The 72,089-nt window shown below is 42.1% G+C and overlaps 1 protein-coding gene and 1 pseudogene across 1 annotated transcript; both read right to left on the bottom strand.

Moving 5' to 3' along the window:
* Positions 1 to 12,394: 12,394 nt before the first annotated feature.
* SLC28A3 (solute carrier family 28 member 3) lies at positions 12,395 to 69,891 on the bottom strand. Its single transcript, XM_022558958.3, has 18 exons — positions 69,743 to 69,891; positions 42,229 to 42,327; positions 38,923 to 39,002; positions 35,842 to 35,933; positions 34,241 to 34,430; positions 33,053 to 33,197; positions 31,684 to 31,797; positions 30,996 to 31,073; positions 28,070 to 28,150; positions 26,594 to 26,674; positions 24,283 to 24,408; positions 22,549 to 22,679; positions 20,828 to 20,996; positions 20,221 to 20,418; positions 14,622 to 14,703; positions 13,870 to 13,968; positions 13,539 to 13,659; positions 12,395 to 12,690 (listed from the first exon to the last, which is right to left on the bottom strand). The coding sequence occupies exons 1-18, from the start codon at positions 69,818 to 69,820 to the stop codon at positions 12,570 to 12,572; spliced, it is 2,085 nt and encodes a 694-aa protein (XP_022414666.1). The 5' UTR covers positions 69,821 to 69,891; the 3' UTR covers positions 12,395 to 12,569.
* LOC149748919 (signal recognition particle 9 kDa protein pseudogene) lies at positions 50,902 to 53,160 on the bottom strand (annotated as a pseudogene).
* Positions 69,892 to 72,089: the final 2,198 nt, after the last annotated feature.

The raw sequence follows: 72,089 nt of genomic DNA, 5'->3' as shown, positions 1-72,089 counted from the left end.
GGATCTTGTTATTGCTTATGTTTAACATCTCAGAACCGGTCTTTGATGCTGTGGAGTTCTTCAATAGTTTCTGTAATCCCAACTTGGGATGCTCAGATCACTAAGGGTTGGCAAAGGTAGGACTGGGGAACTTGAGCTATTGTTTTTAATCTCTGAAAGCCTAATGAGCTATATACATTTCACCTGAGCTGAGGGGGACTATATACGTCTTTGATTAAAAGGGGGAAAATCATTATTCAATATAGCTATCCCTTGGTATCCTCAGAGATTGGTTCCAGGACCCCCAGCAGATACCCAAATCTGCGGATGCACAAGTCCCTTATAGAAAATGACTGGTACTGTCGGCAGTGTATTCGTGGGTTCTGCGTCCGCAGATTCAACAGCCTGCGACTGGCGTTGGTTGAATCCGTGGATGCGGAATCCCAGGATACGGAGGGCTGACTGTACATGCAATTTGTTTGGTAGACAAATATCTTTCAAAGAGTGCAGCTCTTAGGGAGCCATGGTGATGTAAGAACATGACAAAAAGGAACAAGAATGGTGAAATGTTTTGGTGCTACTGACCGGAATTGTTTTTGTATTGAGACTTTAAAGTTATATAGGTACACTAGGGCGGTAGTTTAAAAACTTCAGTGTGCCTAGGACCTTAGGGACATGGTTAAAACTGCTGGTACCTGGGCCCCACCCCCAGAGATTCTGATTTGTTACCTTGGGGACAGCATCTTGACAAATATTGGACTTAAGGATGTTAATTGCCCAAGGTTAAACATTTCTAAATGGAGTTAATTAAACTTTCCTTTGAAAAAGAACATGAACAAGTCACTAAAAAAACCACAGAATTTGCTTTGAATACTTTATTTTCCAGGTTTCTGAAGGGTCCAGCATTTCTCCTCCCTGTGACAATCTCTTTCGTGAAGCTTGACCCTCAGACCAATTGAGCACAATTGAATTCCTGCCTAAAAGTTAATGATTTGATGAGGGCTTTTAGCACTCTCTTGCAGCTCTGGACACCTGACATGCTGGGCACCAATGGGCATGGAGGAAGCATCCTTAGGTTTTTCCTCACCATGGCAACCAGTGCACACTGATCTATGTCTGTCAGTTTCCAGGCTGGTGACTCTACAGAGTCACCTGTGCCATAGCAACAGGAGAAAGCTGCAGCTGACTTTGGCGTTTCAAATGCTCTGGATACAGCATTTCAATCCCAGGTCCCAACTTCTTCCTCTTTGTAGTTTCCTAGTGAGAAACTGTTTGACTCCGGGACTTGGGGGCCTGAGAGCAACAGGGTGGGAGGGGGGATTCTGGGATGTGAGTGATACTGGTTGCTGATGTGGAGCTGTCAGAATTGGACAGCTCTCAAATTGGAGCTGTCAGCTGAACCAGCAGGAAATAAAAAGTATGAATTTTAGGGGAAGGGAGGGAATCACATACATAACAACAGCTTGTAATTTTGGCCAGGAAGTGAATTACAAGTTCTTCACTCCATGCAAAATATCAAGACACAAGGAAAATCAATCATCCTTGCCTTTGAGTGTTTGTGGGGGGTTACAGTAAAATTAGGATGGGAAGGAGAGAGGGATGGTAGCCTTGAATTTTTCCAAACATTTTACTATAAATTTTTTTTCAAACATACAGCAAACTTGAAATAATTTTGCACTACTTAGATTCTACTATTAATATTTTATTTTACCTAGTTTAATCACATTATTCACACATATCCCTCTGTTCTCCATCAATATATCCTACTTAAAATTTTTAAAAATATTCTGATTATTATGTCCTTTCTTTCCTTCCAATACTGTTGTTTATTACTGTAAGGTTGGATCTTAACAAACGGCACCGCGAAACAGAGGAAAGCTTCAAGTGAGCTTTATTAGGGAGCGCTCCCGGGTGAGGTTCACTGGTCCGAGAGAAAGGGGCCAGAGAAGTCGCACCCGGGTGAGGGTTGGGCAAGATTTTATAGGGGAAGAAGGGAAAGGGGTGTGGTGAATCCGGGAGGGCGCAGGTTATTCCTTATTTGGTGGTCTCTTCGGGTATCGTGGCAATATCTGGTGCCGGTTGCATCAGTCTTGGGACCGTTAGTCCCGCCCCTCGAAAGGCGGGAAGGCTGGGCCGGGTGGAAGGTCCCCAGGTCAGTTCCTGGAACTGGGTGGTCCGGAAAGTCTCCAGGTCAGTTTCTGGAGCTGGGTGGTCCGGAGAGTTTAGGTCTGATGCAACCTGTGAATCTGATTGCGTTCCCCTGCCTCGGGCCAGTTGGCCTTACAATTACCCTCCTTTTTTTTGTCCTCATTCACCCAAAGACATAATCTTTAATGATTATGACAAAGAACATGATGATGATAAAACAAAAATAGCCACCATGGGATTGAACATACGCTAAATGACAAACACAGTGCTAGCCAATTATCTTACTATCTCATTTGTCAGAATGAGAAGGAAGTATAGTTATCTCTCTTCTAATGATAAGGAAACAGATTCTCAGAGATGAGTGGCTAAACTAGAATTCAAACCTTGTCTTGCCTGCCAAATTTGCCTTGGCAGTCCAGTTTCAGGAGAATAACAGTCCTAGAGATTCCCTTTCAAACTGGGTTAGTGAGAAATTCACTAAAATTACTATCAGGATCATTGCTAATGTCACTTTTTGCATGTAGAGAAATCTTTAGTTCAGAGTATAATGAAAAGCCTAATCTGGGAACCAGGATTATCTGTGAACCCTCTGGGTATCTGCATTTCTTTGCACAGGAGTGAGGTAGGCAGTATTTTCCTTCTCTTCATCATCATTGCTGAAATTTATTGAATTCCTCTATGGGCCGAACACCCCACCTTCATTTGATTCTCTAATCTAATTCTTCGGGGTAGATATTACAACCTCCATTTTAGAGACGGTGGGGGAAGGAAAGGATCCTTTCTTCTACCCTCTTGGGTTCTGTGCCTGGGGGCCATGAATTAAACACGTAAAAGACAGGTTAACAGAAGAAGAAATTTACTTTGCATATATATGGGGGCTTCAAAAGAAAGAAGAAGAAACCCAAAGAAGTGGTTAGACCCGGGGGCATGTATACCATCTTAACAAAGAGTGATAAACTGAAGTTACTAGACAAAGGAAGTGGAGTAAATTGTAGGAAGTAAATTAGCAATAAATTGTGCTTCCCGGGGCAGTAAATTGTGGGAAGGTAACTATATAGGGGAAACTAGTGGAAGAGAAGAATTATAGATTTATTATGCAAACTCAAGTTGGTATTTTCTCCATTGATAAGAGTTGTCTCCAGTGATTAAGGGTTGTCATCATCTTCCTGGTGTAGGAGGAGACACTTTTACAAACGGAAATTTATGCCTTGCTTTTAGACAGAAAAGGGGAGGGCAGAGAGCTAACTGCTTTCAGCTCAAAACAATCCTTACACAAAAGTGGCATCTTTTAGGGTAGTATACCTTGATACCCTTCAAAATCAAACAATTGATCCTTACTGGAGATAGATCAAGGGAATAGAACGGAGTCTATATAAACCCCAATACATGGAATCTTATTATGTGTTAAAAGTGATATCTTAAATAAATGGCGAAAATAGAAACTACCAGTATTCAGTAAATGAAGTTGGGACAACCATCTAGCAAAAATGAAGTTAGAGCCATATATCACACCACTTACCAGGACAAAATTCAAATGGATCAAAAATTTAAATACGCAAAGTGAAACCATAAAAAATTTACAAGGAAATTACTTTTTTTTTTTTTTTTTGGCCACACAGTGTGGCTTGTGGGATCTTAGTTCTCCAACCAGGGATTGAAAGCGCCCGTGTCCCCTGCATCGGCAGGCGGACTCTCAACCACTGCGCCACCAGGGAAGCCCGGAAATTACTTTTTGACTTTGAAATGAAGATGGATTTTTTTATGACACAAAACCTAGAAGCCATAATTAAAGAAATCAATACATTTAAACATGGAGGGGAAAAATGTATGCATGGCAAAAAAGCACCATAAAAAAGTAAAAATACAGGGCTTCCCTGGTGGTGCAGTGGTTGAGAGTCCGCCTGCCGATGCAGGGGACATGGGTTCGTGCCCCGGTCCGGGAAGATCCCACATGCCGCGGAGCGGCGGGGCGCGTGAGCCATGGCCACTGAGCCTGTGCGTCCGGAGCCTGTGCTCCACAACGGGAGAGGCCACAACAGTGAGAGGCCCGCGTACCGCAAAAAAAAAAAAAGTAAAAGTACAAATGACAATATGGGGAAAATATTTACAGTTCTTATTGCAGATAAAGGCTTATTCTCCCTCATAGATAAATAGCACCTACAAATGTCTGAGGAAGAGACAACTTACCCAATAGAGAAACTAATAAAGGGTAGGAATAAAGTATTCACAGAAGAAATGCAAATGGCTCCTAAACATACAGAAAGATTCTCAGCTTCATTAAGCAAGAGAAATATACATTAAAAAACACTGAGGTACCATTTTCTTTGCATTTTGCAAAAATTCATAAGTTTACTAAAGCACTGCACTGTGTTTGGCTGGTGAGAGTATCAGTCAAATCTTTATGGAAGGTAATTTGTCAATGTCTTTGAAAATTACAAATGTACATGACCTAAGTTTCAGCAATTCCATTTCTAGAAATTTCTCCTACAGGTATACTCACACATAAGTGAAGCGACATACGTGGAGGCTATTTACTGCAGCATTTTGGAGGTGCAAAATGTGGGATATTACATAAATAGAAAACTACTAAATAAATCATAGTAGATCCATATGATATGTACAAACGAATGAAGTTTTTATATAGTGATTTAGAAGGAGTCCTAGGATATATCATTAAGTGACAAAGAGCTAGGTACAGAACAGGTGTATAGTATGCGGCTATTTGTGAACCATCGGTAGGTACAGGGAGTTGACTCTACTCCGTCTCCCTGCAAAGGAGAACCCATGGCCGCTCTCCTGGGCAACCTGAGGAGACAGGACACACAATTCTGGATCCTGCTTTTGCTGGAAATTGCTGCCCTCCCCTAACTGGGTGAACAGACCCAGGCCCAAGGACCTATGCAGTGCTCTCCCATCCCCTGCCGTCAGCTTGCCCTATATCCAGCGGAACTGGCAGGAACCCTACTTTTTTTTTTTTTTTTTTTTTGCGGTACGCGGGCCTCTCACTGTTGTGGCCTCTCCCGTTGCGGAGCACAGGCTCCGGACCCGCAGGCTCAGCGGCCATGGCTCACAGGCCCAGCCGCTCCGCGGCATGTGGGATCTTCCCGGACCGGGGCACGAACCCGCGTCCCCTGCATTGGCAGGCGGACTCTCAACCGCTGCGCCACCAGGGAAGCCCAGGAACCATACTTTTTGATTTTCCATGGACTAGGACTTTCTTCTTGCTGGACTGGGTCTAAGTGGGGTTGGGAATTGGCATTCAAACTTACTTTTGTTTTATTCATACCCAGTTAATCTGTGTTGGCAGTACAAAAGCCCACTCAAGACATAGAGAAATCACTTTCAGTTTCAAGTATGGAACTAGGAAATTCATCTTTAATCAGATGAAGATAACCTGGTGTGTCATTTGCCCAGGGTTTTTACAAAGCTGATGTCACTGTTTAGCGTATAAAATCCCACACAAGCCCAAGTTCTCTGTCATGTTTCATTTACCTTCTTGATTGCCAGCAGAATCTAGCAGGTGGACAAGCTTTATACTGTAAATATGTCATCCATTCAAAGTTTGATCATTTGGCTTTGCCCTGAGACTTAGCATTTATGTTGGGAGATAAAATCTCTATGTGTCTCTAGCATTTTTGTATGTCTTACAAGGAATTAATCATGAATTTGTGCAAAGATTTGACTACAAGAATATGTATTGTTGATGTGTTGGTAATCATGAAAAATGGGAAACGTCTGTAATAGCCAACCATAAGAGATTGGGTAAATTCTGGTACAGTGATACAGTCAGTGGGATGCACAACAGCCATTTACAAATGATGATGTAGGAGAATACTTAACAACATGCAAAAGTGTTCATGATATATTAAGAGGGAAAAGCTGGCCTCAAAGTAAATCACAATAGTGATCTCATTTTGAAAGTCTTAAGCAAACACACACATTGAATGACTATATACCACAGATTATTAGCACTTGTTATATTTTGTGATGGGATATGGATAAAGTTTTGATTTTCTTCTTCAGATTTTGAATATTTTTCTACAAAAATAAGGCTGATTACTTTTGCAATAAAGCATCTTATAAAAGGTATTATGAGAAGGGGTAGAGACAAAAACACCTCTGAGCACCTCTCCCTATACAGTTGTAGCAGGCCAACATAGGGAGCCACCTCTGGAGCCCCAAATCTCTGCCTTATCCCCTCAGGACCCCCCAGGCTCTGGCCAGCTGCTGGGAAAATTCTCTGGATCTCTGACCCGTTTCTCACTATTGATGTCTGGACAGTGTCTGTCCTATCTGACCAGAGGCACTTGTAAAAAACTGTAACCTGAATAAAATTCTCCCCAAACATTTTCCTGGTAATAATGGGAAGAGGGAGGAGAGAGTATTTAAGAAACTAATTTTATTTTCAGGTCATCTAGAAGACCACCCTCCTGCCAATTTTAGATGGAATTTTGATCGAATTTTTTTGGAATACTTCTGTAACTTTTGAGAAAAGAAACTTTCTTCAGTGTCCAGCTGCAGCCTCCTGTGAGCACCTGACCCTTGTTTGAGAACGCTGGAGTCTGTTGCTATGGAAACGTACTCAAGTCAGAAGGCAACAGGAGGACCTCTGGTGAGTCCCCAAGAACATATTGTTTCCTTCTGTTTGGTTCTTTTTGGTTTAAGTATACACAGAAACCCTCACTTTCTGGATAACCTGTTTTACATGGCCAGACATGGATGAATGGATGGTCAAAGAGAGCAAATAATTCTCAACCCTTTGAGATGTCCATCTCAGAAAGGGCACGTTGAATTTTGATGGGTGAATTCTAATGAGAATTTGAGTCTTTGTTTTGCGCAAGTGCTTTTAAGAACTGGCCAATCTTTCCCACAAATGGGATTAAGTTTATCATGGCTCCTAAGTAACAAAATTGTTAGTTGCTGGATGCTTCTGTACCTTGCAAGCTATTGGAGCCAAAATCTGTCATGGTATGATCAAAGCTCACCTCAAATATGTGTTGGGCTTTCCTACAATACTTGCAAACTACAAAATGTTTTTTACATTTCTTGTCTATTTTTAACTCATGTTCTTGTACTACAGTTAATGTTAAGGTAATTTACTTTTACTGGAGACTTAGAAAAGCCCCGTGATTTTTCTCAGAATGCAGTACAGTGAAAGTGCCATCATGCGGTATGTAGCAGCAGGCTAATCAACATTCTGTTCAACCAAGAGTGACCTCATGGTGCTCTAGTCTCTCAGTTATTCCCCACTGAGGCTCAGTCATCACTGGTCTTCCAGTTTGTGGCCTGAAGCCCGCCATCTTGAAAATCCCTGTGAAGAGCAACATATAGTAAAAAGATTCAGCAAGATTATGAGGGAGAGGAAGGGTGATAAGGAGCAAGCCCCCATGTGGCAAACGATGCCTTCTTCACATTCCAATTTATATTTCTGAAGCTTAAGATATTCCGATACTCCTAAAGAGTGTGTGGCAAATAGAAATCTCTCTCAAAAGCAAATATTCTACAAAAACTAAAGACAACCTAAATGTCAATCAAGAGTAGAAGTGATATATAAATCAAGAGTAGAAGTTATATAAGTGATATATAAATGGTGTAGTCATACAATGGAATAATACTCGGCAATAAAAGCAGAATGACCTACTGGATAAAACTTAAATTCATTATGCTGAATGAGAAAAGCAAGAGACAAAAAAGCATGTGCTGTCGGGATCCATTTACATGATGTTCTAGCTGAATCGTTTATTTGAACTAATCTCTAGGGGAAAGAAAATCAATCAGGCTTGCCTGGGAGTATGGAAGCGTGGGGGAGAGATTGACTGGGGAGGGGTACCGGGGGGCTTTCTGAAATGATGGAAGTGTGCTCCATCTTGATTGGGGCGATGGTCACATGGATGTATGTATTTGTCAAAACTCATCAAAATGTACACTTAAAATCTGTACATTTATTGTATATAAATGATACCTTAATGAAGAAAAAGTGTCTTTTATAGCCTTTCTCTGTGAGGCATTTTTCTAAGTGCTTTATATGATTTAACTTACTTAATTCTCACAAAAATATGAGGGAGGAGATGTGTTTGTTTGCACTTTATAGATGGGGAAACTGAGGCACAGAGCAGTTACATAAATATCTAAGGTAATGGAGCTAGTGGCTGTGGCCAGGATTTGGACACTGACAGTTCAGGTCCAGAGATGGACGCTTAGCTGCTGAATCATATTTCATACCTGCCAGCAGTTGCAACCAGCTTGTGGTTTCCTGTTTCCTATGAGAGCTTTTCCAAATATGATAGCAGAACAATTGCTCATACAAGCAGAAAGAATCTGGTTACTTAAGTACACCTATTTATGTTGGGTATTGAGATGCTTTTAATGATTCCATTTAGCTTCAAGGTAGATAACACTACTGAATTGCCAACTGGCCTTGCAGAGATTATCAGGAAGACTAGTTGCTTGAACTTCATTTGCTAATCATTGTTCAGGACAGTTAATGCTGTAAGACAAGCAAAATCATGTGCATGATGTTGCCAAGAAATAGAAGGTGAAAGTAATTCTGGCATTGGGCTTGAAAGAAGATTCATTCACTCCAGTTTGACAGTTATAACTTACTGTATAGTTTATTATATACTGAGAAAAATTAACAGTGATACCAGGGTTCACTGTGGCTAACTATGGGGAATGAGATTGAGGTGGGAGGAAGATTTCCAATTTCTCCATTATACACACTGGCATATCATTTGCAATTTTTATTCTGAGTATGCATTTTTGGATGATATTTTTACAAAGTTTTTAACAGTGATCCAGTTAACTATTCTTGCTTATGTGAAGGTTAGTCATTTTGCAATATTCATTCATTCATTCATCGAATAAACATTTACTGAATGTCTACTAGATGTCAGGCACTAGTACTGGAGATACATAGGAATTAGTAGTCTGTCTAGTGGGTCAGACAGACATATGGGTTAACAATTATGAAATGAGGTAGGTACTCTGCAGTTGAAGGAACTCAGATTAGACCAGGGAATATTGCCCTAATTCTCCTTTTAGCTATAGAAATCTATAGATTTGGTGGCTTTACATGACTTAAAGTGGGTTGGGGGGAGTGTGGAAGGAGATGAGGCATTTCTGAGTGACTTAGGATTCTACTGTCCTCTTATTTTATGAGTGTTACTGGAAGCATGCCCAGTGCATGGAAGATACAGGTCTGATTCTTCATGTAAACATGACTTGTAATACATCAGTTTTTTCCTAATCTTGGTTTCTCATACTAAAGTGATTGGGGAATTCCTTGGCGGTCCAGTGGTTAGGACTCCAGAAGCGGCCAAAAAAAAAGAAAAAAGAAAAGAAAAGAAAAAAGGAAGAAAGAAAGAAAAAATAAAGCGCTTGGTTTTCAGTTGCCAGAGGACTAAATCTCAAGATTGTCATTTGAGTGCTTTTTTCTATTCCATGGCCATAGGCTGTACCCCTTGTATCAGTCACTGTCTTCCTATTTTGCAAAAGGCATAGTGAGTAGAGGAACTGACTTGGTGCAGATCCATCATTTACTTTCTAGAGTCTCTTGAAATAGAAATGCCAAGTAGTCTACTAAAGACCAGAGTAGAAAGAACTCCCTCTACATCCAGCGGCAGTCACATTGCCTTTGTAATAAAAAGGAAAACACATTCATCATCGTAAGCTTGTGATCCAGAAAAAGAATGGACAAGTGTACACTTTTCTTCCTGCTTCTGCTTAAAACAAAGTTGCTTTTATTAAGTAACAGGCTGTAAAAAAGGTAGCTTTTCTTAGGACCATGTGGTTCATTAGCCCCATATGGTGCACATGTACCAAGGATTTCTTTAATCCTGTGCTCCTGCCTGTTTAAAATGTGAATGATCGCCTCTGCTGCCCCTGCTCCAGTACATTCAGAGTAGTTTAATCCTTCCTGGCACAGTGTGTCCTTCAATACCTTCTTTATAAGCATGCCTGATTTTGGAATTGTTCTGTAACTGGAAGTCAGCCTCACTGGGCAGGTGCACATCTTAAGCTCTTCACAATGGCCTACCAGCCTAACTAAACCACAGAAACATGAAAGCAATTAGGGTGGGAGCATTTTCAAAATGATGCATGTTAGTAATCTGTGTAGTTACAGAGACCTTCTCACTCAGACCTAATTGCTTGGATGTTCTATTTTACCAGTGGAAAGAAAAATCAAAGAAAAATGTCCATATTCTATGACTCCAACTATTTTTGGCTGAGACCCTAAGTCTTCTGTAAGGTCAGAGAATTTGTTTATAACTATAGCTTCTGGATTGGAGAGAGAAATGCCATTTCTGACCCCCTCCCCTTTTGCAAGCCAATGGAAAATAACAAGGAGAATAAAAAGCCGGAAAGCAAACTTCCATCTTCATTGAAATTAGGAAACATTCATAACTGGACTCATAACTGTATTTAAAAAAGGGCTTTCAAAAAATGGTTCTGAAGAACATAGGGGCAGGACAGGAATAAAGATGCAGATGTAGAGAATGGACTTGAGGACACAGGGAGGGGGAAGGGTAAGCTGGGATGAAGTGAGAGAGTGGCATGGACATATACACACTACCAAATGTAAAATAGATAGCTAGTGGGAAGCAGCCACATAGCACAGGGAGATCACCTCGGTGCTTTGTGACCACCTAGAGGGGTGGCATAGGGAGGGTGGGGAGGGAGACGCAAGAGGGAGGAGATATGGGGACATATGTATATGTATAGCTGATTCACTTTGTTATAAAGCAGAAGTTAACACACCATTGTACAGCACTTATACTGCAATAAAGATGTTTAAAAAATAAAATAAAATAAAAAAGGGCTTTCAGATTAGTGAAAACTGTGTCAGTGTGAAAGATAGACTCAGAAAGACGGCTAGGGACTTCGGATTTCATGGACAGACAAGACAGTGCAGAATTCTTCAAAGTAGATTTCATAGCCTTGGCTTGAAACAAGGTCAGGGTGCACAGACTGACAGCAACATGCTGTCAGCACTAAGTGACCTCAGGCGACAACCGAGGAAACACACAGACACTCCATCTTTGACATCTTAGAAGACTATGGCTGGGTGAAGGATAAACTGTGAGGAACAAAGAGCCCTCCAGCTTCTATGTCTGCCAAAGAAGAGTGAAGACATCACCGTCCACCAAAACTCTCCATCGACTGGCTTCACTGGGAAAAGGGAAACTTCCAGCCAGCCCAGAGCCACTCACAATGTTCACAGGGGATTGATAAGGTTTCTGGAGGCAACGAGCCTCAAGTGCTCACCAGCTGATTTGCCTGATCCTACCCTTACTATCCTTTCCCATAATATGGCTCAGGAATAATATCTCCCTCCCTCAAACATTAAAAAAGAAACAACAGGGCTTCCCTGGTGGCGCAGTGGTTGGGAGTCCGCCTGCCGATGCAGGGGACGCGGGTTCGTGCCCCGATCCGGAAGGATCCCACGTGCCGCGGAGCGGCTGGGCCCGTGAGCCATGGCCGCTGAGCCTGCGCGTCCGGGGCCTGTGCTCCGCAATGGGAGAGGCCACAGCGGTGAGAGGCCCGCATACCGCAAAAAAACAAAACAAAACAAAAGAAAGAAACAACATTAAAAAAGAAATCAGCATGCAACTTATGTGAACATATATACTTTTTAAATACTTAACATATATACCTTTTAAATACTTAAAAGGAAATATCACACATACTCACAGAAGTAGATGAATAAAACACATCAGAAAATTTATATTGCAAAGCAGATGAAAATTAAGACAACGTATTTCTCTAAGAAGCAGTCTGGCAACATATATTAATACCAAATATACACACACACTTCAATTCATGTAGGAAATCATTCTGTAAAATTTCATTGCCCATTATGTTAATCATGAATATTTGAAATATGGATCTATTTCATATATGGAACTGAGGAACTAAAATTTAAAAACTGATACTAATTTCAGTTATTGGAAAACTTTTAGGTATTATCTGGAACAACCTGGGTATGTAAATTTATTTTTCAGTTGTAAATTTTATGAGATCTAATTACAGATTGTCTTGCCAATGAAAATTTAGCTTCTCAAGATAAGCTCTAAGTATAAAACATACACTAGATTTTTTAAAGATTTAATGCAATTTTATTTCTAAAATAAAGTCTAAATACTGAAAGGGCACAGTAAGTTCCAAGAAAAATATGATACAAATGATCAATAATAAGAAATATCCTAGTATATTGTACTTCGGAGATAAAGAGTCCTTTGGGCATTTAGGTCCCTACTTCATCATCACCACCATCACCACACACACACACACAAACACAAGTCAACTATTTTCACATGGATTTTAAAAAATTACTCTTGTGCATGAACAAGAATGAAAACACAAATAAATTACTCAAGGTATTCCAAAACCTTTTTCACATTTTTTCTTTTTTCACATTTTTTCTGTTGGAGAAGTGGCTGAACTCAAAAAGGAATCCACCCGCAGTTTAGTGTTGGTGGATTCAACAAATTGCAGCAGTGTTTCAAAGAATATAGGCTATGGTTTCCTGCTGGGATGACCTCACCGGGACCGTTGACAACAGTGCTGGTGAAAAGTAGAATAAAACAGTTAGTTGAACCTTAGAAAACAGAAACAGTAGATGAACAGAAGATGACATATTAGAGATTGCATAGGGCGAGAAGCTGATATCCTGCCTCACATTCCAGTTAGGGTGGGTTAAGGACAGAGGCACCAGAGAAGTAGTTTTGACTCTTAAATCCTGTTTGGCCTGAAAGACTCACCTTATTTCCTCTAGAGTAAAAGAATAAAGGATAGAAGCAATCCTTATAAAAACACGTGCACATTAAGAAGGGCAGATGGAGTGGTGATACTGCTTCTGAAGATAGAGACTGTACAGAATGGGGGTGGCTGGCATGGGTCACTGATGGCCCCTCATCCATTGTAGCGTCACCATCATCATGTTGTCAGGGAAGCCTGCATTGCTTGATACCCTTGAAAGGGAGGCAGTACCTAGTAACTACTAGGGCATGGGCTCTATGGGCAGAAAGACCCAAATTTTCTTGGGTCTTTCTATCTTGATCTTGCTTGCACTCATTTTGCTTGGGTAAGTGACGTTGCCTCCCCAAACCCAGATTTTATCTAATGCTTAAAAAAGCAGTAGTGCCTAACTTATACAGCGGCTGCAAGGTTTAAGTGAGCTAATTCATACAAAGCACCTAATACACAGCTGGGGGCATATTAAAATGTTTGAGCAGCGCTGGTTAGTGCTATGGTTTCTAGTCTTAGTTAGTCAAGATGAAAGGTGGTTAGAACTGCCAGACAAGTTCTTATATTAAGAGTTATGAAGTTACAAAAATAAGTGGTTGGGGTCTTTCGGTCTATTTTTATTATTAATGATGGATATAAAGAAGTTATCATCAAGAATACAATACCTGTTCAATAGACTCTGGCAACAAGATACTACATCGGTTGTGTTTCTAACCGAGCTGGAGTTGAAGGCATTCTCCAAAATGTGATGACAGTTGCTGTCCACAGGAGTGCTGGTAAGCATACCTGGAAGTGGAACAGAGTTCTGTTTATTTAATTAATGAAGTCACTGAACTCTCCTTCCATTGTTGGCTTCTCCACCATGCTCCACACTTTTCACTTCACAATCTGCTTAATGGCAGCTGTGCCTCTCAGCTCTCTGCAGAGGCACCGTCCCCCCAAAGCTGCCATCCTCTGAGCACAGGGAGACCAGACACAGAGGATGCAATGCAGTACCTGCGATGCAGGCTGTCATGAAGCAGGCGACGGTCCCCGCAATCAGAGCTCTCACTGCTCCTGCGGCGATGTCATGCTTTCTGGAAGGAGCTATGGATGCTGGGAAATGTGGAAGCAAGCATGGCAGATTAATGTTGAGCCTATTGATTAGAATTCCAAACTCCCAGCCTTTGAGAATTGTTCTGGGGCTGGAGTCTCAGGTCCGTTGACTTTTCTTTTTTTAAACTGAGCTGGAGAATTCAAGATTCAAGAGCTTAGTGATGAGCTCCACGTCCAGAGAAGTTTCTCTGGTGTAGGAGAACTCACAGTATGTTCATGAGGGCATGACAAGGCAAATGGGTTTCAAGGAAGGATTCCAAGTATCTGCAACTCCTCTGTCACCATCTCCTTCTTTGCCCGTGGTGGCATAGAATTAATTAATCACGGCATTTTCCCATTGAATTTCCACTGGCCCTCAGAATCCTTCTCTAGCTGGTCATTATAAATCTATTGGAATTGGCAGACAAAGTGTAATCTATTTGTCATCTTTGAGTGGAGTAACACCTGTACATTTGAGCAGATTTTTCCCGACATTAGCTTGAATAGACATGGGAAAAACTACATTGCAGAGCAGGGATAAAAAATAGACCCAAAAGAATTTATTGCTGTTGCAGGGCTCTTTTTTTCGGACACAAATAATGTTACAGAGCAACATGGAGATTGGAAGAATGTTTATATCATATCTGTTGTTGGAGAATATTCTTTTCACTTACTGAGTCCGCCGATCACTATTCCTAGGGAACCAAAATTGGCAAAGCCACAGAGAGCATAAGTGGCAATTGTCTCAGCACGAATCTAGAAATAAGCATAAACACACAGATGTATACATTATGTGACCCAGCTGAGTATATCTGATATCCTAACTGGGCTTCCTATTCCGACTATGGAATCAATATTGACAAATAAATGTACAGTGTATGGTGTCAAACACCTGTTGCTTCCTGGTCTCTTTTTTCCATCTCCCCTTGAATTTTTTTTTTTTTTTTTTTTTTGGCTGTGAGGGGTCTTTGTTGCTGCCTGTGGGCTTTCTCTAGTTGTAGCAAGTGGGGGCTACTCTTCGTTGCGGTGCGTGGGCTTCTCATTGCAGTGGCTTCTCTTGTCTTGGAGCATGGGCTCTAGGTGCACGGGCTTCAGTAGTTGCGGCACGCAGGCTCAGTAGTTGTGGTGCACGGGCTTAGTTGCTCTGCGGCATGTGGGATCTTGCTGGACCAGGGATTGAACCCGTGTTCCCTGCATTGGCAGGCAGATTCTTAACCACTGCGCCACCAGGGAAGTCCTCCCCTTGAATTTTCAGGGAGGGAAAGGGGCTGTGTGGATTCAGAGACTCTCCATGAAGTCCTTGGAGTTGGTACTGTTGGCCTCTACAAATGCTATTTTCTGCTCGATGATAACTCCAATATTCAGTATGACCTGACCACTTGCTATATTGTGTCAGGCACAGTACTAGCTGCTGACAATACAAAACTGGTCCCAGAAAATACTCACATTACATTTATTTGACAAAGGACTTATTCAGAATGTATAAAGAACTGTTATAACTCATTAAGAAGACAAGCACCCAATAAAAAACATAAAGAGATTTCACAAAAGATATGCAAATGGCCAAAATAAGCACATGAGAAGATGTTTGACGTCATTAATCACCAGGAAAATGCAAATTAAATTAAAACAATGAGCTCACTACACATCCACTAAAATGGCTAAAAAAGAAGGACAACACCCAGTGTTGGCAAGGATGTTGAGCAATTGGAACTCTTGTACATTGTTGGTGGGAATGTAAACTGACACGGCCTGTTTGTAAAATACAAACATACTTGGCAGTTTCTTATCAAATTAACATAACAGCCTGTATGACCCAGTAACGCCACTCCTAGGAATGTTCCCAGGAGAAATAAAAACATGTGTCTTCAAGAAGACTGTACGTGAATATTTATAACAGCTTTATTCACAATAGCCCCAAGCTGGAAACAACTCAAATGCCATTCAATTGGCGAATGGATAAATAAGGTGTGGATATGCATTAAAAAAGGATACTACTCTGCAGTAGGAAGGAAAAAACTAATACATGCAACAACATGAATCCTAAGTGAGTCCATTTATATGAAATTCTAGAACAAGCAAAAGTGATCTATAGTAAGAGAAAGATCACTGGTTTCCTGGGACTGGGTTGGGGTGGGATGGGGTGTTGTTGACAACTGGCCATGAGGGAAGTTTTCTAGGTGTGGTGGAAATGTGTGGTATCTTGATTGTTTGTGGTCATGGTTACACAGGTGACAGATTTATCAAAACATACGTACACCAAAAATAGGCCTTTTTTGTATGCGAATTATACTTCAGTGAAAAGGAATTACCTTAGTAAAAACGAAGCTCACAGATACCAGAGGGGCTCCTTTCAGCTGACTGTGGTGTGTGCTTGCCTTTCTTTGTTCCTCAGCTCTGACCAGACCATAGGAATGTTAGGTAGTGGGAGAGTGAATAGTCCTTTCACAGGGCAGTAAGAAGATGGCAGGTGAATTCTTGGAAGCGTGAGCATGACCCTCCTTCTCTATTCCAATAGGCAAGAGGTGCTGCTCAGGCCAGACAGTCTTCCTCAGGTTGAGGGGCTGATTATGGGAGGCTTGGAAGATTCAATAGGCTCAGTTGTTCACCAGAGGCACAGCCAATCTGGCAAAGGCACCCACACAACCGAGGCAATAATTTTCTTTTCCAAAATCCTGAGGAAAATCTATGATTTGGTTCAAAGAACAAACCTTTTCTTTTTTCTTTCACTAACTGGATTTTTAAAAGCTCACATTCAAGACTCAAGTGCTCATGGTTAAGTTTTTTTTTTTCATGGTAAGTTTTTTGTTGATTATAAGGCTCCTCTTTTCTTTCATAATTTCTGAGAACTCCTTTGTTGATATTCTCAATCAGTGTGCATATAGTGGGCAGGAAAAAAATATTTCAAGTATTTGAGCAGTCCGCTGTTTCTGGAAAAGCTCATCATCTTTGTCCCCTGCTCTGTCTAGTGCTTTTCATTTAGTTCAGTTGGCTTCAAAAATAGGCAAGCTTGTTAAGAGACCGTGAGGAGGGAGATGGCATAAAGTGCTTGAGATTCCTCTTTCTCCTTCTGGGGATCTGTGGGAAAGGGATACACAGACGTGGCCATGTAGGGTTTTATGATAAGAGGAAAAGGAGGCTGGGATGATTCCACTTTGCCTTTGCCCATAAATGTGCAGGATTATGTGATGGAAAGACAAATACCATATGATATCACTTATATCTAAGTGGAATCTAATCCATCCATAATACATCTTCCAGCTCTCCTTGCACAGGAGCAAAGGTGCCACAAGGACAGTCATTGCAGCATTACTTCTAATAGCAAAAAATTGGTAACTGTGTTCATCAACAAGGGACTGGTTAAAATAAGTTATGATGTGCTCATACTGAGTCACAGGCATTGATATGGCGTGGCATCCAAGATATGTTACCAAGAGCAAAGCGCAACAGTAACAACAGTGAGCATAATGTGGAACAGGGAGAGGAGGTGAATGGCAAAGAAATAGGGAGGATGGCTTCCTTTTCCCTCCACATCTCTTGTACCTTTTGAATTCTGTACCATGGTATGTTTTATGTGTAAACAAACAAACATGCAAAGTATTATATTTAAGAAGGAGAAAATGGTGGAGTGATAAAGAGCTCATTCTGGGGACAACGTGCTACCTACACATTTCTCTTATTCTTTTAATTGAAGTATAGTTGATTTACAACATTGTGTTAGTTTCTGCTGTACAGCAAAGTGATTCAGTTTTATATATATATATTTATATATACATATACACACACACACACACACACACACATATATATATATTCTTTTCCATTATGGTTTATTACAGGGTATTAAATATAGTTCCCTGTGCTGTACAGTAGGACCTTGTTGTTTATCAATTTTATATATAGTGGTTTGTATCTGCTATTTCCAAACTCCTAATTTATCCCTTCCCCCTCCTCCTTTCCCCGTTGGTAACCATAAGTTTGTTTTCCGTCTGTGAGTCTGTTTCTATTTCGTAAATAAGTTCGTCTGTGTCATATTTTAGATTCCACTTAGATATAAGTGATATCATATGGTATTTGTCTTTCTCTTTCTGACTTACTTCACTTAGTATGATAATCTCTAGGTCTACCCATGTCACTGCAAATGGCATCATTTCATTCTTTTTTATGGCTGAGTAGTATTACATTATGTATACCGACCATACCTTCTTTATCCATTCATCTGTCGATGGATATTTAGGTTGCATCCATGTCTTGGCTATTGTAAATAGTGCTGCTATGAACACTGGGGTGCATGTATCTTTTCATATTATAGTTTTGTCCAGATATATGCCCAGGAGTGGGATTGCTGGATCATGTGGAAACTCTATTTTTAGTTTTTTGAGGAACCTCCATACTGTTTTCCATAGTGGCTGCACTAATGTACATTCCCACCAACAGTGTAGGAGGGTTACCCTTTCTACACAGCCTCTCCAGTATTTATTATTTGTAGACTTTTTAATGATGGCCATTCTGACTGGTGTGAGGTGATACCTCATAGTTTTGATTTGCATTTCTCTAATAATTAGTGATGTTGAGCATCTTTCCATGTGCCTGTTGGCCATCTGCACCTACACATTCTGACCGCTTAGATGGAGGTCGTCAGTGGGCATAATGCAATGGATTACACTGGGTTTTTGCCTCATGGACCCAGATCAAATGTTTTAGTCACGTGGTACTTTTTCCAGTAGATGGTGGGACACTCCCACCACTTGTTGGTTGGTAAACAGAAATTGTAGGAACTCATCCCCATTTGGTTGATTGGAAATAACAAATTGGGAAAAACAAAATGTTTTCCCCTTTGTGACTCAACAATAGCAGAAGCCATTGAGCTCATATCTCCAAATATCTTCTGTGGGTCTGCCTCTGGTTGGGCTCACTCCCAACCTAAATCAGCTCTACTGTTCTATTTCTGTCCTCTTAATAACCTGTTGACAAACCTGCTTAGCACAACCAGAACTGAGAGCTTCCTTTTAGCAAAACTACGTTCTCCAGGCAACTGCCAGTTGGGGATGGAAAACATTTCACTTAATTTAGCCTATTCTTTACTTTTGGCAGAGAAGCAAGCTAGTTTGTGGTGGCCTCCAAACAATGAGGACATTTGGCCAAGCTCCATTGCGTGGTCAGTTGAAGAATGAACATTTGAGACGCAGGAGACCTACTGTCCTAGAGCTCTTGTTCATATCAGATGTGTGGGTCAAAATGCTGCTGACCGTAAAATACAAATCAGTACTCTCCTGGAGTTTGCTGTGGTATTCGTGTGACAGGTGGGAGGAAAATTTGCATGTTTGGTGTTTGGGAGGCTGGGTGAGATGGTGGTGGTGGTCAGAGGCAGGCAGTCTCAGTTAGAACCTTGGGCAGCATGCTTTCCCTCCCCGTTCCTTTTAAAGCCAAATACCTGCCCAGGACATTCATTCCAAATGGATTGTTCTAATGAGTCATGGTGGTGGTTGGAAATGTTCACCATTTCCCTAAGAGTTTCCACGTGTGACAATTCTGTTCTGGAAAGTAGAAGTTAGAGACTCAGCTGAAAATATGGCTTAAATAATGGCCTCCTCCAAGTTCCCTCATCCCATTCAAGGCCAAGCAGACATGAGCATCTCCTTGCACGCTATGGACCAGAAATCCTGACATAATTATAGGGTGCTTGTCTGAAAGGCCCTGAGCTTTTTCTCTTCCCTCATTTGCTTGGAGAGTAGTTACTGTGTCTCACTGTTTCTTTCGATATCCAGGTGCTATGCGGCACTTAGGCAGTTTCTCAGAGTTCAAAAAATTTCTTAAATAGGAAGGAAGAGTCCTTCCTGGTCATTAGACTATGAGCCGCATGAGAGCAGAGGCCTTATCACTCATTCAACACCGTGGCCTCCGTACATAGCACAGTGCTCACGGAAGACATTCCATAAATATCTGTTGATTGATTCCAATCCCAGCTCTTATGACTCTGGGTTTGTATTGATAGTGCTCAGAGGTAAATGATCACAGTGGTAAGGATTAGCTGCGTTTCTTTCTGTACACACACACACGCGCACGTGCGTGCGCACAGACACTGTGATTAACTCAACACAACTGACAATTATGAGTCACTATGTACGTTATGATGTCAGAGATTTGGGGCCTGTTTCCTTCTGATGTACCGCAAATGCCTGGCATGGTGCCTGACACACAGAGGCACCAGCAGCTATTTGATGAATGTATGTGTGTGACAAAGAAGTATATTGGGGGGAAAAATTTACTCACCGACATATATTGCTGCACACCATCCACAAATTTGGGTCCACTCTCTTGCCTTAAATGGATCAATTCTGAGAGTTTCTGATAAGCCACAAATTCATTGAAGAATGTCTTATAACCTATGAGTTTGGCAACCATAAAGCTGTCTTGCCAGTCCACTCCCATCATGAAGGAAAAGGGCATGAAGATGTAGGAGCATATTACCTACAAAAACCAAAAATGGATACTTTATTAGAGTAGTGATTTGCTTCTGGTTCTTCGGCCTCACACTCATGACCAGATTGTTCCCGCCCCCTCTGTGTGTCTTTTAGGCACAGAGATCCCTGTGCATTCTCTAGCCTGTCTATATCCATTAGGAGTCAAGGTTGAAATTGGGTCATTTGAAGTAACCTGGATTTTGGGGAATGGGGTCAGGACAGAATGGTTCTGTGTTGGGGTAAGGAGGGTGATAGGAGACAGCAAAAGGGGTGTGGGAAGAGTGGGATTCATGATAAGTTTGTACATTGTATAAGAGTGCACTATACACGTTAGGCAAGGCTGTTCACAAACCTATTTTATTTTTAAACAAAGATTGGCAGAAACAAAAAGGAGGAAAAGCATGATAGAATCATACCTCGAAACTCAGTTGTGGGTAGTCAAACATGTTTCCAAACCAGGACAGGGCTGAATTCACAAAAGACAACAGGGCCAGGAAGGCAATCAGATTCACAGCGATGTTTGCCACCAGGGGAATGGATGAGGATGCTCCCTGTGCTGCGGCTTCTAGGAGATTCTTTGAATCACTTTATCAAAAAATAGCAATTCCAGAATTACCAAGGGATTATCAGTGGATGGACATCACAGGTGTAGAAATGGCATAATCAGAGCTCATTCAAATGGAGAGACAAACTCTCAGACCCATGTCCTGGCTGAAATACCTGAATTCCGTGAAATTATGATGGGATTTATAATTGTTGAGTGTAGGTGATGGGCATATGAGTGTCTAAATGTTATACTACTCTTTTAATTTGGAGGCGTTTATAATAAAAAATTGGGATAAAAATATTACAGGTTTTAACAATGATATTTAATTAAAAGTAGCTTCCAGAGAATATTTATAAAATATTCACAGTAAAAGAACTAGCAATTCAAGGAAGGCCTGTGTATCCACCACCTCGTTTAAGAAATGGAGAGTCACATCAGCTTTGAGCACCCCCTACTTCATCTCATCTTCTTCTCTCTAATATCAGAGGTACTTGGCCCATTGGAATTTGCTTATGATTCCCTTTCTTTTCAATTTTCTTTATCCCTACATAATACATTGTATCAGTTTACATACTTGCTAACTATATAAGTGAAATCCACATATTCCATATATATTCTTTGGCAACTTGCTTTTTCACTCATGGTTATGACTCTCTCTACATACAAACAAGGGATGAATCTCAGAAACATATTGGTTGATGAATTCTGTTACTTAATGACATACTTTTGAATACCCTAAATCCCTTAGTTTTTTCCACCCTCTTCTCTTTCTTTTGAACAGGGCAAAAAGTAAATGAACCTAAGAGGGGTTAGAAATACCTATATCGGGACTTCCCTGGTGGTCCAATGGTTAAGAATCTGCCTTCCAATGCAGGGGACGTGGGTTCGATCTCTGGTCGGGGAACTAAGATCCCACATGCCGTGGGACAACTAAGCTTGCGGGCTCTAGAGCCCACGCATCACAACTAGAGAGACTGTGTGCCACAACTAGAGAGCCTGTGTGCCTCAACTACTGAGCCCACACACCACAACTAGAGAGAAGCTGGCCTGCTGTAATGAAGAGCTCTCACATCGTAACTAAGACTTAATGCAGCCAAATAAAGAAAGAAATATTTTAATAAATATATAAATAAATAAATTTTACTAAAAAGGAATACCGATACCACACTTTTCTTCCCTATTATATAAGAAACTTCCAGAAACAGTGATCCTATGGCTTTCTAACAGTCTTAAATCATGGCCCAATGAACCCTATGCTATATTTAAAATTAAATATCTCTTCACCTAAAACTAATATAATATTGAAAATCAACTATACTTCAATCTAAAAAAGTTAATTAAATGAAATATCTACACTGAACAGTCAAGGAAATGTATTGACATTTAGGTATTGATATTTAGAAAAGATCTCCTTGAGTACTGAAACAAGATACTTTGGGTGAAGTCTACATAGTCATGGGAAATTAAATTCACTGTGTTCTCTGATGATCAAATTCTTGCTGCACTTTGGACTGGAGCAAACCTCCCCTCCCACCAACCTCCTGCTTGTATAGTCAATAACTAATAACTAGGTGAATGTGTCCCACTTACCCATTTTCCATTTTCATGGCATTCTTGAGGGTTATTTTAGGTGTTTCTGTCTCAGGCCAAAAAAGTTTAGAAATAGCCAATGCTGCAGGTGCAGACATAACTGAAGCAGTTAACAAGTGAGAGGACGAAACCTGTGATTTCAGGAGAAAGAAGACCAACTTAGGTTTAGCTTTTCTGTTGTGTTCTGAATGAATGGCTCAAATGCCTTACAAGGCAGGCATTGATTACGTGCCAGAAATCAATGTTTCTTTGGAGGCTTGGAAGAGCCACACGCTGGGTATCACCTTGAGAGGAGGGAGGAAGTTATACCAGTTGACCACATCCTCGGGGAGAAGCACAAAACCACAATCTGAGCATTTCAGAAGAGAATTAATTAATCCTGTGTTGTAGAAATTTTCAAGGAAGATAACTCTACCTCTCTGTTGTTCCTCTGAATGTTCATATAGTCCCTAAAGCTATTTCATTACATCATCAGCTTAGATGGTGGGTATCTGGGGTGCAGGCATGGGTACACCCCTCTCCATTTTCCTTTTGCTTTCCTGATGTCCTTTGTGCCCCTACATAATATGTGTTTATCCAGAGTCCCTTTAATCTGTAAGCGATTTGTTTTCCTCTCTGCAGGTCTACTTAAACTCTTCCCCCTTCCCTTCCCACATCCTTATCTTGTTTCTGGATTCTCTTCCCTGTATTTTCAGAATTATAGAATCTGCACCTGCCTCCCCACTCCCATTCCACACAGCACAGTTTTGTATGTAGAATTCCTACAGCAACCCATCTGGAGAGTCAGTCAAACTGGTATTCCTGAGGTCTCCTTCACCCTTTTTTTCTTCCCTCTTCCTACTGATTCGCTCTGTGAGGCTCAGATGAAGTCCTGTAATGAAACTTGCCTATCTTGTAAGAATTCCTCATCACCTGGACCACACAGCTGCTGTGTTATTCCATTTCTCCACCAGGGGTTGTAAATAAGCCCTGTGCTCAGGGCATGTGCACCAGTTACCATAACGTTCTGGCGCCATCGCATAGACCCACTGCTTTCAAACTGGGCTATACATTGAAACCTGAGGATTGAAAGGGAACACTGATGCCTGCGTCTCGTCCCAAGAGATTCTGTTGAATTACTCTGGGGGAGGGGCCTGGGCATTAGGGCTTTTAAAAGCTCCCAGGTGATTCTAACGTGAAGTAAGTTTTGAGAATCAGTGCTGTAAGCCAGGAGTCAGAAAATGTTTTCTGTAGAGGGTGAATAGTTTTGGCTTTTAGGGCCACAACTACTCAAGTCTGTATCATATAAGCTGCTTAGATAATGAACAGGATAGCTGGTTTCCAATCAAACTTTAGTTTACTTTAGTTACAAAAGAAGGAAGTGATCTAAATTTGGCCCATGGGCCATAGTTTGCTGACCACTGAACTAGATGGCCTTTAGTGTCAGTAATAGGTTGTTTTTTTTTTGTTTTTTTTTTTTACTTATTCAAATCTTCAGCCAAATTAACCTCATAATATGATTTCATTCTGCTATGGGTGGATATAGTTCACATTTAGGTGGCAGAGATATGAGAGTGAAACACCAAAGCTCCTTGGGGTCACTCCATTCAAATGTCAAAGAAACTGTGACCAACTAGACAGCAAAAAGAACACTCTTTTGCCCTCCTTATCTGGCAGCAATAGTAAAGGAAAAAGCAGAAATGATAATAGCAAACAAAGAAGAGGTTTTATAAATTAATCCCCAAACATTCTTACCCCAAAAGAAATGTATGCGCCTAAGACACTTCCAGCAATAGTAGAGAACCCAGCGGTCATGACTGCGTGGAGTTCGGACTTGGTGACGTACGGTAAATATGGTCGGACCAGCAGTGGAGACTCTGTCTGGAAACAAAAAGTGATCAGATTAAACGTTCCCTTACGAGGACATGCTAATTTACTCAAAATTCCATTCTCTACAGCAGTATTTCTAAGAGTGGACTTCAGATCAACTCTATCAGCTTGACTCAGGAACTTGTTTGACATGCAAATTCTCAAATTTCCTGAATCAGAAACTCTGGGGCTGGATCCAGCAGTGGTGTTTTAACAAGGCTTCCTGGTGGTTCCGATGCGTGCTCATGTTTGAGAACCCACACCATCATTGTCTGGGTCTTTTGGACTCCAGGGCAGTGCGCATACAGAGTCACGTGTGAAGTTTGCAAGGCCAATTCACATAAGGCTCTCACCTAGCCTAGGATTGGACTGTGATGGCTTAGTACTCTTTTCTAAGGTTGGAGCACCATGGGCCAAGTAACTGCCCAGTGGCCTGGCCTTGGGAACTGTGATTCCCAAACCTCTGTGACTTCCTATCTTCCAGCTTCATCTCAACAGACCTTAAACCTCTTTGCTGATACTATAGGGAAACAAGACACAAGTATGAAAAAATACCAGCAATAACATATACTGGTGCCCACAGGCCCATTCCTAATTGAGAATCAGAGACCCCCCTCTTCCCCTTGCATGGAAAGGAATCAATTAGAGTGTAGTTGTAAAGGCTTGAGTCCCATTAAGGAGGGCAGGTGGCCTGCAGCATGGGCTCTCCATAAATAATAGCTGTACTTTTAGCATATTAAGTATCAGATTGAGCACCACAGAAGCATGTGTGCAATTTTACAATTTTCCCCTCATTATTTCTAATTGTGCTATGAGATTGAGTGTGTTGAGCTTCAATTTATGGACCAAATAGAAACTCAGTACATGAGCCCTCTTACCCTGCAGGTAGGAGTAATCAACTCAAGATGGTGCCCTAATTAGTCCTGAGAGATTTTATGACTATAATTATAACAATTTCAACTCCTGGGCAAAGAAGTATGGGCCCCACTCTAAAGACTTTGCTCCAGGCTAGTAAGCTGGGCTTACCAATCAGAAGGCTCAGCCTGCCTGGAGCAGTTGTATAAGTCTACTGATCTGGAACCATGTGTTTTTCTGGGTGACTTGATTTTTGCTTCGAGTTCAATTTCTTTGCACAGCCGTGCTAGCAAGTATTCACACTTGGTTTCCTTGGTGTGTGATTCCATTCTGCCTGAAGCCATATATCCTGAATGTTGAGGATGATTATTACCATTTCTTACTTATCTACCCCTTAGGAATGCTGCCATTTTGAGGGACAGAACTTGGCAACATACTTCTTTGCTTAAATGGACTTCGGGCAAAAGAGCATCTATCGGGACTTCCCTGGTGGCGCAGTGGATAAGACTCCACACTCCCAATGCAGGGGGCCCAGGCTCAATCCTTGGTCAGGGAACTAGATCCCACATGAGTGCTGCAACTAAGAGTTTGCATGCCACAACTAAGGAGCCCATGTGTCACAACTAAGGAGCTGGTGAGCCGCAACTAAGGAGGCCTCCTGCAGCAACTAAGACCCGGTGCAACCAAATAAATAAGTAAATAAATAAATATTTTTTTAAAAAAGAGCATTTATCCACGTGATGGATAAGGAAGGTGAAAATACTTTTGCTCATCAGCATTTTTCTTCAGACTTAGCAAAGAGACTGCTCAGATAAGTTGAGAATGAGCTTAAGTATTTATATGGCTGCACGGTGTTGGTGGAAAGCCTTTTTGGTCTCTTTCGTTGCCACAAGCATTATACTACAGAGTGTGAGGCTGTCTGTTACATGTTTGCAGCTTCAAGATAAATGGTGAACTCCATTTGAGTAGATGAGCTGCTAGCCTCTGATGGGTGGGCCAGAAACCTCAACAATTCAGTTAATTCAGAAAGGACTTATTGAGAATCTATACATGAGAAGCCTTATGCTTTGATAAAATGATTCAATCTTTCTTCCTCTCCATAAATTTTCAAGGACCCAAATTCCACACTAGTGCATTGATACTCTTAGAAGGGCGCTCTCTCTCTCTCTCTCTCTCTCTTTCTCTCTCCTTGGAATCTGGACATTGTCAATATTGAGGGTTCATTATCTTGACACCCTTCCCCCTACACTAAAAGAAATAACACCGTCATATTTTTTTATTTCTCTTTCTGGAAAGAGTATCCATTTTAGCAAGTGTTTTGTTTTTTGATATTACAACTTACCTGTCCAACAAATATATTGCCAGAAGCAACTACAGATTCAACAGGAGATGTTCCCATAGTCACTAGCATTACCCATCCAACCTAAAAGGCAAAAAAGGATAAAGTCAGTAAAGAGCTATTTGTATACACAGAACTTCAAAGTAGGGATAAAAATCTTTAAACTGGAGGAAAATACTGAGGCCTTCAACAATTGTACTAAACTTGAGTATACCTTATATAGTCCATAGTGCAGTCTGATCAAATCCTATTTGAGTGGTAAGTCTGAGTCATTGTATATACTTTGAACACTATACAATGTCTATTGAAATGTCTATTTCATACAAGTAAAGTTTTTTGAATGTCTATTGCGTACAAGTAATAAGTTGTAATAATTGCTAACAGTCATGGCAGTCTTCACAGCATTCCAGGCACTGTTTTAAGCCATTGTTCTAAGTAATGCATTTAATCCTCACAATAAGCCTTTGAGGGAGGTCCTATAATTAGGCCCATTTTACAGAAGAGGAAACCAAGGCACAGAACAGTTTAGCTGTTCTGTCAAAGTTTGCCTAGCTAATAAGTAATGGGATGTAGTTGAGGTTTGGCCTTTTCTACTTAACTCTCAAACAAACATGGTTGATGGTCCCAATTTGTAGTGGTCCTTCCAACCAGGGACTGTGGTGCCCACCTCAGAATGGGGACTTCCTGTTGCATCCTCTCTCCTTCCTTCCTGCTTCGATGTAGACACAGGAATGCTGAATGTTTAAACTGACAATTAGAAAACTATGCGCCCTGGTGCTCTTGCTGAAACTTTTAATTCTCCTGGTATTCTGGCTCTCTCTCTCTTTTTCTTTTTTAAAATAAATAAATTTTATTTCTTTACAGAGATCAAAAGAGGGCTGTGTCTGTTCCCAAGCCCTGTATACACTGCCTTGCTCTCATGTACATTCAAACTAGCTTACAAATTTCTGAGTTTTGTGATCTAACATAATGTATGACTGACAGCTGCTGGGGCAGCAGAACTGAGGTTAACTTTTCAGACCTAAAAAAAAAAATTTGTGTGCTTACAAAAATCCCTCAGGAGAAAAGATCAGCTTCCCCTTCTTCTTTGATTCTCTAGCAACTCCTAGACCAGGAGGGTCCACCTTCGTTATCACCTGAGGATAAGCAGTGACTGTGTAAGCCTTGGGCAGATAGCCAAGATGAAGGGACAATCAGGTCCCCATCCCTTGGAGTCAATTCTTTGGCTAACGGAATAACTGCTTCATGAAGATGCTCAGTGTGTTGCAAGTCACAGCCCTATTAGAAGTCCTGGAGATAAAATTCCCTCTGTGGACCCATGTAGGATTTTTGGGTTTAAATCTAATAACTTGAGGTGGGTGTGGATCTTGGTACAAAGGGAAAGGTACTTTGGAAAAACCCAGATAAAAGGCATTCAAGAATTTGTCCCTGCGATAATCAGCTCTACACCGGTCACCCACTGCCTTCTAGTCCTGGTACCTTTTTAATGATCCACTCCATCAATCCAAGGTAGTACAACATGGACATCACAGTGCTGAAGAAAACCATGATGGGCAGGACCTGGGGGTGGTGGTGGGGAAGAGTGGTCACGGGTTAACATTGGCCCCAGCAGTATTAGTAGCTTTCAGATCAGTCTCCTTTCTGCCTCCTTTTCCCCCTCTGAAATGTCATCAAAATACTGGAAACTCCTCTTGAACTAAACAACGTTTTTAACAGGCAACTTCCCCATCTACAGTCTCTTACTCTAATTTGTTCTGGATAAGCTTGAGTCTATTTCATAGGAAACTTGACTTAAAAAAAAAAATCCTGCTATGATGAGCTTTTCTTACTTTAGTTTCTAAGAGAAGGAATGACGTTTTGGGGGGAATTTGTAATAATTAGATCAAGAAACTGAAAGCCACTGGCAGATATTCTTGTTGTTCTGATATTAAACAGACATGGGCTTCACTACTTATTAGCAAAGTAACCTGGGTCACGATTAAGTGTGAGCTATCTCAGATCCTTATTCACAGTAGTGACACAGTAGGTGCTTAAACAATGCCTTGTATAAAGCAAGCATTCGTGGATTTAGCTTTTAGAATAATAACTGTTTTACCTATAGATTTTTGAATCACTTTACAAAGATTAAACTCTGGAAACTAGTTTACGTCTGTGTTAACAAAGGTTGTCTTTTTCTAGATCCGATTTTCCTGATGCTCTTTGGATGCCTTCAATGCAGCCTGTGTGTCTACAGGGAACAGTTTCTTCCCTGCATAGACCACACAGAGCTGTGGTCTGGGTCCCTCCCCACCCCTACTCCATTGTTCCCCTTCCCCTCTGTTCCCAGCTAAATGGCCAGGGACAAGCTGCCACCAGAGACACAGAATGGCCAAGGACAATTTGTACAGGATCTAATTTAGAAAAATCTATTAATAATATATATTAAAAGACTTTTTGTGCCATTATTCAGAGCTTGCTCACTTATGTGATTTTATTGGCTTTAATGGGCAGGCAGAGCCTTCCTGAAAGCTTCAGGGAGTTAAAGGGGCTCATCTCCCCAATGTTCCCACAGGAATCTGCTTTGGCAGAAAGGATGGAGACTACTGCCCTGGGGGCAGAGGGTTGGGGGAGGTCTAAAGACACTGGTGCAGTCTGGGCAGCAAGTTCCTCCTTCTCCGTGATATTATTTTTTGTAATTCTGGATTCAATTCATGACAGGAGCATATTTCTATCTCAATTTGTAAACATTTGACCTTTCAGAGATGGCTTAGTTATCTCAGCACCAAAGTATCAAGTCAGCAGTTTAAAAAAAGATTCAGCATAGCAGTTGGCCTAACCGATGCCGAGGTAATTTGGAGGTAAATTTGGAGTCCCCGAGTGAGAAGACAATGGAGAAGTGTAGGAACAATAGCACACCACAAAAAAGAAATCTGAAGGAAAAGCCAAATGCATCTTTCTGACTAATTGACAAGGATTTGCAGGGACTTCCCAGAGGAAGATGGGCTTCCTGGGGATGGGGGAGGCCTGGGAGAGAATCGATTAGGCCTGAGCATGGGGCCAAGTTGCCAAGTTGCCTTTCGCCTGTAAAATAACATCTCTCCTTTGGTTGGGAGGAGGCCCAGCTTGCAGGCCTGCCGAGGTGAAGGCTGTGCTGAAAGAGAGAGGGGAAAGGTGTTAAGCAAGGGGATGGCTCTGGAAGAACAGAGCTTGATGTGAGTGACCAGCTGTCCCAGTTTGTCTGGGATTAAGGAGTTTCCTGACTGCAGGGCTGTCACTGAGCTTGGACTGGGGAGGCATTAGCAGCCATATGTCTATTCATTGCCAGGGACCTAATGTTCTTTTCCCTGAAATCTCAGATACTATTACCCCGTATGATCTTTTTTAAGAAAATTAATTAATTAATTAATTTTTGGCTGCGTTGGGTCCTGTTGCTGTGCGCGGGCTTTCTCTAGTTGCAGGGAGAGGGGGCTACTCTTCGTTGTGGTGTGTGGGCTTCTCATTGCGGTGGCTTCTCTTGTTGCAGAGCACGGGCTCCAGGTGTGTGGGCTTCAGTAGTTGTGGCGCACAGGCTTAGTTGCTCCGCAGCGTGTGGGATCTTCCCGGACAAGGGCTCGAACCCGTGTCCCCTGCATTGGCAGGCGGATTCTTAACCACTGCGCCACCAGGGAAGTCCCCCCTACATGATCTTTCATAACTATCTCAGCAAATGCTACAAGACATCCAAAAGTACAGGCATACCTTGTTTTGTTGTGCTTTGCTTTATTGCACTTCTTGGAGGTTGTGTTTTTTACAAACTGAACGATTTTGGTAAACCTTGGGTGAGCAAGTCTGTAGGCGCCATTTTTCCAACAGCGTTTGCTCACTTTGTGTCTCTGGGTCACATTTCGGTAATTCTCACAATATTTCAAACTTCTTCATTATTATTATATTTGTTATGGTGATCAGTGATCTTTGATGTTACTATTGTAATTGTTTTGGCATTTTTTTTAGCAGTAAAGTATTTTTTAATTAAGGTGTGTACTTTTTTTAGACATACTGCTATTGCACACTTACTAGACTACAGTAGGGTATAAACATAACTTATATGAGCTGGGAAACCAAAAAATTTTTGACTGGCTTTACCGCGGTATTAATTTTATTGCGGTGGTCTGGAACCAAACCGGCAATATCTCTGAGGTATGCCTGTGCTTCAGTATTCCTGACTTCCTCTACATGTTTCCCTGAATGTTACTGTAAAAAAATTAAATGTTTTCAGTCCACTGACTTCAGGTAAAGGAGAAAGCCCAGTGATGGGCTGTGTCCCTATGACATGCCTGGCAGGTATATGCCTGGGTTCTGATCAGTTAGGTTCTATCTGAACATCTACAAAGACTGAGAAGTTACTGAAAAGGGAGTGTCTACATAGAAAAAAAGTGTTTGGCTTTACCTTAAATGCAAAAAAGTGGTCTTCATATTTCTCACCAAAGACAAATGAGGCACCAGCATTAGTGTACTCCAGGAATGTCTGAGTTAAAGAAAGGAAAAGAGCAGATCATTACAAGCACTAAAGAGGTAGTTACCATCCACAGGACCTATGGCTCTGCAGAGGGTGGGGACTCAGAAAACTTGTGGGATAGACTTGGAGAGTTAATTTTGTCAACTTTCCCCCTCCAGTGGATGGCCTGGAAGTATATCTTAGAACTATAACTGCATACAGTTTCCTGGCGTTTCTGCCATTCACTCTGACTCTAGGGTGCTAACGAATAAGCTGGGTGTGGTAACTTGCTCCAGAAGCCACAGATGGTACATGGGAGGTACTGGTTGCCACTAGATGCAAAGAAGCCTATTTCTCTGTTGGGGAAAACATCTTAGAAGAGTGACACCCCTCAGGCAGGATGAAGGGGTCAAATGGGATTGAGGAGTGATGCAGTGGATGGTATGGGTAAGAGACAACCAGAATATTAATAAACTACATGGATTAACATAAACAAAGTTATTTGTCTAATTCATGCTATGGAATTAAAATTTGGGTCAACTAATGCAGACAAATAAAGCTATTTCTGACATGTCTTGAGGGTTATATTCAAATGTTAAAAGCACTATAAAAGCAAGGCATTCTTTTGAACCAAATTTACCTGAACTTGTTTCCCCAGCCAATCAAAAGCCATAAATCCAGGTTCTGTCCTTAGTATCAAAAGCCCAAGAAGAAACTGTAACCCAACACCCCAAAAGACAGGCCTCCAGTAAACCTATACAGAAATAGGAAGAGATATAGGTTATTAGAATATGAATGCTGAACTCAGCATAAATGCCCAGAGGATCACTATTTCCTTGGAAGCTTCTCAGATGTGGCCTGTGATCCACCTTCTTTCGGAGGCCAAAGCAGTTGTGAGCAGAGAATCCCTCCATAGAATCATACCTAAAAATCTCAGGGTTGTGCTCCCTCTTCATAAACTTGAGATTAAGCCTTCAGTCCCAGCAGTGTATGTAACCATTTTGTCAAGATAAAATCACTTAGACACGAAGAGTAGTCTTAGAAGGGCCATTAAAAGAGGAAGAATCTGGCCTTCCCGGTCATGCTGTAAATGTTAGATACATATAATTATTTCCCCATTTGGAAAATGGAAAGGACGAACATGACTTCTCTGTGTGTCCAAGGTTTGTTGATTTGACAATTTGTAAGTGAATTAAGTGAAATTCCACCCTGTTGAGGGGCTCTCATTTCACAGTAAAAGGAACCAATTAACTCTAATGCAGACCCAGGGAGTGCAGTGGTAATGGACAATCAAGTGCTTTCATTTTTGGAGTAGAGATGAGTGGCCTGCAAAGAACTATGGGATTGGAGGCACAGAAAATAGCAGAGATGGTCACCCGCACAGGGCAAAGAATTTGGATTGTATCAGGTGGCTTTGGTTTTGATTAATGCTCTTTTCTTGGATCAGCCTTTCAGCCAGTACAGTCTTCCAGACTTTGCCATTATGAAGCATATGTGAAAGTTTTGATATCTCAGAATTCTTGCCCATTTATTGGGTTGCAGGCTGACAGAACAAGGGTGAGAATGGAATTCTATGTGAACAAAACTGCTTAAGTACAAATTTTTGGAGTAAAATAGCCTCAATGGCAAATACAAATTTGATAACTGCAGAATCCAATGGTAGAATATTAGATTATTTGTTGGTCTGGGGAAATCTGAATAAAAATGGATGAGTTTTCTTTGTATGTGTGTTTGATTGGGGGGAAGGGGGTACATGAGTAGAAATCGGACTTGACAGGAGAGAGTATCTCACTGGTTGAGCAACTGGAAAATTACTGAGAATGAAAATGAGAGAGCAACAGTACTATTAACGTTCAGGAAAAGGGCACCTTAGCCACTGAAATATCATAACAAGGTAAGAAAAATGGTGAATAACAGTTCAACTCTCTCATACTCATTATTTTGAGCAATTTACACATGAGGGAAAAAAAGAGGGAAAAAGACCAAGAAATGATCGATTTCATGCTTACTTTGGTTGGGTGCTTGGAAAATAGAAATGTCAGGGTAATGTACATTATGAGTCCACCGAAGGACACCAGCTGCTGTTGGCCCAGTTTGGCGGTGTCAAAGACCAGCCAGAAAATAACTCCCAGGATCAGGCAGCCCCAAATCACCCTAAGGGAACAAAGAAGGAGGCTTTGGCATCATTTGCTGTGCTAACTTTAAAATCTTAAACAAGCTTCAACTAACAAACAAAAACTATTGAGTAACACACCCTGGCACCAGGAAATTATGCTTCTAGAAATTGCAAGAGACTCTTTTTGGGTGTAGCTATAAAGGCACATAGTCAAAAAATGAAACAATGTGTCCAGAACACTTGGGCCCTTTGGATATGTAAAAGAGTCAGAGAGGAGAAACGATGCTTGGAGAGGAAGTCCGGTGATTTCTTTGCGAGAGCTGCTGGGCGTCTTCATTTTGGGAGATGGGGGAAGCGTTCCCTTCTTCCCTGCAAGGGAGAGCTTGAAATGTGTTCTCTGCATTGGAGACCTCACCTAAGCCTCAGAGAACTAAGTCAGGCTTTAGCCTGGGTTCTGACTCCTTGGGGAATCTAGTGGGCATACGATAGCACTGAATCAGTGGATGGCAGAGCCAGGGAGGGTTGCTCTGTTGGGATTGTACAACCCTGGTTTATTAGGCAAAGAATGTGTGAACTTTCCTGGTAGATTCCATGTGGGCCACACTGGGGAGAATGGGTTCTGGGTCCTACCCTGTAGGGCCACCTGGAAAGAGAGGAGGTCCCACAGAGAGAGAGGCTGAAAGAAAAGCCCTGAATGGTCATTTGCAGGACAGGGGGTCCTATAAGAGAGAGTTGGCTTTACTAATTCACAGACCTTTCCTCCCCAAGAGTTCAGATTCGTGCCCAGAGCAGAAAGCTACCTGTCTAAGTCAGAACCGTCCCAACTTTTGGACAACATTTTATCATTTAGTGGCACTTGAAATTAAGATAGTTTGTAGGGACATTTGAGCACATCTTGCCTTATCTAGGCCTTGATGTCCTGCTTGTAAAATGAAGGCATTTTTTAACAGATTATTCCCTAGGTTGTTTCTAGCTTCAATATCCCATAAATGAGGAAGCAATTTCAGAACAAATCTATGGAACAGTGTTAGAAAAGACTAACATCACTCTCAACCTCAGTAAGAGAACTAAGAGCATTTACCACTTCAGCCAGAACCAGTGGCTGTCCAGAAGCCTTTGGCCAGGAGAGAGGAAATGAGCGATTTGAGAGTCATATTTGGCCATGAAGTGATCCCAGATCACAAAGAAGATGGCAACCACCGTGATCACGAAAAGAGGAAGGGCTCTGTGAAAGTTCAGCACACAGGCCGCAATCACCAGAGCCAGGTAACCTGTTGGAAGCAATGCAGACAGTGAACATCACCAAATCAGCTGGAGACCAGCCTCCAGCATTTACCTGGCTCAGCCAAGGGCAGGTTCAATCAGGAAACCATTGAACGCAGGGGTACTCTTGATATAGCTATAGGTGCCTCTGATTATAAGGACTATATTTTGGGTTTTTAAAAAAAATTTTAAAGTCTCACCAAGAATGCTAGGAGGACAGGGTGCTAGGTCTTTTTTCTCAAAGAACCTTCTGAATTCTTGAATCTTGTTGCCTGATCATTGGGACTCTTGCTTAGTACTACTTTTTCTGATATTCAGACTTAGCAGGTGAGCTTCCATCAGAGAAAGGCCAGGCACTAAAGCAACTACTGGCAAAAAGATATTGAGTCTTCTAGTTTGTAGCCCAGATTTGCCTAAGCTTGAGTAGGAAAATCTCTGAGTGTCACAACGACAATCCCTAAGTGCCACAGCATCTCTAAAGGAAAGAGGTAGGGCGATGACCGAAGTGATGGCTTTTGAAGATGATATTCTAGGGTAAGAACAACACGGTTTTCCATTAAAGGTCAGCAAACAAGTCTTTGTTTCCAAGTTAAGTTTGGCCTACCACTTGTTTTTGTAGGTGGCAAGGACAGTTGTATTTGTATATTTGTATTTTAATTCTACAAATAAAGTCGCCCTGGCACGCAGCCACACCATCTGCTTACTTTGTACTACAATGGCATAGCTGTGTGGTTTTGAGTATGGTCTGCAAAATACTCTCTGAGCTGGTACAAAGAAAGCTTTCAATCCTGCTTACTCCCTGTTCTAGCTGCGTGAGCACCGGGAAACTACGGACCTTCTGGGGCGGCAGCAGTCTTGCATACATGTCTGTGGGCTTGGGTGGGAGGGTTCACATTTTATAGACAGGAATGTTCTTTCAAATGGGCCCTGGAGCCCTTTGTTTGGAGGGAGTCAAAATAGGACACCTGCTCATCTGTGAAGACAGTCTAGTCCTGCTTTCAGGTAAGAGGAGTGGGCTACATGACCCTAGGCTCCTTCTTGTGTTGTGTTCATATAGAGCATTGATTGATTACTTATATCACCCCTTCAATTAGGTTTCTGCCTTGTGATTATCACCATGTTTTCCAGTTACCTGAATTTGCAATATCCAACCCTCAAATCCATACCACAATAACAAAGTGAGAGTAGGTGACCTAAAAAATGAGCTGCTGGCTGCATAAACAGGACAGGGAAGCTATCTACATGGGCTTCTCAAGTTGAGACCCACCACTCAGGGGCATCCTGGTTAAATTCTCTCCTCTCTGGATGATTCAGGGAAGTCAAGGGGAAGGGAAAGATTTATTTGTTTTCTACAGAAAACAAATATTTGAGGGATCCTGAAAAAGAGACATTGGTATTCCATCCCCTTTTGTTATTTACCTGCTATTAAAATGCCCCAGGTCGTGGACTTAAGGATTGTTTGGTGTTCCCTACAAAAATCATAAACTGTACCACACTTCCTTTCCAGGCACCTGTAACAACACAAAAGCAAGAAGGCAGACAGAGGTAAACACCACATACACGACATAACCTGGCATGCTAAAGCTAGATAAGGCTTTGTAAATCAAGCAGGCAAACACATTCATGAAGTATGTGTCCTACAAAATAGAAATAAGAAACTCATTTCATTTTAGACTAAAATCAGCCATGGCTTGCTAACTTTTGCTGAATGGATGTGCCAAAGCCCTGAAGAATTACAGAGATGCAGAAAACATGCTCCTGGAAATAAAGCAGGGGACAGGATAACTAACCAAAAGCTGAGAATAAACCATAGGGTGAGAGTGTTTCTCACTGTGCTAGGAGGGCCTCCATTAGCTTGTAAGCTCTCATGTAAATGTTGACTTAAAAAAGAAAATTCCAATGGGGACTTCCTTGGTGGTGCAGTGGTTAAGAATCCGCCTGCCAATGCAGGGGACACGGGTTTGAGCCCTAGTCCGGGAAAATCCCACATGCTTCGGAGCAACTAAGTCCATGCACCACAACTACTGAGCCTGCGCTCTAGAGCCCGCGAGCCACAACTACTGAGCCCGCATGCCACAACTACTGAAGCCCTCGCTCCCAGAGCCCATGCTCCGCAACAAAAGAAGCCACCGCAACGAAGAGTAGCCCCTGCACGCTGCAACTAGAGAAAGCCCATGCGCAGCATTGAAGACCCAACACAGCCCCCCACCCCAAAATCCAATGAACTCTCATCCCTTCTGGTTCTCCCTTCTGGTTCCCTAAGTGTGAGCAAGCTGGAGATTCCCTGTCCTCAGTCACCACCCTGTTTAGCAGGAGGCTGACGGACTTCACAGGATGCTTACATGTAAAGTAGAATTTCGCGGATTTGAGGGCCGTTAACCAATGGGTTGTCATATAGCTTTTTCAGAACGTTCTGGAATTGTTGGTGTATTTGTTTCTGCCCAGAGCCTTGTTACAGGGCAGTGTGTGGTGTGTGAGCCACGTGTGCATCTGATCACTTCTTCTGGGGAGGATGTTGTCCACCAGTGAGGGAGTCTGGAGAGGCCACAGGCCTGTACCCATAGCAACTGTCCTTCCTTCTCCTGGGTGCTCCCGGTTGCCCCCCCAGGCCCTCCACTTACTCTGAAACCTGGCTTCCCTGCACATGTCTCTTTGCTCAATGTGCCTTCATTCTCCCACTTGAGGCCAAATGGAAGGAATTTACTCACACATTTAATCATGACCACTTCCAGGCCACTAGACAGGATTTCTAAAACAACCCCTTCTCCTATATAGAAGATTCTCAATCCCCAGGATCTCAAAGGACTCAGCCCCCGCTGGGAGCTCCCGTCCCCTTGGTGAACACCTCCAGTTCCCTTCCCTCCAGCAGTCATGCCCCTGTGTCCAAATCTCAGCCCCCTTCACGTTTCAGGGCACAGCTCAAGCCCTTTGCTTCTACAAAGCCTTCTTGCATTTCGTCAAACAGAGGCATTCCCCTGCGACTTATTCCTACTGTCTCCTTTGATTGTATTTTGTTATGAAGCCTTAACTGACTGTAACTTCTTGGAGAATAGATGTCTGTGAGCCCAACACCAGCACCATGGGCATTAAGAGTGATTGGCAGGCCTTTGTCGAATTCTTAGCTAAATGAAGTGGTAGTGCGTATTGCTTTTCTGGAACAATAGTTTATAGCTGTGAGTTGGGACCCATTAGTGGGTTGCGAAGTCAGTCACACTGTGCATGATGATCATCCTTAAACAAAAGCATAGGACATCTCAGAGTGTATCATACATAGTGACGACAGGCATTATTTCATGAAAATTTTGTCTTATGTATGTGTGTGAATATGCGTACTGAGAATTAGAAACACTGTTCTAGAACATATTGAGGGAATATAAGTATAGTAAAGACTTAAATTTTTCATGGTCTAATTTAGGAAAGGCTGCTGATGCATTGTCCTCAGCTGTGGATACAGTGTTATAAAGTAGCAGCGTTGGAGGGCAGCATGTAATAGGGCACGTCCATCTACTTTAAGTTGAATTGATCAGATTTTTTAATGGCAAGGAATGTGTATAGTGCAATTTGACACTTCATAAAAGGAAGTACTGTAGCTAGAAATAGTTGCTTTGGCCATTTGGTTATCTAGGCTGAACAACTCCCAATCTCCTGGTGGTTGTTTTCCATCCATTAACACGGATGAAACCTGAGTACCTCTGACCACCCAAGAGAAGCTCTCAGCCCCCAGGATCAGAGATTCATAAAGTAAAACAAAGGATGAAACTAAGTTCAGGTTTCCAAGGTGGCAAATATCCTTGATGATGTATATGTGACAAGAGTTTTTGATCCTAATTCTGGCCGAGTCTATCTTCTGATACATAAAAATAAAGTCCCTCAGAGACTTAGGAATTTATACCAAATTTAAATAGGAATTTAGAAAATTTACAAATACTTTCATGTTATGATAGAGTACCAGACAATCTTGGACTGGGAATCAGAAGCTGAAATTTAAATTAGCTTTGTTCCACTAACCTTGGCTAAGTCACTTCTCTGAGCTTCATTTTTCTGATCCAAAAAATAAAAATAATAATTTGTCTCTCCTGCTAATGGGAGATAAGGACTTGCAACATTATGATATGACAAGGTAAGAGCAAATTTGTTGGGATTTAAAGTGAATTGGATTTTGAGAAATCAATTGCTTATTGATTGAACATTGTGAAGATGAATTAACTACTTTTGTATAGACTGGAGCAATTAGTTGGCAATTCACAGCTTTAATTAGAAGATTGTCCTGGATATTGGGTTCCCAGGACATTAGCAGTTTGAATTTACCACGTTGATTATTCTAGAGCTCCATTACTTTTTCTGAAAATGGTGTTGGGTGGGTAGTAGGGAGGGGAGATTGGTGGTGACCATCTCTGATAAATCATAATTAATGTTAAAAATTAGATGAGAATTTAAAAAGTGTCAAAACCACTGTGTTGAGGAGGTAAGTGTGGTTATTTCTATGGTATAAACCTGTACCCTTTTTGATGCGTCTCTTGGTCATCCTCATCTTCATCATTTCTTGGAGAATCCTGCTCAATGGTCACTTGCTCTTCGCCCTCAAAATCAAACATTGGAACAGAGATGGAATGATGAGAATCCTGAGCACAATGGACTCTGATCTCTTTTGCTCAGAATTTTGGCTAGGAAATTTTTCCAAAAGGTCCTTTTAAATTATTTTGCAAGATGATGGCTCCAATTATCTACGCACAGACATTTTCCCCCTTGTCACAAAAAATCCAGGTTCATACATTTCTCCCTTTACTTCAGAAGGAGCCATTGGTATTTTCTCCATTTCTTCAGGGAGAGGGCTAATAACTCTGCTTTTAGTTCCTGTCTCTACATTCAACTCCCGCTCTGTTTTCAGGCAAGTGCTAAATGAAGTTAATACCAGAGGCTGCACAAATCTTCCTTAATACTCTGCCAGCCCCACTTTCCAAAGGACTGAGACTAAGGCTGGTTTTATTTTCCTGGCAGCCCAAGGCTTGGTCTGCAGATATGAACAGTAGCTCAGCATCTTCAAGAGCTGTTAAACTACCCTTGGGAACTAGGGTTCTTCTGTCAGTTGGGTTAAAGGGAAATATTTCCCTTACTCAGCTAGTACTTGCTCTAACTGACTGAGTGAAGTACATACCTGGGCTATCTTTTATGGACAATCTTTCTAGGTACTGTTTAGCTTTGAAATATCCATGACCCATCCTATTCTTGTGATGGTGGAGAGGATTTCCTGCGTCTCATCATTTTGCAATAATGCCTCAAACTGGTCCAGCTATTGTAAGCAAAGGCAAGGGAAGGCTGGGAGGAAGCTGGTAGATGTGGAGCAGTTTTGAACATGCCCTAAGAGGTATAATGCCAAATCTCAGCTCTAGCTTTTTGTCAGATCCCATGAGACCTTCAATCCTCTTTACTTTAACCCCCCCCACCCCCCCCAAGAAAAGAAATTAGCTATTAGCATGTCTCTGAGCTGAAAGGATCCTCAAAGATCATATAGTCCTTTGATACCAAACTCCCATTGTACTCCTGACTTAGGCTGCCTTCCTGTTGTGGGCTGGGCCTCAGGTACAAGGAAGGTGATGGGATGATTGTAATAGAGACCAGCTGAATCCAAGCTGTAGCTACAAAGGTCAGGAGTACAGAGAAGCCTTTCTCATTTTTTCCCACCTAACACCAAGCTTGGCCAATAGTCAAAGTTTGGTAAATTTTTGATTTAAATGATCATAATTATTATTTTCTTAGAGTGAAATTGTCCCAAGTTACCTACTATATGGAATGTCTAGCATTCCTATTGGTTTTTTTTTTTTGGTTTTTAACCCTTTCTCATCTTTAAAACAAAACAAAACAACAACAAAACCTTCTTGACCCTACAACCATGGGACATCTACCCTCCCTCCTTCCCTTCACAGCCAAACCACTTGAAAGAATTGCCCTTACTTTTGGTGACATTCCTTCACATCCTGCTCACTTTTCAAGCCACTGTGACCAGACGTCTACGTCTGAGATGGCTTCTGCTAAGGTCACCTGCCAAGGTCACCTAAGGACCATTGTTGCCAAATCTAGTGGCTACTCCTCAGTCTTCATATTTCTGTTTACAATAATACCTAATTTTTTGTTTTTGACTTTTTTTGGTGAAACAACTTAAAAAAAAGACTTTTAAGAGCAGTTTTATTTAGGTTCATAGCAAAATTGAGAGGAAGGTACAGAGATTTCCCATACTTTTCCGCCCGCCCCCAACCCCATGCAGCCTTCCCCATTATTGACTTCCCCACCAGAGTGGTACGTTTGTTACAAATGATGAACCGACAAAGTCTATAGTTTACATTAGGGCTCACTCTTGGTGTCCTATATTCTGTGGGTTTGGACAAGTATTTAATAACATGCATCAGCTGTCATAGTATCATACAGAGTGTTTTCACTGCCCTAAAACTCCTCTATGCCTATCCACCCCTCCCTCCCATCTTGGCAGCCAGTGATCTTTTTACTGTCTCCACAGTTTGCCTTTTCCAAAACATCATCTGGGACCATACAGTATGCAGCCTTTTCAGATTGCTTCTGTGACTTGGTAATACACATGTAATGCTCCCCCATGTCTTTTCATGTCTTGATAGCTCATTTGTTTTCAGTGCTGAATAATATTTCATTGCCTGGATGGGCCACAGTTTATTTATCCATTCGCCTACTGAAGGACATCTTGGTTGCTTCCAGGTTTTGGCAATTATGAATCAAGCTGCTATAAGCACCCATGTGCAGGTTTTTGTGTGAAAAGAAGTATTGTTTTCTCTTTTTTTGGTTGAAGACTACTTAGTGATATGAACACTTCTTACTATATATTAAATGAAATAGGCAATGACCCAATAATATGAAAGCATGATCCTAATATATGTGACATATGCCTATTGATGTATATGTACTTATATTAAAGTGAGCTATATTCTAATATGTTAGGCACTGATTTGTTTGTTTGTTTGCTGGAACTACAGTTCATTAGGTCATTTTTTGTCTTCCAAATTTTGCTGCAATAATATTTCAAATTTTTTACTTCAAATAAGTTATTCTTTTATCATGAGCAAACTCCCCCCAGAATATGCACCCAAAATTACTTTTTTAAGGGTGATATAGATGGGCAATTTGCTCCCTTTTTAGCAGAAGGCTGTCTTCAAATGAGATCCTTACACCTGTAACTTATGTAATATTGTACACCAACTCTACTTCATTAAAATTTTTTAAAATTAAAAATAAAACTATACTCAGTGAAAATATCCATCAAAAGGGAACACATAATAAAGATATTTTCAGGCAAAGAAACAAAAAAATGAGATCCTACCCAGAATTCAATATATAAAAGAAATAAGAGGTGGCATTGTCACAGAGCACCTCGGCTTGCTGTGTACACTTAGATGTTGCTGAGGAAACGTAGGGTGTGATGCACACAGTTTTAGAACCATGTCTTAGAGCCTTACTCTTTTCTGCCTCATTTACTTTAAAATTGAGATGTTATCTGCTGAAGCCAGTGCTTTCTGCCTTGGGATGGAGTTTGGAATCTAATAGTAATAGTGAAGTGTCAGAGCAAGCCTGGGTACTCTCCCCATCAGAGAACTCTGAGCACAGTTGTATAAACACAAAATCTTTGTTTGGGCATGTGTGTTTTCCTCATGACTGCCTTACACACTCAAATTACCATTTAACTCATTCCTCTGAGTGCCAGCTGAGTGCCATGCTTTCTGTCCCCATAGCTGTTGCACAGTAGTTAACGTGGTGATAGATTCACCCACTGCTTTCCAGCCGTACCTGTTTGCCATTTTCTTGCTCTCTGTTTTGCACAACTCTACTCCTTAGGGAGTTGTCATTTCCTGACGTCTTCTGGTTTTCAAAGCAGTCGTCATCATACTAGGAAAAAATACAGATTGCAAAAATAACATTTCAGAACCACAAAACAAATGTTCTTTCAATGAATGATACCCAAAGACTTTTGAGGGACGGGATGGCAAAGATGAGGTGTTTAGATGAGTCAGCTGATTAAAGAAAGAACCAGGGAAGCTTGGCACATAAAGAAACACAGATGATTTTGAAAAATTTTGACAATTTACTGTCTGTAGAAACCACATAAGGAAGAAGAAAATTATCTCAATCTAGAAATGTAAATCCTTTTGTGTTGTTTTTTTGGGCCGCGTGGCTTGTGAGATCTTAGTTCCCTGACCAGGGATTTAACCTGTGCCCCTTGCAACAGCGACACGGAGTCCTAACCACTAGACCACCAGGGAAATCCCTAAATCTTTCTGTTTTCTAATATGATCTTACAGTACATATGGTAGTTGATACCAAAAATAAGTTTTAGTTGAAAATTTGGATCACATATTTCACTTATATTTTTTTCCTTAAAGATATGAATGCTTTAAGTACAAGACTAACAAATGCCTAAATGTTTTGCATTATTTCACTTCTTTGATTAAACATGTTCTTGATCAGTTTTCTGCTTCTGATCTTTCTTTCCTCCAGGTCTGTCTGTATTCCTTCTTCGTTACTCTTCCTCCATAATAAAGTGAGTCTCCTGGCCTGCGGAGTCAGTTGCACACTCCTTGGCATGGTTCAGGGCTGCACGATCCAGCTCATTTATCTCACTCTGCTCCCCTTGCAGGAACCATGAAGGAACACCCAGCCAAACAGAACTACGTGACTTTCTCCAAGCCCGGGCTAAGTTCTCCTGCCCTGAGCTTGCCATATTCTCTCTGCTATCCTGCAAAATTATAAAATATTAGCAGTTCCTTATATGACAAGATTTAAAGATAAAGCATGGTTCAGCCAGTACCGTGATGACCTGAAAAATGCATGTGTTGTACTGAAGGTCATTGTTTATATCTGAAACATGGATGATTTTGGTTTGTGTTGTTATGATAGATAAGATTGGTGTGGTCCAACTTGAGGAAGACAGAAGGGAACAAAGTTGCTGGGTCTAGGCCATGTAACTTTCTAATAAGCAGAGCTGAGATAAGCATGTTGGTTTCCAACATCCTTTCCAACACATCACACAGACTTTCAAATTATAAAACAAAGCAAAATATAGTAAACCATGGGCCGGATCATTGATCATTTTATTCTTAGATGTTGGATCTATGAGATGTTAAAATGTGTTTTGTTCGGTTGAAAGCATTCTCTGGTAGTAATGAGCATAAGAAAAAAAATGGTTTCTTTTGTGAGACCAATTTTATTTTTACTTTTTTTGATTTTACTTTAATAAACTGAGTAGGGTTTGCTCTTGGATGGGTATCCTGACCCCCTACCACTTTTTCCAAATGTGACAAATACCTGGTTCATTTATATTTTACCTATTTTGGGTGGGTCCAATCTTTCTCGCATCTCAGCCCAACTAGACATTTTATATGGTACTTCATTCCAAGTAAGGCAACAGATAGATAAACAGTGTCGGGTAGGTGTCTATATCTTTTCAGGACATATTCCCTGCTAGCCCTGTCGGCTGTGACCATGTCTTTGAAAAAGGAACAAGTGTATGAGTTTGATTTTAAATTTAAATCTCTGGCTGGCCCCACAGATCTAGGGAAAAAAATGCAATTCCAACTTGTATTACGTGTTCCATTTACTGAAACACAAGAGTGTATAAATGTGAATAAAGTCTAACTTCCGGCACACATATGATTTATGCATAAAAGTTTTGTGGCCAAACAGCTTTATTGTGTTACAAGTGCTCATACCTTACTTTAGCCCAGTTCCTTGCACATAGCAGATACTAACGATTGTTTGTTGAATTAGTGAACCAAGGTGACTTTAACGTTGCATTATCTAGTGCAGTGTAGTACCTCTGGATACTTGGTATCAAAATATAGTGGTATGGGGTTTCCCTGGTGGTGCAGTGGTTAAGAATCTGCCTGCCAATGCAGGGGGTACGGGTTCGAGCCCTGGTCCAGGGAAGATCCCACGTGCCACGGAGCAGCTAAGCCCGTGCGCCACAACTACTGAGCCTGCACTCTAGAGCCCGCGAGCCACAACTACTGAAGCCCATGGGCCTAGAGCCCATGCTCCGCAACAAGAGAAGCTACCGCAATGAGAAGCCCATGCATGGAAACGAAGAGTAGCCCCCGCTCGCCGCAACTAGAGAAAGCCCGTGCGCAGCAATGAAGACCCAACGCAGCCAAAAATAAATAAGTAAATAAATAAATTTTAAAAAACCCCAAAAAACAAAATAAAGAGGTATGTGGGGGACAATACATATAGTGTGGAAAGATGACAAAGTGTTGCTAATTGCTGAAGCTGGCTGATGGGCACTTAGGGACTCCCTTTACTATTCCTACTTTCATGGGTGCTGAAAATTTGCTTAATAAAAAGTTAAAAATAAAACCCAGCAAGAGTTGGTGGAAAAACAGGACACAGGTAACAGAGGGGGCTTGGTCCTTTAGGTCCCTAATTACACGTGACCCTGGGCAGGTCATATCTTCCTACCCCTCCGTCCACCCATCTAGACAACATACTTTCGACTTGTTCTCATGGTCCCTTCCAGAATCCTGACATTTTCTGGTTCCAAGAGCTTCAGCTTCTTGGTGCTGATTATTCCTGCCACCTGGTGGCAGAATCTGAGACTTCCTTGTGGAACAAGAGGGTGGAGCTGTCCTTTTTAAAGTTAATGAAAGAGGAAGGGGGGGGAGGGTTGGCGTGGGGGTGGGCATAAGCGGCAACAAGAGCACCTATGGATGTATTTGTAACATTAATGGGATTGTTTTACCTCTGTTAGATTACATGCTTTGGCTTTTCTTTTTTGATTTATTTTATTTATTTTTATTTTTGGCTGCATTGTGTCTTCGTTGCGGTGCGTTGGGTCTTCGTTGTGGTGCGCGGGTTTCTCATTGCGGTGGCTTCTCTTGTTGCGGAGCACGGGCTCTAGGCGCGCGGGCTTCAGTAGTTGCGGCACACGGGCTTCAGTAGTTGTGGCTCGGGGGCTCTAGAGCGCAGGATCAGTAGTTGTGGCACACGGGATTAGTTGCTCTGTGGCATGTGGGATCTTCCTGGACCAGGGCTCGAACCCATGTCCCTTGCATTGGCAGGTGGGTTCTTAACTACTGTGCCACCAGGGAAGCCCCCATGCTTGGGCTTTTTAGTGTTTTCAGAAGAACAATATCTCCCGGCTGAGGATTTCCAATAGAAACAATTGGGGTGTTTGTGGGTGTTAATTGGTGCCTGAAAAATGACCCTTAAAACACCTATATCTCTGCTTCTTTTTAAACTGGGGTCGTGGGAGCTATATAACAGGTGGCCCATAATTACTTCTTAGCTCATTGTTTCTTTCCATCTATTTAGCAATTCAGGTTAATAGATAACTTAGTACACCAGACTCCTATAACCATGACTGTATTCTGAGGGCACGCCTGTCCACCGAATGGGTAACAACATTGTGGGTGTCGTGTATGAATATTTCTAAGCAATTTACAGCACACCACTTTTAATTTCTCTACTTAGTGTTAGTGGCTGAGTGTCCTAAGGGTATGATCTTGCACTGGGCTCCCTCTGGAGGCAGATCCTTGAGCCAGGAGTACACGGTGCCTGGGTTTTTTTCCCTACCTGTCTTTTTTTAAAAATAAATTTATTTATTTATGTGTTTATTTCTGGCTGTGTTGGGTCTTCGTTGCTGGGTGTGGGCTTTCTCTGGTTGCGGCGAGTGGGGGCTACTCTTCGTTGCGGTGCATGGGCTTCTCATTGTGGTGGCTTCTCTTGTCACGGAACAGGGTCTCTAAGTGCGTGGGTTTCCGTAGTTGTGGGTCGTGGGCTCTAGAGCACGGGCTCAGTTGTTGTGGCGCATGGGCTTAGTTGTTCGGCGGCATGTGGGATCTTCCCGGACCGGGGCTTGAACCCGTGTCCCCTTCACTGGCAGGTGGATTCTTAACCACTGCGCCACCAGGGAAGCCCCCTACCTGTCTTTCTGATCTTGCATTTCCATGCTGTTCGAGCAACTATAGATCTACAGTGGCTGTTCCAGGGGGTACAGGTGGACAGAGGCCTTTTTAATTAATTTCTTCCTTTCATTCAGTTTCTAAACCATATAACTTCTAGAACATAGAAGTTCTGAAAACTGAAATCACCCTCCCCCGCCATCTATTTGTGGAGGGGGTCCCCTTCTACAGAATTTTAGCTGAACACATCGCCACCCAGAATGAAGGCTATGATTCTAGGCTTCCCTTTTAACTAGGTTCTGGCCAATGAAATGTAAATAGAAGTGGAGCCCTGAGTGGGGCAGCTTGGGGTCGCTCCTTAAGAGATGGCTGGCAGGTCCTCTTTGTCCCTTCTATCTTCTTGTCTGTCCTGCTGCCTGGTGTGTGGATGGTTCAGGCTGGGACATGAACACCCGGGCCCCATCCTGGTGATGTCAAAATGGTGACCCGGGGGGCGGGGGGTTTGAGCCCCTGAAAACCTTGAGCTGTGCTACCACCTCCTGACTTACCTGCAGGAAACAAACTTCTCCCTTATTACTTTTGGTTTTCGCTTTTATGTGCACCTAAACTTACATAATATTTAGTAGGTACAAGACACATCATGAAACCCTTTGCAATGTTTTGTATCAGTATTTGATCCCGAACTTCCCTGGTCGCGCAGTGGTTAAGAATCCGCCTGCCAATACAGGGGACACAGGTTCGATCCCTGGTCTGGGAAGATCCCACATGCCGTGGAGCAACTAAGCCTGTGCGCCACAACTACTGAGCCCGCCCACCCTAGACTCTGTGTGCTGCAGCTACTGAAGCCCACGTGCTCTAGGGCCCGAGTGCTGCAACTACTGAAGCCCGCGAGCCTAGAGCCCGTGCTCCGCAACAAGAGAAGCCACCGCAATGAGAAGCCCACACACCACAATGAAGAGTAGCCCCTGCTCGCTGCAACTAGAGAAAGCCCGCGTGCAGCAATGAAGACCCCTCACAGCCAAAAAAAAAAAAAGAAAAAAGAAAAAAAGAAGTCTGATCCTAAGAGTCCTGTGAGGTGGGTACCAGGATCCCTCTTTTTATAGATGAGGAAACTAAGGCAAAGAGAAGATTACTTGACTCAGGTTGCACAACCAGAAGTAGATGAGATGGAATCTGAACTCACACTGTCCAACTGCAGGCCATATTGTACTCATAGAGTTTGGCCCTTGGGCCAAGACCCTTTGGCCTTGGGAATGTCTAAAGACATAGTAGTGTACCTACAGATTGAATTCCCTTTCAATTAAGAAAGCCTGATTTGGACTCTAGACAAGCGTAGAAATGACAGAGGTGTTGAAGATTCCAGAAAGGCTTGTGGCGACTTTTAAACTCTATTTAGGTTCTGGTGGTCATTTCTCATGCCAGCACGGTGGCCTTCTGACCCCGTAGACTGGCTCTAAGTCAACTGTGCCCTTTAAATAACACGAATGGACACTCCTGCATTTGTGGGCTGGTCATGTCTCCATGAGTTTGACATTCTTTCTTCTTCTAACTGTGCCTGCTCCACTCACTTGGCCTCTCCCTCCCATTGTGGCCCTGATTGAACAATGTGGCTTCCATTTCTCGGCTGCGGTTTCTCTGCCGAGACTCAGCATCACTGTGCCAGGGGGGCCTTTCTTTCCACCTTCCTTATAGAAGCTGCTCTGGCCCCGTGTGTTCTGACTGGGTGACTGACCTTGCTGAGGGGGCACAGCTGGGCTTTGAGACCTGGGGCAAGGACGGAAACCTTCACCCAAGTAGACTTTGATCCTAACCTTTGGCTGCACGTGGATCATATAGGTTTATGAAAGATGGGCATTTCCCAGCTGGCAAAGGGATGTTGACAAGGATCCCGGGAAGTCGCTGTGAAGTTCTTTAATTTGTTCTAGGGCTTAGCATTACCTGGCGAGTTCTAGGGGGATAATATACCTTGGGTGGAGGGCTTTATACTGCCAGCATAGATTAGATTGGTGATAAAAGTTGTTTATTTAATTTTCTACATATGTATGTGTGTGTGTATCTATTTTCACATCTTTATACACCTTTAATGCAAACTTTCTGGAAGTGTCATCCATGCTATGCAGCCCAGGCCCGAGGGGTAGAAACTGGTTTTTAGCCATGCAGGCTAGTTGTGTTTTATCAACAGGTTGCCACAAAGGCCCACAGTAAAACCAGATAGTGGACAAAGTAGACTAAGGGTCACCACTTTCCTTGCCTTGATTTATCTCTGTGTTTCCATACCAGCTCCTGAGAGCTGAAGGACACTTGCCTGATCTATCTCTGTGTTTGTTTCAAAAGTACCTGGTGTTTGGCAGAGGTGCTTTGCAGCTGTCCTGTGAGAGATACATGCTTTGAGAGATATGCAGTGGTCAACCCCCCAGAGCTGGCTCTGACTTGACCACAGGAAGGTGCCTGCACGGATAAAACCTGGAGGTATCAAGAGTTACCTTTGCTCCATTACCGTGCTAAGATCTCCGCCGGAAGGCGGGATTTGTACTCTGCTAGGCACAATTCGTGCCGTGTGCAAAGGAGTGTGGAAGACTGCGCATGCCCCAGCTGCCCTTGGACATCTCCATCCTTTCCTAGAGCCTGATGACCTGTCTGCCTCCTAACCCTTGGAATTCCCTTACTCACTCCCTCCAGGGAGAAGGTGCCTTTAGAGCATGAGTTCCCCTTCTCCATTCTCTGGCTATAGAATAAAAGCCCATCTGGCTTGCACCAAACTCAGTTTCATTATTGGCAGCATGAGCCCAGGTGGGAAAGAACTCCCTCACTGAGCCAAGGGGGCTTTGGTTTGGCTACCCCAAGACGGAGGCCTTGTGTTTAATTCAGTAACAGAAGCAATCAATGTGGTGCATTCTGAGACCAAGGCAGGCCTTAAATGTTGCCATGGATGTCAAAGTCCCAAGGCCAGCAACAAAACTGGGAATGTGATGTCATTTGGACTTGGGACTGTGTAAATCTGTATTTTACCCCCTGGACTCTAAGCTGAGAAGGCAGATACTTTGTTCTCTGTTCTCTCCTGAATACTGTGTGCTCAGCACAGTGCCAGGCATAGAAGTGCTCAATGACTGTTTCTGAATGAATGGAGAAAGGGCTCTCAAACTTAAAATAACAGATAAAGCTGTGTCTCTACAAGTGGTACAGGACTAGCACAGAACTACTTTCTCTATTTCTTTATGAAGGTTATCTTATGTTTTAATATTCTAAGCCTTAAATGTCTAAGTGAAGGTGTTAGTAATACATCTCCAGTTTCAGTTGCTTTTCTGAGCTTCTTCAAGTGATCTAACCTTTCTGTATCCATTTCTCTGAACATGGAATGGAACTAGACTAGGACAACAGCCTCAAACAATAACTTAAAATTCCAAAATGCGATATAAAGAGATCACAGGCAGTGACTTAACATAAATCTTAGATAACTGCTTCTTGGAATATTGGTAAATTATCTATATGAATTGGTGCTGCATTATGATAAAAATCTTGGGTTCCGTGGTCATACCTGGGTTCAAATCCAGCCTTACTTTCTTTTTTGTTTTTTTTAATTTTATTTATTTATTTATTTTTGGCTGTGTTGGGTCTTCGTTTCTGTGTGTGGGCTTTCTCTAGCTGCGGCGAGCTGGGGCCACTCTTCATCGCGGTGCGCGGGCCTCTCACTGTCGCGGCCTCTCTTGTTGTGGAGTACAAGCTCCAGACGCGCAGGCTCAGTAGTTGTAGCTCATGGGCCTAGTTGCTCAGTGGCATGTGGGATCTTCCCAGACCAGGGCTCGAACCCATGTCCCCTGCATTGGCAGGCAGATTCTCAGCCACTGCGCCACCAGGGAAGCCCCAGCCTTACTTTCTTGAGGCCTCATACCCTATTACATGGGAACATAGCTTTCTTTACCTACCTAGCGGGGCTGTGTGATCAGTCTGGTGCCACACACAGTAAGTACTCATTGACTTTTAGGTTAATTTTATGGTTTAGTTTGCTACTTGCTTGCTTGCTCTGGGGCATTTAGTCAATTTGTCCTTTTTTTTTTTATTCATGTAATATTTTATTTACTGATCTCTCTGAAACATGCCAAAATTCATATGGCTAACGGAACTTTCCATGTTAAAACGTTGGTTAACACACAAATTCCTAACAAAAAAAATTTTAATGTAGGAATCAACATGTGAACATTATATTTAGGTGGTAAAATTCAAGTTATAAATATAAGATAAATATCAAATAATATCATATTTTTGGTTTAATGGAGAACAGTTGTGACAGTCATGCTTAACACCTTGATTAAGTAATGAGAGAAATGGGTTGGGGTGTCGTAGAGGTATGCAAAAATTTAACAGTTCAAATAATCCTTAGCCCTTCTGAGAAAATATAGATGGCAAATATGTGGCATATATTTCTGTAATATGGTTGTTTCAATCCATTAGTGAGCATTCTGTTCATGCATTTAAAGTATGGCAGATGTTTCTGAGCACTGAAAATTAGATTCAGAGTAAGTCTTTGCTCAACAAGTTAATGATATGATGAATCCCTTATATTTAAAAATAGAGTTTATGGAATCTAAAAAAAAAACGAATGGTTCTGAAGAACCTAGGGGCAGGACAGGAATAAAGATGCAGATGTAGTGGCATGGATATATATACACTACCAAATATAAAATAGATAGCTAGTGGGAAGCAGCCACATAGCACAGGGAGATCAGCTCGGTGCTTTGTGTCCACCTAGAGGGGTGGGATAGGGAGGGTGGGAGGGAGATGCAAGAGGGAGGAGATATAGGGATATATGTATATGTATAGCTGACTCACTTTGTTATACAGCAGAAACTAACACACCATTGTAAAGCAATTATACCCCAATAAAGATGTTAAAAAAAAAAACCCAGGGACTTCCCTGGTGGCGCAGTGGTTAAGAATCTGCCTGCCAATGCAGGGGACACAGGTTTGAGCCCTGGTCCTCGAAGATCCCACATGCCGTGGACCGACTAAGCCCACGCACCACAACTACTGAGCCTGAGCTCTAGAGCCCGCGAGCCACAACTATTGAGCCTGTGTGCCACAGCTACTGAAGCCCACGCGCCTAGAGCCCATGCTCCGCTACAAGAGAAGCAACCGCAATGAGAAGCCCCTGCAATGAGAAGCCCTTGCACGGCAACGAAGAATAGCCCCTGCTTGCTGCAACTAGAGAAAGCCTGCACGCAGCAACAAAGACCCAACGCAGCCAAAAATAAATAAATAAATTTATAAAAATAAAACAAAACAAAATATATAGTTTAAATTTGTAAAGTTTAAGGTAAAGCATACTTGTTTTCATAGTTATTTTTAGATATAGAGACTACACTACCATATATAATCAGCTATACTGCTGTGCACAGTTAATTCCAGTTAAGTATTTTGTATTTGCTGGTCATCAACAGCACAAAATTTATGCTCCAAAAGAAATATATCAATCCGGCAAAAAACGGTTACATTTAATTTTCTTTTAAAGACAGATTAACTAAATTTAAGGAAGAATTGGCTTTTCTTGATATCTCATTTTCAAATTACTGTTACAAACTTACCAGAGAGTAAGTTTTTATTTTGCCTAACATCAAACAATCTTCAAAAAGTTTCCAAGATAGAGGCATTCCTTGTTCCATTTCCAAAACTAAATAAAGGCTTTCTAACTGAAAGCATTTACATTCCTAGCCCTCTAAAGTAAACGTTAAAAAAATGATCTCTTGGCTTCTGAATAGCCCACTTAGTTACATAAAGTGTTTTCTGTCCCAACACTTTCTCAAATTCAAAAGATATTTACTTCCTAAGAACATGACAAACAGTCTTCATTTCAAAACATTCAGTCCGTTTCCATGGCAACACTGATGGGATTCCTTGGCCACCATAAGTCACATTAGTTGACTGTGGAATTTCTCAATCTTCCTTACATCTTGAGCTTGGTCTGTTCTATACACAAAACAAACTAAATCATCTGTTACTTTAATACCCAAACTCCCATCAGAATGCCTATATTTGAGAACCACACGTGCCTTCATAGGGTCTGCGAGGTAGAGTTTCTCCACTGCGTGACTGAATTCCTCCTGTGTCTGGTACTGCGGCATCATGGGCCCGCGGCAGAACAGGAGAGGGAGGCAAAGCTACGGACCAGAGGTGGTGTGACGCGGCCCACCTACTGCGGCAGGGGCCCAGCCGCTCAAAGTGGTGGCGCCTCTTCGCCACTTTGTCCTCTTGTTGAAAGTTGGCATGTAAAAGTCAACATCTGTTTTGTGAATCTAATCTCTTCAAATTGCAATCATTCCTCCCCCCTCTTAACTATCATCCATCTATCTATCTGTCTATCTATCTATTTTAAAACTCTACAAATGTCAAATATTTTAAGGCCAGTTCTATCTAAAATTTTCTTTCAAGTTGCATGAGCATTACCTTGGAACGGTTGCATTTTCAAAGGCAGTATTCCAGAAGCCTCTGATCTTTCTGACCCTCTTGGTTCAGGTAACCTCTGGCTCAAGTCTTGGGTTTACGTAATCCTTAATGTGAGGTGATGGGCACTGGCTAGACTGCTTCTCCGTGAGATGTGCCTGTTTTTCTTGCCAGGCTGTGTGGGTTCACAGACCGGGTGCCGAGGAAACCACCTGACCAGCCTGGGACTCGTTATCACACTGCCCTGGAACAATTCTCTGTCACCTCTGAATGCTCTGAACAGAGCTTTGAGTTGGCTGCAAGGAGTCAGGGCTACAGAACACTGACGACGTTCTCCCCTCGTGATCTTTGTGAGCCATAGGCAAAAGGAAGCTCTAAGGATAGAGACATAAGGAGAAGTGGAAAGAGTCAGAGTTCTGTACCTGAAGGAGAAAAATTAGAGGAAGGTTTCTATTTATTGGATTTAGAAAAAACTACATTTAAACATGCAAGTATTCATGGAATATGACTTCTGTAAGCTTTCTTGAAGAAACACCTTGAGGAAGAACCAGCGAAACAAATGATAAATGGAGAAATTTTGGCAAAAGAAGTGATAGCATGTTTTGAATCTTTTTAATGAATCGAAATCCAAAACAACTCCAGGGAGTAAGTTTCCAGAACAAATTATAAACATTACAACCTCTGATAATGTAGAAAAGATTATCAGAGCACCACTTGAAGGAGAAGGAAACAAAAATTTTGATGGTAGGATAAATATGCCAGTTTCCTCAACTTTTAATTTCTGGGAGCTGGAAGAGATTATAAGTAGCAGTGTTTAAGATAGAAAGGTAAACACTAAAAGATATATAGTCAGTTAAAATTAAGTGATGGAAGAGAAGGAAATAAAAGAATGGAAAGTAGAAAATATAGAAATTTTGTGATTACTCACAATCTTAAGTTGGTTATAAAAGGAGCCACTAAAACAAACAAACAAACAAACAAAATATGTCTTCAGAAGAAACCAAACAAAAATAAACCAAACCAATGAAAAGTTTTTTTTAAAAAATCACATCAAATATAATGAGAGACGCTAAGGGCAAGCAAATCTATTTGATTGAGTCAGATGGAATAACAGAACACAACCATATACTGAAAATGACTCAGAAAGGTAAAACACGCAGTGGTCATCATCTTAATCAATCAAGGCTGAAGAGAGGACAAAAAATTCCATTACCACGTCCAAAAAGAAGCCAGTGCTCGGGGTCCAATCTCACTCTCTGAAGGATGGCTATCTATGTACAAGTGGCATAGATTAACAACGGAAACTGGGAGAAAAATCTAGAGACACATTTAGAAAGAGGTTGAGAGAACTCTTTCAGTCTATGACAAATCAAGTGGGAGAGTAAGGATAAAGGAAAACCAAAATGACAACAAAAAATAGGAATCTAATTGACAGCTCTTGGACTCCAATAAAAAATATAATATTATGGCCAAGACTTCTAGTTGTCCCCAACATCTATTCTTCCCCATTTCCTTTAGAAATACAGCTCTGAATTTTAGCAGGGCCTACGGTTTCCCAGAAAAAGGCATATTTCCTAAACTCCCAGTGGTTATGATGAAGTTCTGCCACTGTGATGGAAGCTATGTGCAACTTCTGGGAACTGTCCTAAAGCAGGGCAGTTGGTGGAGCTGATGCACCCGTTTCAGAGTGTTTTAAAATACATAAAATTAAATATATAGGATTAAAAGGAAGCCAATTATATTGAAATACAATTATTAAAATATTAAAATTAATTTGTGATAGAATAACATATATGCATCTTTATTAACACTTTAAAAAACAAGGAAAAAAAACCCCAGCAAGGTCCAGTGGCAAGTTCCAATAACCACTTTAATTTCAATGCCATGGATGTAAATTATGCAATAGATACGAATTCTTTTTTCTACTTGTACTTAGTAGCTCAATGTAGTGAGGGCCCTTTAGCATCTGTCACATACATTTCAAACATGGAGTTCAATCTCCTCTTGGTCTGTGGAGTAGAATGTGCCCCTTTCTCCTCAGGCTCATGGGAAAGGTTTCCCTGCCCACTCCCCACCTGATGTATCTCTTATTTTTGAAGCCACCATAAATGGATACATCTGAGAGAATATGGACCTTTTTTTTTTCTTATTTGTCGTTGGAGGTCCTGGTTTTACTTCTGGTTCTGTCCATATTATCATCCTGTAAATCTACTAGTCAGATAAGTCAAAAAATGCCCAAGAATAAAGGACTTAGCATCTGGTTCATATAGATTCTTGAAGTAAAGAGAAAATGAATGATGGTTAAGCTTCCTGCTTAATTGTCCGAGGCTGATGTCATACGATTTTTCTAAAAGAGGTTGTATTTTTCTATCAGAAATGATCAGAGTCCTGGGTTATATTTAAAAGATGAAATGCAGATTAGCTTCCAATGTAATTCTGGTGCCAGACCAGACAAGCTCAGGTAGGCTGGAGATTGGTTGCTGCATGCAATGTCCACTTGTTTGGGCCATTCCACTAATGCGGCAAGATAGAGGTGCCATGAAGGCCAACCCTCAGCCCCACTCCTGATTCTGGTAGTCTGGAAGCAGGAACCTGGTAAAAACCATTAACATGACCTCATTTTTATATACTCTGATCACTGGCCAAATTTGGGACAAATTGAGTACCAAAAAGTAAAAAATGTGAATAATAACTGCAACTTATGTCAATAAATACGACGGAATGATGGATGGATAGAGGGCAGCATAGATGAAGAAATCTGTGATAAAGGATAGTAAAATGTAACTTGTAGAATGTGGGTGATGTTCACTATGAAATTCTTTCAACTTTTCTGTTTGTTTGAAAAATTTCATAAAAAGTGTTGGAAGAAACAAATAATGTTGGTAATTGATTATAAAACATTGAATAAAAGGGAACGTTAGTCTACAACGATACTCAAAAAAGAGAGAAAGACAAAAAAAGGGAAGTTCATTCTTTTCAAAACAATGTGGGGTAAGGAATACTGAAGAAATGAAAGTTACCATTTTGCAACTCCTGAACTACTAATTGATCCAGGAAAGGGTCATCAATGGATGCAAAAACCATGCGGTGAAATGTGCTGGGGAACTGGATATTCACACAGCCTGAAGAATCACTGCTCAGATCACTTACTAATTAGAAAGAGAGAAATGTAACTTTATAATGGGATGGTCGACCTGTCACCACACTAACCAACTCATCACCAACAGTGGAGTTAAATTTCTCCAAAAACACATATGTATACGTTTTCCTTTTTTCACATGTGGTTTCCAGATCCTGGAACTAGCTAAAAGTCGTATAAATGTAGAATTGTACACTCCGAGACATCACTGCCCTTCTCCTGCTGGGTTGTCTTTCACTCTTATCTTAGTTTTTCATATTTGTACTTGATAATGTGTGATTATTTCAGCCTGGTTCCAATTTCCTGTTATTGTTTTTTTTGCTTTTCTTTGACTTAGGCTGTTGTTTGAATACTTGAAGACCCTCCCACAAGAACTTCTACTATACATTTGAGAGGGAGAGGCCTCAAGACACGCATGGAGAAGCTAATCCTAACAGCAATAATATGACAACATCTGGACTTCTTACACAGTGCTCTGTGCTTTCCCGTGCACTGCCTTACTCAACCCTCTTTTCCCTTGATCTTCTAATAGTTGCATCTTTATCAATTTTTTAATATGTGAAGCCAAGAATTCTTCTCCCATTAAAAACCAGTTTTCTGGGCTTCCCTGGTGGCGCAGTGGTTGAGAATCCGCCTGCCAGTGCAGGGGATACCGGTTCGATCCCTGGTCCGGGAAGATCCTGCATGCCGTGGAACAGCTAAGCCCGTGTGCCACAACTACAGAGCCTGCGCTCTAGAGCCCGAGAGCCACAACCACTGAGCCCTCATGCCACAACTACTGAAGGCTGCGCATCTAAAGCCCGTGCTCTGCAACAAGAGAAGCCACCGCAATGAGAAGCCGGTGAACCGCAATGAAGAGTAGCACCCGCTCACCGCAACCAAAGAAAAGCCCGCACGCAGCAACAAAGACCCAACACAGCCAGAAACAATAAATAAATAAAATTTAAAAAACCAAAAAAACCCCACCAGTTTTCTATCTGCACTTACTGGTTGCTACTGTCTGAATGTTTGTGTCGCCTCAAAATTCATTATGTTGGGGCTTCCCTAGTGGCGCAGCGGTTGAGAGTCCGCCTGCCGATGCAGGGGACACGGGTTCGTGCCCCGGTCCGGGAAGATCCCACATGCCACGGAAAGGCTGGGCCTGTGAGCCATGGCCGCTGAGCCTGCGTGTCCGGAGCCTGTGCTCCGCAACGGGAGAGGCCACAACAGTGAGAGGCCCGCGTACCACACACACACACACACAAAATCATTATGTTGAAACTCTAACCCCCAAAAATGATGGTATTAGGAAGAAGGGCCTTTGAGAGTTGCTTAAGTCTTGAGGGTGGAACACTCATGAACGGGAATAATTAGTGCCCTTATAAAAGTTAGCCCACAGAGATACCGAGCCTCTTCTACCATGTGAGGACATGGTAATTTCAAAGGTGCTGGCTCTAGACCAGGAAGAGGGCTCACACTAGAACACTGACCATGCTAACACCTTGATCTTAGACTTCCAGTCTCCAGAAATAAATTTCTGTTGTCTTTAAGCTACTGAGTCTGTAGTATTTTGTTATAGCAGCCTGATCAGACAAGACACTGGTTCCATTTTTTGCCTCATATTCACTCTTGAACCCATGCCAAAATGGCTTTCATTCTTACCACACTATGGAAATCACCCTTGCTAAAGTAATCAATGGTTTCCATTTCCCTAAGTCCAGTTTTCATCATATATAGTGGACCATTTACTCCTTAAAATATTCTTGTCCCTGACTTCTGTGATCACATTTTGCTAGTTCTTTCCTACCATCTGTACTTCTCCTTCTCCTGTACCGTATAAGCCTTTTCACTCAACCCTTAATGTTACATATAGTTCCTTGGGGCTCCATCCCAAGCATTCTCATTCATTCCTTTAATAAAACTTACTGTGCACCTACTATGGCATAGACACTGTATTAGTTACAAGGCATTGCATTACAGTCCCTGTTCTCACGGAGTTTAGAGGAAAAGCTGTCAATCATAAATTATTTAATTGATCATTAATTATAGTCGGTATAAGGACTATTAAAAAGTTCAAGGTACTACTTCTACGGGTTAACTGGAATAAACTTGGCTGTGTCTGACATTCCAAAGATGCAACCCATTTAGTCACAGGGGAACCGGAGGTGCTCTTATAAGGAAAACATCTTCCTACAGTTGAGAAAAAAATTAATAAACAAGGATAAAATCCCTTTGAATTTCTCGTCGAAATTAAGATTCTTCTTACTCTCATTTCCTTCTCTGATTTGTTTTAGTAGGCAAATCTCCAGTCTGTCTGAAGGGATCAAAATTCAGATGGTGAGGGCTTCCCTGGTGGCGCAGTGGTTGAGAGTCCGCCTGCTGATGCAGGGGACACAGGTTCGTGCCCCGGTCCGGGAAGATCCCACATGCCGCGGAGCGGCTGGGCCCGTGAGCCATGGGTGCTGAGCCTGCGCGTCCGGAGCCTGTGCTCCGCAGCAGGAGGGGCCCCGGCAGTGAGAGACCCGCGTGCCGCAAAAAAAAGAAAAAAAAAAGAAAAAAAAATTCAGATGGTGAGGTGACTGTAGATTGTGTTTTGTTTATAAAAATGCTTTCACCATAGGCCACAAGGCTGGTGGTGGTCTTCTTTCTGTAGGCCTCCTGTCAGCCAAAGATCAAAAGATTAAGAAATTTACGCTGTCTAATATTTATAATATACAAAAGCTATGAAGGATGTAATAACACTTGTCTGTGAAGCAATTTAGTCAGATTAGTCACTGAAAGACTTATTTCTAATATTTAAATTTATTTCTTAATTTTATTTCTAAAATTAAGAGCAGAAGACATGGCTTCAGCTTTTATTAAAGTCTATTATTGGAGTACTACAGAATAAGAAGGAAGAAAAGGGAAATAGGGAAGGAGAGATACAGGTGGTGTCAAAAGACATCAGATATCATTAATGACACCTTCATCTTGTAACTTCATCTTGTATTATCTTGAATAGCCCCTAAGCTATTCAAAATCCTGCTTTGCGTTTGCAACCATTGGTTTATACAGTGGGTATTACAACTTGGGACCTTCCTGCAAGTTCAGTGAAATCGACTCCAAGTCTACTTTTGGTTCCTGCTTCAGCCACTCTCCAGCCCTCTTTATGTAAAGGAGAGTTTTAGGGAATCCCCTGGTGTTCCAGGACTCTGAGCTTCCACTGCAGGGGGCCCAGGTTCGATCCCTGGTCCGGGAACTAAGATCCCTCAAGCCATGAGTTGTGGGAGTGGGGAAGAAAGGTATGTTTTATGCCAAAGCCTGAATCACCTGCAGGATAAAGCCTGAGTCAGTAGTGCCTATCTGATTCTTATTTTATTGTGGGGCGTTACGGTCATTTATTTCTAAGTATTATCCTTACTTAGAACTGGAGTATTTTATACAAGTCAGTTGCACATCGTTATGTCATAGGCATTTGAATTTGCTCACAGTTGGAAAAAATTTACTTTTTGGTGATTTCTAAAGTCACCTTAGCCATCAAGCACTTCTTTCCAGGGAGTACTAATTAAGTAATTAAGTGCTAGAAACACATCAAATAAACTTAACAGTGTATAAAAATTTTAAAAGAAATTCATTTGATTAAATAGAACATGAATCAAAATGAACCAGAATATCTGTAAATAACTTTCTACAGTGCTTTGAAGAGAGACAGGTGTTGAGGGCCGAGCTCTCCAGTGTGCTGGAGACCTCAGGGACATGAGGTTTTACGTTCAGTTGACATGGTAACAATTCAGATCTGCATGTTGGCATCTCTCACAGTTTTTCTATCAGTGGATTCCAGTATTTGCTATGAGAAGAGACAGACTTCACACCTGGAGTTGAAAATTTGGTTTGGCCTGCACCAAAACAGCCTCCCCACGTAAATGGTTTAAATAATAGTTGCTGATACTTGAGCACTTGCTAGGTACTAGTGCTTTACATTAATCTCCCAAAAGTCTTATGTTGCAGGGTGTTAGTACCTATTTTGGGATGAAGAAATAGGCATAGAGGTTAGGTCACTTGCCTAAATGGCGGACCTGGCAGCCTGGCTCTGAAGCCTCAACCCAAGGGGTTTTTTGCCCTCCTCGTAATGACTTAGTATGTAGCTTTCAGTCTCAGTGTCTGTGCCCTGCTGTCACCCTCACTTTCCCACCCACCCACCAACTGTCTGGCTTTTTTCAGGAGCTCACCCCTTTCCTCCCTCTCCCACTTCCTCCTTAACAAGAGGCCCCTTGCCATCTGCAGCCAAGGTCAGAACCACATACGCTATGGTCAGTACTTGGAGCACAGTACTTACTCCCACGTGTGCTTTTCTAAATTCTTCCTTTCCCACTTCTTTCTTCCCTCTTCCCTGACCTCAAGACCTCATGCTCTGCAGGGGAACAAGGAAGCGGCTGTGTGGGTCAACAGAAAGCCTCACATTTGCTGGCTCCTAGAAATATCTTCTCTTGACTTTATGCCCTGCCTTGCTGACTCCAACATAACCTGTGCCTAAACCTTTGCTCCCCAGCTGCTTCATCTGCCTGGGTCTGACCAGTCCTCAATTAAGCAATTAAGTAATTAAGCAATTACTTTGTTTCAAACCTCCCTGGCTGCACAAGTCAGACCAGTGCTCTCTAACCAACTTCCTCCTTGTAAGTGTTCCTGAACCGAAGGACTTGAGTGGATGAGAAACTCAGAATGCAGTAATGAGAATTAGAAAAATAAACATTCTTGGGGCTTCCCTGGTGGTGCAGTGGTTAAGACTCTGTGCTCCCAGTGCAGGGGGCCCGGGTTTGATCCCTGGTCCGGGAATTAGATCCTGCATGCATGCCGCAACTAAGATTTCGCATGCCACTACTAAGGAGCTTGCGAGCAGCAACTAAGGAGCTGGTGTGCTGCAACTAAGGAGCCCTTGAGCCGCAAGTAAGGAGCCCGCCTGCCGCAACTAAGACCTGATGCAACCAAATAAATAAATACTTTAAAAAAATTATTTAAAAGCTAGCAAACTTATAAAGTGATGTGACTGACAGGGTAAAATGATTGGTACATTTCCAAAGCTGAGCAGGTCAGCAAAATAAGGCAACTGGGTGGTCCAGAAGGGGAGCTGTTATGCCTCTCTTGGCCCCTTTTGGACTGTGACACTTTTTCATGGTGCAGAGAGCCTTGTCTCATATTAATGGGTAAATAATGAGGCAAAATGGGGTTGTCACTCTCCCAAAGTCCAATTCCAAGATAACTGCCATTATTTGACCTGTCTTGCAGTTCCTCAGAAAATCCCACTCACAAGGCATGTCTTTATTTAATCTGAGTTAGAGTTCACCCAGTGCTATTTTCCTGGGGGCAATGGTTTAAGGTAGGCGGCTGCCTGAGGTGGTGATAACAGTTGGAGAAAACAAGATAAACAAAAATTTAAAGGAAAAGCTGGGGAATGAGATATCCATAAGGGACTTTGAAACGCTCTGATATTCCTGGGAAATTAGAAGCCCAGGGACATGCCCGGAGTCATGTTCATGCTTGAGAAAGACCTGAGAAAAATCAAAGTTCTCATCTCTGGCTGATGTTGAAACTCAACAGAAGCAGGGAGTAAAGTAAAGATAGAACTGTAGCCAGCTTGCCGGAGCACTGAAGGCAATCTCCCCAGCAGGCACACAGAGCCCTCAGCAAAGCCTGGGAGATTTATTGGTTCCAGCCACTTGGGAATTTATATCAGATCCTTAAACTAACTGAGCAGAGACTTTAGTGGCCACACATGACAATAAATGCAGACTACATAAAAGTATTTCAGTTAATTCACTAAAGAAACAAATAGTAACAATAATGACAACAGCAACAAACAGCAACAACAATAAAGCCTGGAGAAACGGGGATGTATCTGTTTTCCAGAATTGCCACATTATTTTTTGTTTTTTTATTAAAGTATAGTTGATTTACAATGTTTTGTTAGTTTCAGGTGTACAGCAAAGTGATTCAGTTCTATACATATATTCTTTTTCAGATTATTTTGTTATACGTAATTAAAATATATTGAATATAATTCCCCATGCTATACAGTAGGTCCTTATCGTTTATCTATTTTATATATAGTAGTCTGTATCTGTTAATCCCAAACTCCTAATTTATCCCTCCCTCCCCGCCCTTTTCCCCTTTGGTAACCATAAGTTTTTTGTTTTTTTTTTTTGACATCTTTATTGGCGTATAATTGCTTTACAATGGTGTGTTTGTTAGTTTCTGCTTTATAACAAAGTGAATCAGCTATACATATACATATGTTCCCTATCACTTTCTTCTTGCATCTCCCTCCCTCCCACCCTCCCTATCCCACCCCTCTAGGTGGACACAAGTCACCAAGCTGATCTTCCTGTGCTATGCGGCTGCTTCCCACTAGCTATCCATCTATTTTTTTTTTTAGCTATCTATTTTACATTTGGTCGTGTATATATGTCCATGCCACTCTCTCACTTTGTCCCAGCTTACCCTTCCTCCTCCCCATGTCCTCAAGTCCATTCTCTATGTCTGCCTTTTTATTCCTGTCCTGCCCCTAGGTTCTTCATAATCTTTTTTTTTTTTTTGGATTCCATATATATGTGTTAGCATACGGTATTTGTTTTTCTCTTTCTGACTTACTTCACTCTGTATGACAGTCTCTAGGTCCATCCACCTCACTACAAATAACTCAATTTCATTTCTTCATTAGTTTGTATTTTATGTCTGAGTCTATTTCTGTTTTGTAAATAAGTTCATTTGTATCGTTTGTTTTAGATTCCACATATAAGTGATATCATATATTTGTCTTTCTCTGTCTGATTTACTTCACTTAGGATGATAATCTCTAGGTCCATCTATGTTGCTGCAAATGGCATTATTTCCTTCTTTTTTGTGGCTGAGTAATATTCCATTGTATATATGTACCACATCATTTTTTACCATTCATCTGTTGATGGACATTTAGACTGCTTCCCTGTCTTGCTATTGTAAATAGTGCTGCTATGAACATAGAGGTACATGTATCTTTTTGAATTATACTTATGTCCAGATATACACCCAGGAGTGGGATTGCAGGGTCATATGGCAACTCTATTGTCATGTATTTTCTGTGTCTTAATTTACTTGTGGGGAAAAAAAAAGCATCTAGATAGCTCTAGCCAAGCTTGTCCTGAGCTACGTGAAAACATACTTAGTTATCTGAGTGTGATTCATGCTGATCTCCCTGATTAATGTGTTGAAGAAACAGCACTCTTCCAACCTCAGAACTTATATATTCAAAGAATCTGGGTTCAAAGTCTATGCCAACATTCCAGCACTTATATGACCTCCCAAATTTTGAGCTCCATTTAACAATCTCTCCAAACCTGACTGGCTCACCAGGTGAATCATGGAGTGAGCTGGCCTTCCTCCGTGTGTGTGTGTAGAGTAGAGGCACAATTCCAGTCTAGGGCTGTCTCAGGACATTCATAAGCGGGTCCTACCCAACCGATGTCAGAGCAAGGATGGGCCCTGTGCCTCTAACGGCCACTCATGGCAAGATCAGTGTTTACTCATGGGCAGGAGAACACTTGTGCTGGGATTCTAAGGGACATGCTTTAAGAAAGAGGTTCGTTCAAAAACTTGCCTGGGGGCTTCCCTGGTGGCGCAGTGGTTGAGAGTCCGCCTGCCGATGCAGGGGACACGGGTTCCTGGCCTGGTCTGGGAGGATCCCACGTGCCGCGGAGCGGCTGGGCCCGTGAGCCATGGCCGCTGAGCCTGCGCGTCCGGAGCCTGTGCTCCGCAACGGGAGAGGCCACAACAGAGAGAGGCCCGCGTACCGCAAAAAAAAAAAAAACTTGCCTGGATTTTCACCGTTAGAAGTTCTGAGTTTTATCCCACCTCTCCTGCTGTCAATTTCATCTCTTCCTTTTGTCTGGATCCTTTCCCCTTCTTTGAGTTTGAAAAAAATCTTTCAGTTGCCCTATTCTAAAAAAACTTACCCCAAAGATAGACTCTTGGAATTTGTGGTATTTGTCAAGTGAAGAAAAGATTCTTCTTTTTAAAGTGATGGTGAAATAATTGAATGTCCATGTAGAAACACAGAAAACTTGACTCTCATCTTACACTATACATAAAAATCAGTTTCAGAGGGACTAGAGGCCTCAATGTAGAAAGCAAGAACAAGTTTATAGAAAATATGAGAGGGTATCTTCATGATCTTGCAGGGTAGAAAGTGATTTCTTAAACAGGATATATAAAACAAACACCTGATAAATGGGGCCACAATATAATTAACTTTCGTTTATCAAAATGTTAAAGAGCGAAAGACAGCTTCAGAGTGATAGAAGACTTTCATTTTGAAAGAGAACTCTTTCGAATCAATAGGGAAAAGACAAAATCCAGTAGAGAAAATAGACAAGAGACTTGAGCAAGCATTTCATAAAGTAGGAATCTAATGGCCAATAACACAAGAAAATTAAAATCAAACCTCCCTAATATATGACTATACACCTACCAGAATCACTGAAATTAACAAACCCGATAAATGTTGTTGAGGCTATGAAGTAATAGGAACTCACACTCTGTGGATGGGAGTATAAACTGGTAAAACCACTTAGGAAACCAGTCTGGAATTATTATCAAAGTTGAAAGTGTATATGTATTCCCAATGACCTAGTAATTCCACTCCTACGTATAACCCCAAAATACAAGTGTTATTCACCAGGAGACACGTACAAGAATATTCATAGCTGCCTTTGTTATTTTGAAGTTCCCCAAAGCTCCAAACTTAACGAGGCAAAGTCCACTGACAGTAAAATAGATAAATTGTGTAGTATTGACAGAGAATACTGTGTATCAAGGAAATTGGATGAACTCTGGTTACACACAGTACTATGGCTGAATCTTAGAAATATAAAATATCTGGCAAAAGAAGCCAGATACAAAATGATTCATCTTACCTAATTCCATATAAATGTTCTAAAAGAAGCAAATAATTTTTTTGAGGTTTTCTACTTATATAAAGTTCAAAAACAGGTAAAGGCAGTGTTTAAGGATTCATAATTAGAAGTTAAGGCATAAGGCAAAACGGCGAAGTAGTTACCACAAAGTTGGGAACCTCGTTATGCCTGAGGGGGGGGCAGTTGAACAGAATGTGCAGGGCAGGGGTGTCCGAGCTGAGGGATGGCAATGTCCTATTTCTTGACCTGGGTCGCACTTTATAATATGTTGTGTATTTGGTTTTATGTGTTTTTCTGCATGTCATAATTTACAATGATAAGAAAAACCCTGCCTACAATTTCCATCTTGCCTCTCCCGAGCCTGTCCCTCTTCTCTCCTCTCCTCTCTGCCAGGGGAATGTCCTTTCTGTCCTCGTTTTCTCCAGTCTCTTAACTCCCACTTATAACACAGACTGTCCCGGCCCTCAGCCCCGGTCACCAGTAATATCCTAATTAGCAAATCAGATGAACGTGTCTCTTCCATACCGTGGAGGGGTCTTTGCTGTTCACCTTGTGGTTCTCTTTCCCCTCTGCTTCCCCAGACCTTCCCTCCTCTGGTTCTGTCCTCTCTCTCCCTCTGGCTTCTCTGTTTCATCCTCTGACTTCTCTGACTTTGCTGCTCCTGAAACACTGGCACTTCCCAGGTTTCCCTCCCAGTGGTCTCGTCCACACCCTGGCCACCTCTGTGCTAACAGCCCCCAAACGTACAATGTCCCCTTCCAGGCTCCAGGTGCAGGTGTGCCTAAAGCTTCCTGCTCCATTTATATCTGTATCTGGATGTTCAGCCTCATAATTTCAACCAGCAGCCTCAAAATGAAGTCATTCTTTTCCTTGCTCCAACCCGATTCCTAGATTTCCTATATACGTAAAGGGAATCACTTCCAAGTGGATATCTCAAGCTAGAAATGTGGACTTTAACCTGTCCTGGCACCAAGAGCTACTGTTACTATGTTCACACTGTGCTAGGCACTTGCTACGGTCTGAACGTTTGTGTCCACACACCACGCCCCCCGCCAAATTCCTGTTTTGAAAATGTCATGCCCCGCATGGTGTATTAGGAGGTGGGGCCTTTGGGAGGTGATTAGGTCATGAGGGAAGGGCCTTCATGAATGGGTTTAGTGCCTTTATATAAAAGACCCCAGAGGACTTCCCTGGTGGTCCCAGGGAAGTGGTTAGGACTCCATGGTTAGTCCCAGTGGTTAGGACTCCATGCTTTCACTGCTGAGGGCACGGGTTTAATTCCTGGTTGGGGAACTAAGATCCAAAGCTGTGCAGTGCGGCCAAACAAACAGACAAAAGCCCAGAGAGCTCCCTTGCATTTTTGGCCATGTGAGGACGGGGCCCTCACCAGACATAGAATTTGCTGACGCCATGATCTTGGACCTCCCAGCCTCCAGAACTGTGAAAAATATGTTTCTGTCTATAAGCCACCCAGTCCGAGATATTTTGTTACAGCAGCCTGAGTGAACTAAGACAGCATTTTTAAAAACATATATTACATGTATTTTTTGCATATATTACAGAGGAGGATGTGGAAATATTCGCAGACAGAGCAGCTCTGACTCCTCACCCTGACTTCTGCCCAATCCCACGCAGTGGCCTCTTAGGAGCACAAGTACTTTCCCCCTGCGTCAGTTTCCACCGCCTCTAACCTACTTCTGATCATCACACTAACCTCCTAACTGGTGTCCCAACCACACACAAATCTCTTTCCATTTTTTGTCCATCTTTAACAGGGCTAGTAGAGTCCTTTAATGATTTGATAGTGTAGATTTTTTTTTTTTTGACTGCTCTGCGTGGCTTGCGGGATCTTAGTTCCCCCACCAGGGATTGAACTTGGGCCCTGAGCAGTGAAAGTGTGGAGTCCTAACCACTGGACCTCCAGGGAATTCCCGAGAGTGTAGATGTTGATTGCTTTCTTCTCAAATGCCTAGGCCACGTGATCTGACGCCAGCCTGCCCCCTTTCCCTACTCCCCAGCCCCAGGTCCGCATCTTCTCTACCCCAAGCACACAGGCTGTTTCAGGCCCCTGGGCCTGGGTACAGACAGTTCTCTTTATTTGTGATGCTCTGCTGACACCCCTCCCTGTTCAACTGGGAAATCCCTGCCCACCGTTAAGCTCTAACTGATGTTCTCCGAACATCTGTGATGCAAGATTAGCATATTATTCCTTCTTGAACTCGTCTCCCTCTCTAGTAGTGGCCACATCCAGGGGGCAGTTAACAATCTTGCTGAGTAAATACATGTCTCTGGAAATTCTCGTTGAAGGAGAAGCACTGGACGAATAACCTGGTCAACGCTTGTTGGTGCTGGTGTGTGGTACTCTGCGGGGTTTGAGAGGCACTGCTCTGCACCCTGAGGCCTGGAGATGCTCTGCTGCGGGAGAAGAGTGTGAGGGATAGAAAACAGGGCGGCTTTCAGGGGCTCTGTGTCTTGCTCACTGACCATGGGCAGCCAGCTGCTGGCAACAGGCACCCTTCTCCACTGCAGATGCCTTTCTCTTGCTGCCATATTCACTTTGACCCTTTATCCCACTCCAACCCTTCCATTCTTTTGAATCAGAAAAGGCTCCCTGCTTTATGCTTTTTTCTCACTTATGATGGCGATCAGGATATGCCACTCCAAATATGCCACTTTGGCTTAAATATGCCATATTTAAGCAGATAGAGGAAGAGCCGAGAGCTCTTTCTGTGTCTGCCTTCAGTTCAAAATAATTCTTAGAAGATATCTCTTCTCTTCCTCTATCTGCTTAAAAACAGGGCATAATTTTCCCTCGTGCGAGTGTTGCCCTCTCCCATAACAGACAAAGAACAACCATAGTCACTGGAGACAGAAATGGCGAGGAGATACCTCATGGTCAAACCTTATCTTCCAGTAGTTACCTCCATATATTTCCTCATCACTTTCCCACAATTTATTTGCCCTAAGAGCCCAACCACTCTTTCCTTTGTCTAGTCACTTCTCCACAATTTATCTCCTTTTTTTTTTTTTTTTTTCCGGTACGCGGGCCTCTCACTGTTGTGGCCTCTCCCGTTGCGGAGCACAGGCTCCGGATGCACAGGCTCAGCAGCCATGGCTCACGGGCCCAGCCGCTCCGCGGCATGTGGGATCTTCCCAGACCGGGGCACGAACCCGTGTCCCCTGTATCGGCAGGCGGACTCTCAACCACTGCGCCACCAGGGAAGCCCTTATCTCCTTTTTAAAATAGTATATAAGCCTCTGAGTCTTACTGCTTCTTTGGGATGTTCCCTTCTTTCCTGTGAAGCCTTCTTTTCTGTCACTTTTATGTGTACAAAAGATTAAAAATATTAATAAATATTTTTATTAATATGCCTTTGCTCCTGTTTATCTGCCATTTGTCAGTTTAATTCACAGACCTTAGGAACTGAACATTAGAGGGTAGAGGGTAAGATTTTTCATCCCCTATACTTATAATCTATGAGATAAGCATGACTGTGACACATGCACAGATAACTAAACCGAAGATCAAGGAAGTTACAATAACTTGTGAGTAGAAGACTCAGGACTTGAGTCAACTTGAGTCAAAGCCCTTTTACCTTCCTTGTTCCTTTCTTTGTTAGTGCCTAAACATTTGTTTTGCCTGTTTATTGAAGCTGAAGCCCAAGAGATTGCTGACACCTGCTCATGTGAGCTTCCCATGTTGAGTGTCAGGTTAGGAAAAGAAGTATACTTGGCGGCTTCCCTGGTGGCGCAGTGGTTGAGAGTGCCTACCAATGCAGGGGACACGGGTTCGAGCCCTGGTCTGGGAAGATCCCACGTGCCGCGGAGCAACTAGGCCCGTGAGCCACAATTACTGAGCCTGCGCGTCTGGAGCCTGTGCTCCGCAGCAAGAGAGGCCGCGATAGTGAGAGGCCCATGCACCACGATGAAGAGTGGCCCCCGCTTCGCACAGAAACGAAGACCCAACACAGCAAAAATAGATAAATAAATAAATTTTTAAAAATATATATTTCATTCTAATTCGAGGCAAGGAAGTAAGCTACTTCAGTGCTTTAAAAAAAAAAAAAAAAGAAGTATACCTGGGTACAGCCCCGAAAAATTCCCATCCCAGACCCAGTCAGATAAAAGCCTGGTGATTTATGGTGACAGGACTTCTGTGGTACCTAGCCCTGGGCCAAGCAGTGTTAATCACTCAGTGAGTTTTGGATGATGACATGAGATGATTTGGGTACCTGCCCCCTGCAGCAGGGCAGGTACCCAGGCCACCATCTGACAGGGGCTCTGAGACCTGGTTTAAGAGAAAGGGACCCTGAGGTGCTAACTACATCCAGGATCTGGATTCTTCCCCATTCTTCCCCTCTCACCAGTTCTTTGGGAAAATGTCTGTAGGTAAATACTATATCTGTGGACTTCCCTGGTGGCGCAGTGGTTAAGAATCCGCCTGCCAACGCAGGGAACACGGGTTCAAGCCCTGGTCCGGGAAGATCCCACATGCCGCGGAGCAACTAAGCCCGTGCGCCACAACTACCGAGCCTGCGCTCTAGAGCCCGTGCCCTGCAACAAGAGAAGCCAATGTAAGGAGAAGCCCACGCACCTCAATGAAGACCCAACACAGCCAAAAATAAATAAATAAATACATAAAAAAACAAAACAAAACTATATCTGTGCCATATGAGCCCTAAACACAAGTAGGAGAGGACAATCTTGTCTTTAAGTGGCAGGGACCAAAACAGTTTCGGTTAAGAGACTTTTCAGGTTTGTCAACCTGAGAAGAACCCAAGAAGGAAAAATAATAGGCTTAAAGAGTGCCACTAAAAATCTTATTGCGTTCCAAGAAGCCCTCTGCTGTAGTTAAGAAACTTGCCAGAAAGGCAAGGAAAGAGCATTACTTCCATTTACTTGGTCTTAAACAAGAGGAAAGGTCTGCTCACCTGAAAGCCAGTGTTGCTGCAGCCCTCGGCTGTGAGTGCTGCCGTCCTCTGCAGCTCCAAAGAGTTTTTGCTGCTCATGGATTTGGCTGGGCTCCGAATTCTTTTCAGATGTTTGGGCTGGAGATCCCCTGTACCTGTGAAATAGAACACTGCCTCTGCTTAGGTCAGGGTGCCACCTGCTATTGTAGGAACCTGGACACTGCTTCAGTTTGGAAACTTTGACCAAAGTCTCCTGGTTGGGTTGAGGCAGGAGTGGCAAGGGGCGGGGTGGGCACTTCCAGATCAGGTCCACCCACCTCATTAATCCTTCTTCTTATCCTCATTCCCGCGGGCCCATTTACACTCCAGGAAGAAGACTCCTGCCGCTCAAAACAGAAAAGGACATTTTCTCTACAGTGTTGAGGGAAGGAATCTATTTCCTGTGCTGGTGCTGGGCACTGGGAGTGGTTGGTGGCAGGGAACATAAGTACTGGCTGCTACCAAGTGAGCGGAATTCTGCGCTCGGTCCCTGCTTGGGACATTATATATAGTGGTCTTGGTTTCTCTTCGGAACAAGGGAAAACTGAGGTGTCCCTGAACATCACCTCAGTTAACACCTCAGATTAACAAAAACTGACGGTTTGCCCAGGGCCATTTGGCCAATAAAGGGTCAGTGAGAAGTCAAATTCAGGTCTGGTGGATTCCAAAGCCTTTTTACTGCTGTCTGCAATCAAGGTTGCTTTTAAAAAATCCAACTCCTAGAAATGCAAAGATGTGGCAGGTAAATGAAAAGTGACCAACTTAATCAAAAGATTCTTTGATTTATGAAATTATTAGCTGTAGGATTTTTTTCAAAATAGCAATTTCCCCTAGTACATTTAAAATGAACTCTCACGTATCCATTAATTATTATAATTGTGTGGCCTGTGTGGAAATGTGAAAAATGTTTATAAGTGAAAAACTAAAATTTATAAACTGAATACTGCATATAGTAGACAAAAGAATGGAAAGAAAACATCAAATATTACTAGTGGTTATTTCTGGGTTGTGGTTTTGTGGGTGGTTGCTATTTTCTCTTTCATCCTTTGCTAGATTTTCTATAAAGAGCGTGATTTACTATCATTATCATCATATTGAATATATATATATGTTAACATATATGTATTACATATAATATAATATATAATATATATGTTAAGAGCTCACTGGACCCATACTGCCTGGGTTCAAATCCTGACTCTGCCACTTACTGTAGCAAACTACAACTCAGCTCAAGAGCTAAACCCAGCCTGCTGCCTGTTTTTATGCAGCCCCAGAGCTAAGAATGGTTTCTAGCTTTTAAAATGGTTGAAAAAAATCGAAAGGATGACTATTTCATGATACAAATAAACCCTATGAAATTCAAATTTCAGTGTCCATAAATGAAATTTTGTGGGAACACAAACATGCCCATTCATTTATGTATTGTCTATGGCTGCTCAAGACTCAATCTAGTTTAAGGTTAGGGAGGATCCTTATTGTCCAGAGAAAAAGAAAAACCTTCATTCTTGTACTTATGGTTGTAATTGCAGAAACGTAACTCAAATGTCTGACATTCTTGCAGATACTGTTATATGAACCTTTTAAAATGCAACAATCCTATGTTTTCTCTGCCCCTAGGCTACAGACAGTATGTTTGAAAAGATACAAGCATGTTTGAGAGCAGGTCATGGTGCAAGCAAGATCACACTACAGCGTTGATTAAAAGACACAATGACCTGCCCATTTCATTCTCCAGCAATAACAGCTAATAGGAAAAATTGAGACCTAATTAGAGCAAATTGCACATACAACTTGGATGCTAAAATGCAAAAACAAAGATGGTCATTTCCAGAGAAGTCTTAACTTAAAATGCTACCTATCTGAAACCTATGGTTAAGAGCTTTTAGAACTAATGAAAATTCCGACTTTCCTGGCAGCACAAGAATTAACTTGATTCATGGGACTATCACTAGAAATGATGGTACCTTGGTAGAAGCGATGGCTCATTTTGCCCTATTTGGAAATAGAAATTGTGACCAGAAAAATCACCTTTCAACTTTCCAAGACTGCATATTAAATCATTCCCTAGTCATGCAGAATCGTTATTTGTAAGGAATAACTGAGCCAAGGCCTGAGAAACTGTCTCTTAACTCCTCTGTGTCTGAGCTATTTTCATTGCAGGGTCCCTCAAACTCAGTTTTAAACTTTGCAACCATTGCGTAGCAACCGAATCACTGGACTTTTTAATCAAATGATTTCTATGTCCTATTCCATTCCCTAAGAGTTGGCTTTTAGACCAAAGACCCATGGGCTGTATATATACCAACCCATTAATGAAAAACCTCCC

Source organism: Delphinapterus leucas, chromosome 6 (genome assembly GCF_059928025.1).
Source record: "Delphinapterus leucas isolate spDelLeu-1000000601 "Yukka" chromosome 6, BTC_Dleu_Yukka2, whole genome shotgun sequence".
In the NCBI taxonomy this organism is placed as follows: Eukaryota; Metazoa; Chordata; class Mammalia; order Artiodactyla; family Monodontidae; genus Delphinapterus; species Delphinapterus leucas.
This window is presented reverse-complemented; position numbering and strand designations above follow the sequence as displayed.

Coding starts and splice junctions, on each gene's coding strand:
- SLC28A3 (XM_022558958.3), bottom strand. CDS start 69,820: ATGAGCAGCAAAAACTCTTTGGAGCTGCAGAGGACGGCAGCACTCACA. Junction 28,151..30,995: donor ACCACTTTTTTGCATTTAAG/GTAAAGCCAAAC, acceptor CACCACCCCCAG/GTCCTGCCCATCATGGTTTT. Junction 20,997..22,548: donor GCCATGAAAATGGAAAATGG/GTAAGTGGGACA, acceptor TTTTTGATAAAG/TGATTCAAAGAATCTCCTAG.